This window comes from Myxocyprinus asiaticus, chromosome 33 (genome assembly GCF_019703515.2).
Source record: "Myxocyprinus asiaticus isolate MX2 ecotype Aquarium Trade chromosome 33, UBuf_Myxa_2, whole genome shotgun sequence".
NCBI classification, from domain to species: domain Eukaryota; kingdom Metazoa; phylum Chordata; class Actinopteri; order Cypriniformes; family Catostomidae; genus Myxocyprinus; species Myxocyprinus asiaticus.
Genome location: NC_059376.1, coordinates 39,898,062 through 39,970,150, shown reverse-complemented (window position 1 = coordinate 39,970,150; position 72,089 = coordinate 39,898,062). Strand labels below are relative to the sequence as shown.

The following is a 72,089-nucleotide window of genomic DNA, read 5'->3' as shown; positions in this document are numbered from 1 at the left end:
TTCCCCACAGTGACCCCTCTCCAATAGAATCTTTCTTTGATGATCTTTCTTTCATCAAGCATTGTATGTTGCAAATGCAGAGCACATATTTGCAAGGCACATGCAAAAAGCTAATGTCAGTTATGTGCATGAGGACACAAAACCACCAGGTGTTCATTGATTTGGTTTGTTGTAGATAAGAAAATATAACAGAAATATGAACAGTGTTGGTATTTTTGTTCCATGAAATGTTCTTTATATGACAGTGTTAATGTGCAAATAGGCTTAGGCCAGTTTTCTTTGTCACAATGGTCAGATTTGACAGCAAACACCACAAATGTTATTTTGTGCCCCCTTTCAGAAAATAAAAGCATTTCAAAATAAAAAGCATTTCAAAATAAAAGTCCTGTTTTTTGTGATCTTCCCCATTCATTTTCAATGGCCGGTCATCTTTGACCGGGAACACCACAATTCTGCTGATTCTATTGGAGAGGGGTCACTGTGGGGCAAAGACAGTTCTGGTGTGTGTGCGTGCATGCGTGCGTGTGTGTTTGTGTTTGGTAATGTTGGATGAATGGATGTTGGATACAGTTCAGGGTAGGATAAAATTAATCTCTGTGAAAAAGAAAGCATGTAATACTCAAAAGAGTTTGTGGGTGTACGTGAGCATGTGTGTGTTTGTGTGTGCATGCGCATGTGTGTGTGTGTTAGAGCACATGTGTGTGTTTACGTGTGCGTGTACAGGTCCAAGACCTTTATGTCTGCAAGCACACATGCACATATGTGAACATGAACACCTTTTCTCTTATTTTTGATCTCCCCCATTCATTTTCAATGGCCGGTCATTTTTCACAAGGAATACCACAAGTGTGACTTTGAGCCATTTTGTACAAAATAAAAGTATTTCAAAACAAATTTCCTGGTTAAACATTAAAACACACTAGTGTGATGAATAGTACAGAACATTTTCATATTTTTATTTAATATTGCCAAAATTATCTACAAATAATGCTTTTTTCACTCAAAAACGGAGGTGCATATGCTCAGGTCAGTGAGGCCTACGATCAATAAGTTCCAAAAATAAAAATGCTAATTGAAAGAAAACAAGTTGGCAAAAAGATCTAATCCAATATTTGTTGATAATATAGCATAATGAGAAATTTACTTTATAGCAATTTTTATAGGCTGGTCATTTTTGACCGGGAACACCAAAAGTGTAACAAGTGTAACTTTTGAAAAAATAAATAAATAAATAGTATTTAAATGTTTAAAAAATTGGCCCTCATTCACTTCCATTGTAAGTGCCTCACTGGAACCCAGATTTTTGCTTTTTTTAAAGAAAAGGAGGGGCAAGTCAAAATTAATTTATGTGGTAATCAGTATTAGGCCACAAATGCTGTTGCTTGAGCATAACTTGTATTGAACCCGGAATATTCCTTTAAGTATATCCATATTTGTAAACATCATAGACTTGAACTAACATAACCTTATTCTCTCATTCTTTAAAACTCTCTCACCATCTGTTACCACAGGAGAGTGGTCATATAAATCACTTAAAGCACTTAATTAAATCTGGAACATTCTCAGAATGTCTTCAATTAATATTGCAATTACATCAGCTTGACAGAGAGAGATGTGGACTTGCTGGTGAGTCAGTACTGTGAGGTGTAAGACACTGAAAGAAGTCTGTGCAGCATTTGAATCAGGAGCATTTCAAGGTCAAACTGAGACGGACGGACTTGCATCAGAGATTAAGAGAAAACATGAGGGGAAAAACACACTGTCACACCGCTGGCGGTCACAAGCGAAACTCACCTCCAAATTTTTGCAGTTAGACTTTTTTATATTTAATTTTTGATGAGTTCCTAACTTTTGCACGATAGTTAAATGCCTCACCACAAACTTTAATTGTGATCTTTATTTTATTATCTGTTGTAACTTCAAATCAGGACAACATGAATGGAAATTATTAAAGTGGTTTTCTCACATACAATGAGATTCAAATGAGACAAAGCCACCCTCGAGAGAAGTATTCACTGCTGCTTCATGTATTTTTAAAATGTAATGACAACTTACTCTAAAATGTCTTTCTCAGATTTATTTTGCTGAAGTGTGTAATTTATGCACCAATTGCAGCACTAAACAGAACTGAAAAAATCTCAACAATGTCTCAAACTGTGCTTAGATTTGCCAAGTTAAAGTCTCCAATCAAAAGTTCTCAAAATGAACTTAAACATTTCTCATCAAATTCTTCCAAAACCAAATCATAGCTATAGTATGCTATTCACATTAATATTATAGCTCTGTAGTCTTACTCTAGGTGAACAATTGTCTCATTTGTATCCATTCTTAAGTCTCCTAATACATTTTAGGAGAAACATCTGAGACGAATTTGATATCTAAATTAAACAAAACATAAGAACTCAGTTAAGTCTCCTGAGATTTGCAAGAGCATCCATAAATCAATATAACATTCCTGTGGGTGAATGGTTTGTACATCTTCCTCTTTGAGATGACTTTCGAGAGAATCGCAGAAAATAATTTATTTTCTTTGACAGCACAATATGTTTAAGGTGTCACAATAAGAGAAGCAATATGTCTTCCCTTTGGGTTACAGCTCGGAGTGCTGTCTAAAGTGAGAAATATTGTGTTTTCCTCTCATTTCCATAGCTCAGTTTTTCAGTTTATTCAACTGAAAGACAATAGTAATTTATAAACAGTGGGGTTCAAAAGTCTGAGACCACTTTGAAATTCAGAAATCAGGAAATACACACAGTTTTAGGATTTTTTTAAAAAGTGAAACAAAAGAGACGTTATGAAAAAATGAATACAAAATATTTCAGACAAACTGAAATTAATAGTGTTTAATAGAATTCTGTGGTTAAAATGACGCTAATTGGAACGTTTTTGGAATAAAATGGTTGACTCTAATTTGATGCTAATTTCATAGCTAACATTTTATGTATCCTAAATAAAAAATAAATAAATAAATAAAATAATATAACATTAATATTTTAAAATAATATTATATATATATGTATATATATATATATATATATATATATATATATATATATATATATATATATATATATATATATATATAAAATAATAAAGAAAATAAATGGAATTTGGCAAAATTACAGCTTGATTAGCAACTGATATTTACTTGTTTTCTTTAAACATCACTTGTCTCATTTTACATTTTAAGCATGCTCCTCAAAGATATTTTTATTCATATATTAGGGTTAAAATCTCATAGTTTAATACTGAATGTCTGGTTTGGGTTAAAATTTATGCTTATTTATATAAAATTCATATTTAAAAAGTACAAAAAATAAAAGATGAGGCCTGTTAAAAACTTCCCAATTCAGTTTTGGTGTGACTTTCATGTATATGTATATATATATATATATATATATATATATATATATATATATATATATATATATATATATACACACACACACACACACACACACACACACACACACACACACACACTGGCGGACAAAAGTTTGGAATACAGATTTTGCTCTTATGGAAAGAAATTGGTACTTTTATTCAACAAAGTGGAATTCAACTGATCACAATGTAGTCAGGACATTAATAACATGTAAAATTACTATTACAATTTGAAAAAAAAAAAAATGTACTTCAAAGAGTTCTCATCAAAAAATCCTCCACATGCAGCAATGACAGCTTTGGCATTCCGGCTGTCAGTTTGTCCAGATACTCAGGTGACATTTCACCCCACACTTCCTGTAGCACTTGCCATAGATGTGGCTGTCTTGTCGGGGACTTCTCACGCACCTTACAGTCTAGCTGACCTCACAAAAGCTCAATGGGGTTAAGATCCATAACACACTTTTCCAATTATCTGTTGTCCAATGTCTGTGTTTCTTTGCCCAATCTAACATTTTCTTTTGGTTTTTCTGTTTCAAAAGTGGCTTTTTCGTTGCAATTCTTCCCATAAAGCCTGCACCCCTGAGTCTTCTCTTTACTGTTGTACATGAAACTGGTGTTGAGCGGGTAGAATTCAATGAAGCTGTCAGCTGAGGACATGTGAGGCGTCTATTTCTCAAACTAGAGACTCTGATGTACTTATCCTCTTGTTTAGTTGTACATCTGGTCTTCCACATCTCTTTCTGTCCTTGTTAGAGTCAGTTGTTCTTTGTCTTTGAAGACTGTAGTGTACACCTTTGTTTGAAATCTTCAGTTTTTTGGCAATTTCAAGAATTGTATAGCCTTCATTCCTCAAAACAATGATTGACTGATGAGTTTCTAGAGAAAGCAGTTACTTTGTGATACTTTGTGATCAGTTGAATGCCACTTTGGTGAATTAAAGTACCAATTTCCTTCTGAAACAGCAAAATCTGTACATTATTCCAAACCTTTATTTGTATATACCTTTGTTCGCCAATATATATATATATATATATATATATATATATATATATATATATATATATATAATATGTTTATAAATGTTTATAATTAAAATCAATCCCTGGGACATGAAAGTGCCTGAAGTTTGTATTCACACCCATGAAAACAAAGAGATTCATTACAACTTTTCAATTACATTTTTACTCCAATTGTCATGGTGTTAAATTATAAATCTAAAATCTGAAACACATAAAATAAATAAAAAATCTAAAGCACTGTAGTAAATTAGACAAATGCTAAATAAACGCATTTTCACAAGTTGACTCAAGACTTGTGAACCCCACTGTAACTACATTTACATGCATTGATTCTACATCAGTTCCATATCTAACATTGCCATGTCGTCATAATGACCCGAATATTATTCTAAAACCAACATGATCACACTAGAAGCTAACACACTGTTGCTTCCGAAAGTTCCAGTACCCTGACATCGGTCCATTATTCTGTGTTACTGATAAGCGTCAAGCTCCCATTAGACATTTTTGCATTGGTTCAAATGTTTACCTTCTCCTGTGGCGTGATCTGAAGCGAGTTAAGTCAGCAGCATGGGACACCCAAGTTCTAGCTCTGCATTGAAACCAGGAAGTATGGCATCTGCATAATAAGTGACTAACGTGATTTGGAGGTTCCATTTTACCTCTATGAATAAATTTTTACTTCACTGGCAGTTAGGTCTAGGGATGGGGGTTGGGTTTGGGGGTAGAGTTTATAAAATATGCATTCCTCTTCACTGTATTAAATCCTTTCCAGCTAAAAACAACACACTTTTGGTGCCCTCTATGTGGGCATTTCACCTGGAAACTGGAGCTCACATGTGCCCTTACCTTCAAAAACACTTCCCACTTCAGCCACTGGTGGCAGTGCTTTGAGTTTCAGTGAGCACAGGCCGAGTTTAGCTCATGAAAAGTCAACCTACTGTTTCCGAAACTCACTGTGTGATCATTCTGCAGAAACATCAAGAATATTGGCAGAAAAGCTTTCTGATTTCATGTGGACTGAATGAATCCACAAAATGAAGCAAAACTTAGCACACATTCATCAAGCCATAACAACTCCTTGTGATTCCAAATAACATAAAATTGCAGTACAATCAACTTGAATTCAGTAGAGGTTGATTGAAGTTGAGTTAACCATGACCTCTAAAATAAAGGCTTTTGTCCATTTTGGGGCAAAAGCGCACTCATTTTGGAATCGTTTGGGCCATTACCCAGTCTGAGAGCTGCCTGACTGATAAATTGCTTCTCAAATTGTGTAAACCAGTTTTCCCTACTCAATGCAATGTAAGGGAATATTGATTAGATGCACGTTTTAAGGGCTTCATGATTTGTAAATGTGGAACAAGGCGTCTCACATTTGGGTAGCACTTTATTTTAGAGTACTGTTCTAAATTTATGTACAATATAATTACAACTACAGTAATTACTAGGTACTAAACCTAAACCTAACCCCAACCCTAACCTTAACCCATATTAAGTACATGTAGTAACCTAACATTACTCAGTACTTTCTTGGGTATGTACACTGTAAACATATTGAAAGTACAAGCACTGTAAATAAAGTGCAACCCACATTTGTGTTGCTTCTCAAAGACCCAGTGCTCGAAATGGGCCGTTAATTCTGCTCTATGCTTTTTCACAGTAAGCCTAACTAAAATGTATTTTGCCTAAGTTTTGCTTACGATTGACATAGACACTGAAACGTACAAAACTGACGTATAGAGACAGCATCTAATATGTAAATCATTTGATTATATCACTTTAGCCAACACTAGATGCTTAAATCTTATAATAAATAAACATTCTGCAATCATTTAATTATTACTTAGTCATATTATTTTTATTTTGTTTATCGTGGTACACAAAATTAGTTTTCAGAATATGCTTTGGCTAAAAAACAACAACAACAAAAACAAGCAAACTATAAAATGCACCGCAAAAGCACCATTAAGCTATCATAAAAGTTATCCATTCTATTTGTGCGCTGTAATCCAAGTCTTAAGTCTCAAGGATTTGTGAACATTTTTACATTTCTTAAGCTGTATGTAAAAATGCTGTCAATGCATCCATATTGCAAGTTTCAGCATCTATGTACGTTTAACCCTTAAATGCATGGGTATTTTCACAACATTCTTACATATTCGGGTCTTTAGAGACCCTGCCCGCACATCTATCAAAAACGGATGAACAAAATGCCAAGATAGTGTAAAATGTTCAAAATATTTTCAAGACAATTAGAAAATAATAAAATAAATCATCTGTCAGCGTTCCCATTTGTCTTGTCTAGAAGTACGCAACCTGCATGATACAGTAAAAGTGAATGGCTAAAATTCTGCCTAACATTTTCTTTTGTGCTCTACAGAACAAAGTTGTATGGGTTTGGAACAACATGAGGGTGAGCACATGAAGAATTGTCCTTTTTGGGTGAACTATCCCTTTAAAACAAGGTGACAATAATGTATGGGAGGAAAAACCCACTAAACGCTCACAAGTGCCACATGATGCCTTTAATCGATCCAACAGAATCTTTCCTGAGGTTGTGTTCTCTCTGGCCTTATTCCTGCCAGGAACTAAAAGCTTTCTCATCTCACCCTCTTCTCAGCAGCCACCTGCCTGCCTTCTGAACCATTTCTTAATTACTTTCAGATGAGATCTTACAGAGCTGATTAACCGGACCCAGAGAGGGCTCATTCCTCTACCAGCATTTATAAAGGAGGGGAGTTTTGGAGCATTGCAATGGTTTCATTCTCCAGTTCTACATTTGTATTCGCTGTCTTGAATGATTTGTGCCCTCATTGTGCTCCCAGTGGGTCATTGTATGGCTAAGCTGAATAGTGTTGGCACCAACAGTGAGTGAAATTCAAATATACCCACGGTATATGCAGTAAAAGACATTTAGAATGTCTTATTTTAAAGCAGGTTTGAAAACACTCCCCTGATCTGTCATTGGTTGGACAAACAGATGGTCCTACCCCAAACTCACACCACTGGTTACTTAGTATTTTTGCCTCCCTTTCCAGTAAAAACATCTAAACATCGTTAAAGATACCAGCAACCTTAATTCAAAGGACTAACAAGTTTATTTTTTACAAAGCCCCTTAGATTCCTACGCAATGTGTTCCCTCACAATAATTTATGTTCTCTCGCAATACTTTTTGCATTCCCTCCCAAAAGTTTTATGTTTCCTTGAAAAATGTTTTGTGTTCCCTCGCAGTACCATTTTCGTTCTCTCATAATAGTTTGTGTTCCATCGCAATACGTTTTGCATTCCCTTGCAATGTTTTGCATTCCCTCACAACATGTTTTGCGTTCCCTTGCAACACCTTTATCCATAACTTACGTAAATTAACCATGGTTTTACTATAGTAACGATAGTTAAACTATGGTAATCTTTGTATATTCAGAATATTACATTCGCCCCCACTGTATCTCACATACCGTAATAACACACATCAAAGTAATAATGTACTTGCTTTAATACTATGTTACTGAATAGATTTCACCTTAATATGCAACTAATTCTTATAGCTTTCAGGAATAAAAAGTGGGACCCTACAATTTTAGAAATGAATAAAATCCTTCCTACTTAAACATATTAATCAACTTCAATTAGATCATACTAGATACTAGATACTAGATAGAGCAAGGATCCCTTGCGAGTGATCCGGGAACTTATGACACAAATGGGGGAGATCCTTCGGGAAGCCCAGCTGCTGATGCTGCCTGCAATGAAAGAAAGGATCTGCACTGCACGAAAATGCACAAGATCACAACATGGAACGTCCGTGGAATGAGTCAAGTGAAATTGGACATCATCAAGTGAGAAATGACCAGACTCAACATAGATTTACTTGGAATCAGTGAATTACACTGGAAAGATAACGGCCACTTCCAATCGGATGATTTTTCAGTGTATTATTCTGGTCATCAAGAACTTAGAAGGAACAGAGTGGCCTTCATAGCACACAAGAACATCACCCGTGCAGTTGAGAGCTACACCACCATTAGCAACCGCATAATGGCCATTCGTATCCGTGGAAAACCGCTCAATATCATGGTTTTACAAGTCTATGCTCCAACAACAGATGCTCCAGAAGATGAAACCGAATGCTTTTATGCCAAAATCGAGGAAGCACTGGAACAGGTGCCCAAAAAGGATATAGTTTATATCATAGGCGACTTCAACGTGAAGGTCCGCAGTCAGGAAGAGGCGAACATCGTAGGCCGGTTTGGACTGGGTAAAATGATTGACACTGGTGATCATTTGATCCAATTCTGTCATGAAAACCATCTCAGGGTCTCAAATACAGGGTTCATGCAACCTAAACGCCGTCTGTACACCTGGACAGCCCCCAGTGGACAGCATCACAATCCGACTACATCCTTTGCAGTCAACGCTGGAAAAGTTCAGTCCTCGCCATCAAAACATTCCCTGGTGCTGACTGTGGTTCTGACCACGAGCTGCTTGTAGCCACCTTCAAGATGAAATTCTGCAGCATCAAAAAGAATGCTCCACCAAAGTGATTTGATGTACATTTCATACACAGTCGAAGTGAAGAACAGATTTGAACTGTTTGGCACTGCAGACAAACAGCCGGACAAATTGTGGCAGGAAATCCAAGCCACGATTATTGAAAAAGCACAGGAACACATACCATACAAGAAACCAGAGAAAAGGAGAAAGTGGCTGTCGGCAGAAACCATCAAAATCGGTGATCAAAGAAGAGCAGCCAAAGCTGCCAGGGACCGAGACGAGGCTAGGAGGCTAAACGTGGAGTTTCAAAGGGCAGCAAGGAAGGACAAAGAAGCATATTGGGATCAACGATGCAAGCAAATGGAGGAGGACTGTTGAAAAGGTCACACCAGAGATCTTTTCGCGTAGGTCAAGAAACTCCCTTCACTGCCTGCAAAGGAGCAATCAAAGACAAGAACAGGAAGGTCCTGACTGACCAGCAAGGCATCAGAAGCAGATGGCGAGAATACACGGAAGAGCTGTACAGTGCATCCGGAAAGTATTCACAGTGCTTCACTTTTTCCACATTTTGTTATGTTACAGCCTTATTCCAAAATGGATTAAATTCATTATTTTCCTCAAAATTCTACAAACAATACCCCATAATGACAACATGAAAGAAGTTTGTTTGAAATCTTTGCAAATTTATTAAAAATAAAAAACGAAAAAAGTCACATGTACATAAGTATTCACAGCCTTTGCCATGACACTCAAAAAAAAGCTCAGGTGCATCCTGTTTCCACTGATCATCCTTGAGATGTTTCTACAACTTGATTGGAGTCCACCTGTGGTAAATTCAGTTGATTGGACATGATTTGGAAAGGCGCACACCTGTCTATATAAGGTCCCACAGTTAACAATGCATGTCAGAGCACAAACCAAGCCATGAAGTCCAAGGAATTGTCTGTAGACCTCCAAGAGAGGATTGTATCGAGGCACAGATCTGGGGAAGGTTACAGAAAAATTTCTGCAGCATTGAAGGTCCCAATGAGCACAGTGGCCTCCATCATCCATAAATGGAAGAAGTTTGGAACCACCAGGACTCTTCCTAGAGCTGGCCGCCTGGCCAAACTGAGCGATCTGGGGAGAAGGGCCTTAGTCAGGGAGGTGACCAAGAACCCGATATTCACTCTGACAGAGCTCCAGCATTTCTCTGTGGAGAGTGGAGAACCTTCCAGAAGAACAACCATCTCTGCAGCACTCCACCAATCAGGCCTTTATGGTAGAGTGGCCAGACGGAAGCCACTCCTCAGTAAAAGGCACATGACAGCCCACCTGGAGTTTGCCAAAAGGCACCTGAAGGACTCTCAGACCATGAGAAACAAAGATTGAACTCTTTGGCCTGAATGGCAAGCGTCATGTCTGGAGGAAACCAGGCACCGCTCATCACCTGGCCAATACCATCCCTACAGTGAAGCATGGTGGTGGCAGCATCATGCTGTGGGGATGTTTTTCAGCGGCAGGAACCAGGAGACTAGTCAGGATCGAGGGAAAGATGAATGCAGCAATGTACAGAGACATCCTTGATGAAAACCTGCTCCAGAGCGCTCTGGACCTCAGACTGGGGCGAAGGGTCGTTGTCCTGTTGGAAGATGAACCTAAGCACACAGCCAAGATAACAAAGGAGTGGCTCCTGGACAACTCTGTGAATGTCCTTGAGTGGCCCAGCCAGAGCCCAGACTTCAACCCGATTGAACATCTCTGGAAAGATTTGAAAATAGCTGTGCACCGACGCTCCCCATCCAACCTGATGGAGCTTGAGAGGTCCTGCAAAGAAGAATGGGAGAAACTGGCCAAAAATAGGTGTGCCAAGCTTGTAGCATCATACTCAAAAAGACTTGAGGCTGTAATTGGTGCCAAAGGTGCTTCAACAAAGTATTGAGCAAAGGCTGTGAATACTTATGTACATGTGATATTTTTTTTATTTTTTATTTTTTATTTTTTATTTTTTATTTTATTTTTTTTATACATTTGCAAAGATTTCAAACAAACTTCTTCATGTTGTCATTATGGGGTATTGTTTGTAGAATTGAGGAAAATAATGAATTTAATCCATTTTGGAATAAGGCTGTAACATAACAAAATGTGGAAAAAGTGAAGCGCTGTGAATGCTTTCCGGATGCACTGTATATAAGCATCAGCGACCCTGAACCACCCCACAATGACCCAGTAGAATTGGAACCAGCCATCCTGGATGAGGAAGTTGTATGAGCGCTGAAGCAGTTACCAAACAACAAGGCACCTGGTATTGACTGCATTCCGGCAGAAATGCTGAGGCCTGTTCCACCAGCGGCTATCACAGCGATCTGCCAGAAGATCTGGGAAACCAGTAGGTGGCCAAAGGATTGGAAGAGATCAGTATTCATCCCACTGCCTAAGAAAGGCGATGCAAGGGACTGTTGCAACTACTGTACAATAGCCCTGATCCCTCATGCGAGCAAAGTCCTTCTGAAGATCATACAGCAGCATCTGCGTCCAATCATCGAAGCAGAACTACCTGACTTGCAAGCTGGGATCCAGCGAGGTTGTGGTACACGTGACCATATCACAAATCTGTGGTGGATTATGGAGAAATGTCACGAATATCAGAAAAACTTCTACATGTGCTTCATCGACTACAGAAAGGCATTTGAAGGCATCGAATACGATAAGCTATGGAAGGCCCTGCAAGAACTGGGAGTGCCAGCACACTTGATCCAGTTGATAAGATCCCTTTATACAGACCAAGAAGCAACTGTCTGAACACAACACGGAGACACCAAGTGATTCAAGATTGGGAAAGGTGTGCGACAAAGGTTGTATTCTGTCCCCTTTTCCTTTCAATCTTTACGCAGGAATGATCATGAGGAAATTAGATCTGGAAGAATCAGAAATCAGTGTGAAGATTGGCGGCAGAAATATCAACACTCTCCGCTATGCTGAAGATACAACATTACTGGCAGAAACGGAAGATGGTCTGAAACACCTCATACTAAGAATCAAAAAGGAAAGCGAAAAGATGGGCCTCCACCTCAACATCAAAAAGACGAAGATCATGACAACAGCTGGAAATGGAGCAGTCAAAATAACCATCAATAGTGAAGAGATCGAATGCGTCAAGGATTTCTGCTTCCTTGGATCCATGATCGACCGAACTGGAGATTGTGGCCCTGAAATCAAGCGACGAATTGCGTTAGGCCGTAGTGCAATGCTGAGCATGCACCAAATCTGGAGGTGCAAAGACATCAGCCTCACAACCAAATGCAAACTGGTCCATGCTATTGTGTTCCCCATATCAATGTATGGGTGTGAAAGCTGGACCCTGAAAAAAGCTGACCGAAGGAGGATTAATGCTTTAGAGCTATGGTGTTGGAGAAGACTGTTACGGATACCATGGACAGCAAGGGTCACCAACAAAAGGTTCTGGAGTGCATCAAGCCAGAAATGTTGCTTGAGGGAAAGATCACCAGACTCTGGGTCACTTACTTTGGCCACATTATGCGATCAGTTTCATTGGAGAAAGCAATGATGCTTGGAATGGTCAGTGGAACAAAAAGGCGAGGCCGCCAAAGAACGCGCTGGCTCGACACCATCAAAACGGACACTGGCCTAGGCGTAGAACAACTAAAAGGGAAAGTCCAAGACCGGAAAGCGTGGCGAGAGATGGCCCATAGAATCGCCAAGAGTCGGATCCGACTGAACGGGTAACATCATCAGATACTTTAAAAAAATAAGGCATAAGGCAACTATTGTTACAATTCCCCCCAACCTCATAGCCATTATGAAACCCGAATACAATACCCAGCATCTGTCACTTACATTAACTTCTAACCAGCAATCTAAAGATAAAATACAAATACATTTAATTTCTAAAGCATAAAACTTGAAAATACTACACATCCAAAATCTGTTTAATACCTTAAAATCAGTAGTTTGTTGACAATTTTTCTCAGCGTGAACACACCGTACTGCTTTTTCTCAGGCAGAGAAAGTGTCACCACTCTAAGTTTATCAGTGACTGAAAAAATTAACTTAAAAAAATTTAAATTAGTCTTACAATTCCCCAGTTACACTTCCGGTCTCCCCTTTCTGTTGCATAAAGTCATATATTTTAAATGTTATGCATTCTGTCAGCTTCAGTAATACATTGTATAGAGCAGAGGTGGAGTTTACAATATTGTTGTTGACGTTTAAAGGTCAATACACATCTACACCCTGCTATATACACACACAAACACACACACAACAACAAAACCTTAGAGTATAACATGAAGACGCTTGATAAAGCAGAATAAAGTATGTATAAATGTCATGTTTTTCTCTGAGGGATACCTTATTCCACCCCTGAAGATATTGCCCAGTGTTTTAAGAGGCTACAGATCATTAATTCATGTTCACTGTATAGAAACATTGAACAAAGTTTAAGAGGTTTATTGTTGTGTTAAAAACCAGTAAATGCCATCTGGATAAAGTCTGTATGAGTCCACATAGAATCAAATTAAATGCTTTTAAAATAAAATAGCAATGTCAGTCATTGTCGAGAAAAGTCTTACAGCAATAAATCCCAGATAAATAATGCACTGATTGACAGCCATAATTATGCAAGTGAACACTTTTTTCAGCAATTAAACAGCACACAGCTCATTTAAGTAATTATCAAAAGGTCAAAGCAGAAAGTCTTGCACAAGCTAAGGCAGAGAGTTTGTAGTTTGGTCTTGTATTTTACAGTGCTATTCTGAAGCAGTTCCTGTACAATGTGTTTAAAACCACAGTGATCAGAGTTATGGAGTGACTTCTGCAAAGATTTCATAGTGGAAAATTTCAGATTACAATATAACTTATTTTATTAGCTGCAGAACTCTTGTCTTAAAGCAAGAAAATGGCTATAAAGATGAAGAACGGCATGAAAACTAGCTTAGGTGTTAAATTTTTGCTGGAATTTCACTTTTTCTGCACATCTGAGTTCTTTATGAAACTTGGCTGAGAAGAAATGGATGATGATGATCAATCGAAATGGGTTTGAGAGCAGATAGCAGATAAACATTTAATGATAGAAAATTAGACACAAAATTGCTGAAATTAAATATACACTTATTCTAAACAAAATTTTTATCAAATATGAAATCATTGAAATGTAATGGCTGTCTGTGGAATGCAAAAATGGCAATGCAGCCTATTTTTAAGATTTACGCCTTTATATATTCTATTAAATTAATAAAAATAATAGATTTAATTAAATAAATGAATAAATTTTATCTTGTTAAATGTCACTTTTCCTCCAAAACAAATAAGTAAAAATAAATAAATAAAAAACTCTGGGAGTTTATAGAGATACACACAGACCATGTAATAGTGCTGTTTTTCACTCACAATAACATTTAAAAAGATATTCTTTGGGAATTCAGTACCATGACATTTAATTCTGTGAGGTGAAGTTGTTTTTGAGTGAATTCCATGTCCGTTTATAACAAGCCACAAAAACTTCAATGCATTTGAGGTGAGTACTAAAACTTTATTTTTATTTCTATTAAAAGAATAAAATTAATAATAAAACATTTATCATATAATCTCTAGGCTGTTTGGTGCCCTATAAATGACAAATAAAGTGCATCAAATTCAACAAAATCTTTTAAGAATTAAACTTCAGCATGTAACCACACTGGACATGAATGATACCTCAAATCGTGTGGCTTGTTGAGGAAAGGTGTGCTATTACTTCTACCAAGCGACTTGCCTTTCGCCTGATGGATGATAAATGGGCGCAAAAATCCAGTAGACTTACAATGAAAGAGGTACCTGAGCCTCTTTTGACCCCTAGCAACCTCCCAGAACATCTTTGCAACAGCAATGCTTTGTTAACCACCCAAAGCACCCTACAGTAATACCGTGGCTGCGAGTTTTGCAAATATCTATCCAAGAAAGTCTTGCAATATTTTACATTTATGCATTTGGCAGACACTTTTATCCAAAGTGACTTACAGTGCCCTTATTACAGGGACAATCCCCCTGGAGCAACCTGGAGTTAAGTGCCTTGCTCAAGGACACAATGGTGGAGGCTGTGGGGATTGAACCAGCAACCTTCTGATTACCAGTTCAGTGCTTTAGTCCACTACGCCACCACCACTCACGCCACTACTCATTTTATCTCAGTTTTAGACACTATATGTATTGTTTTATCATTTGAAACCTAACAAACTTCTGTGTGAAATGAAATGCTTAGAAAGTGTGTTTGTGCCATCTTTCTTCAAAATAAATGCCACTTGGTTTGATATTTTGCTATACTGTATAATGCAATGACATTCATACATGTCAAGTCAACGATATTCATACAAGTGTGGCATAAGCATCCAAATACTTTATGGAGCCACTGTACAGTATATAGATACATGCAAATGGTATATTGTATATTAGAGTTAAGGCATTTCTGAAGAAGATCTTCAAAAAAACCTCTTAGTCTGAGATAGTGTTCTAATCTGTTAGAAAATTTCTAAAATCGCATTTTGAGTATAAATCTGCAATGATACTCTATCCCAGATGAGCAGCAGATGGTAAAATGATAAGCTTAATAGATTTAATGCAGTTTATGCATAATATGTTGTTCTTTGAGAACAAAAGACATTGTACATCTGAGTTTTCAACATATGCATCAAAGTCTGGGACAAAGACAATGAATAAATGACCCCAGATAATATAATACACTAATGATCAGATGTTAATAAACAGAACCCAAAGCAACATTAAAGAGAAAATGGATCCTGGTATGGACAAATGCTTCATCTCACCTCATTATTTTTCTTAACTCGCTGGCTGAACCTAACAGCACTCAGCTCTAGAGCTCTTTTGAACAACCTCAGTCCCCATTCATTTTCATGATATGAAAAAGAGTGGCAAGATACAGTATTTTCAAAAATACAAAGGATGAATTCATTATTCATGAATGGGACATCACTTCTAACGTGCCAAGATTTTTAATGAATAACAACTTAAATTTTGTTCTGTTCCTCAAACAAAGCTATCGTATTGTTTCAGAAAACATAGATATATAATGCACAAGTCGTATGGACTACTTTTACGATACTTTTATAGTGCTTTTTTATTTTTTGGAGCTTGACAGCCTCCTTTCATCCTTTCATTCTGCGAGAAACACTGTCAAGAAGATATTCTTCAAAAAATCAACTTTTGTGTTCCAACAGAGGAAAGAAAGTCATATATGTTTGGAACAGCATTGACCATTGGAACAGAATGTTCTAGTTTAAGTTCACAACATACTTGTTCAGCCAGGACAAAGACATGATAGAATATGATCACATAAATTATAATAATATGACCTTTAAAAGTCAGTTTAAAACATATAGCTCAGGATCTGAAGCTGATTCTGGTCCAAACCAATGGAGCTGCTTATCTATGATGAGTCAACCGCAGCAGCTGATTTTGGCTGTTGATGAGAGTATTACAACATAATTACATCTGACTTTAATTAAAGATCACTAGAACATCGCCTACTGTCTGCCAACAACTTTAATTTATTCAAAGGGTGATTTTAATGAAGCATTAAATAGTCAAAACATTCCTTAGGGCACACCAAATCACTGAAAAAAATATTTCACTTTCGCATTGAAGGATATTGGTTTCCTTCATAAACGCCTTCAGGGCAACTAAAAAATAAAAATAAAAAAAATCACAATTTAGTGACCCTTCATGAAATCATTGAGAAATTGGCTGAAGGGATAGTTGACCCAAAAATGAAAATTCTGTCATCACTTACATACCCTCATGTTCCAAACCTTTATGGTTTTCTTTCGTGTTTCAAAAATGACAAAAATAAAATCATAAAAGTTCCATAAAAGTAGTTCATATGACTATTTTGCACTGTATTACAAGCCATAGAACTGCTTTGTGTGAGAAACAGAAATTCAAGTCATTTGCTGAAAATATTCCCCTTCACCGCAGCTCTCAATCTCATTTACCATAGCGTATATTACATTTTGGGGTGTGAAGACACATTGCACCATACATAATGATGTAATATAATGTAATGTAACCATCATGTCATGACAAATTTGAGTATGTATGTGTGAAAGAGATTTCAGCGCTACATTGGAGGGCAGAGGCAAGATTTTCAATGAATAATGATGTAAATTTTTGTCTGTTCCTCTCACCAAGCTATCGTGTGACTTAGAAGACTTTGAATATAGCATATGAGTTGCATAAAGTACTTTTATGATACTTTTATATATATATATATATATATTTAGTAATTTTTGATCCTTGACAAAATAGGTCCCCAATCATTGAGCATGTTTACATGCACACCAATATGCTGATGACTATTAAAAATCAGTTTATTCAAAAAATACGATAATGGAAGAAAACCACATTTACACAAGTCTTGAAATCATTGGATTATTCTCTGCTTGACGGCAAAACATAAACGGGGATGTGCACAAAACTTGCGCACAATGTTTAAATTGTTAAAAGTGCTGGTAAAGGTGCAACGTGAAATCAGGTTTATGGGCAAAAATCTACTTGTGTTGAATGACTTATTCTTAAGCCATTTATGACTATACACAGATAAAGGAAAACTGCTTAAGGCAGTTTATTGAGCATAATCGGTGTAAGAACATGCATGTTAACACACTCATTGTCATTGTATGAAGAACAGTGCTTGGGACATTCTGCTAAACATCTCCTTTTATGTTTAGTAAGCATATTTGGCATAGTAAGCATCGTAACTATACGATGGCATACTGGCATAGTAAGCATCCTTGTATGTGTAAGCATACTTGGCAATAAAGCTGATTCTGATTCTGATTCCTTTTTGTTCTATGGAAGAAATAAAGTCATGGTGATTAAATGATGACAGAAATGTAATTTTTTGGTGAAATATTCTTTTGAACAATTGGACAAAGTTTCTGGGTTCAAATCCTGGAAGCATTCGTAACTATAAAGTTTTGGGTTCTCATCGCCATTGTGAGTAAATCACTAAACTCCATGGTGACTGGGTAGGATGTATACTGCAAATCTCTGAGAAAAAAGGGACCTGTAAAATATCTTTCAGTAGGCCCTGAATCTGTAGTCTCAGTTTCAGTGATATCTTAAAAGCCTAAAGATTTGATACAGATGGCTACATTTCAGAGGCTATATTTCCCCTGGTGAATATTATTTTTTTATACAAAGCTTGAAAGATGTATTTCCTTCTGCCTGCTATACAGATGACATTGGAAGAATTGGTTTCTAATTGTGTTTTTTTAATTTGATGACATAAATTAAATATGGCAGAAGAAAGTATGAAGCTCCAAGTACCTCTAGAGTATCTACCTGTCTTTAATTCCAGGAGATCCAGGTAAGTGTATATATATATATATATATACAGTACTGTGCAAAAGTTTGTGAAAAATGTTGCATAGTGAGGATGTCTTCAAAAATAATGACATAAATAGTTTTCATTTATCACTTAATGTCATACAAAGTCCAGTAAACATAAAAAAAAAAAGCTAAATCAATATTCGGTGTGACCACCTTTGCCTTTAAAACAGCACCAATTGTCCTAGGTACACCTGGATACAGTTTTTCTCAACTGCTTCTGTCTCTTTATGTCATCTCAGACTGACACAATGTTCAGTGGGGGGCTCTGTGGGGGCCATGACATCTGTTGCAGGGTTCCCTGTTCTTCTATTCTAATCATTTCTATTTGCAAAAGTAATGTTTGGGAGTCTAACATTTATATTTCCTATTGACTCACTAAAGCTGAAGATATAATTAACCATCTTAAGACAAATGCTTTTGTGAAACATATTATGTGCCTAAGACTTTTGCACAGTACTGGATATATAAATATATATATATATATATATATATATATATATATATATATATATATATATATATATATATATATATATATATCTCATATACAGTATATATACCGATCAGCCACAACATTAAATCCACCTGCCTAATATTGTGTAGATCCCCCTCGTGCCGCCAAAACAGCGCCAACCCACATCTCAGAATAGCATTCAGAGATTATATTCTTCTCACCACAATTGTACAGAGCGGTTATCTGAGTTACTGTAGACTTTGTCAGTTCGAACCAGTCTGACTATTCTCTGTTGACCTCTCTCAACAACAAGACATTTCGAGACTGTTGTGTGTGAAAATCCCAGGAAATCAGCAGTTACAGAAATATTCAAACCAGCCCGTCTGGCACCAACAATCATCCATGCAATTATCTAATCAGCCAGTCGTGTGGCAGCAGTGCAGTGCACAAAATCATGCAGATACAGGTCATGAGTTTCAGTTATTGTTCACATCAACCATCAGAATGGGTAAAAAATGTGATCTCAGTGATTTGGAGTGTGGCATTTTTGTTGGTGCCAGATGGGCTGGTATGAGTATTTCTGTAACTGCTGATCTCCTGGGATTTTCACACACAACAGGCCCCATTTCCAGCAGCCATCACTCCAACACCTTATCCTTGAGTAATCATGCTAAATTGCTAATTTGGTACTAGAAAATCACTTGCCATTATATCAAACACAGTTGAAAGCTATTTGGTTCATTAAATGAAGCTTAACATTGTCTTTGTGTTTGTTTTTGAGTTGCCACAGTAGGCAATAGACTGGCATGTCTTAAGGTCAATATTAGGTCAAAAATGGCGAAAAAAGAAACAGCTTTCTCTAGAAACTCATCAGTCAATCATTGTTTTGAAGAATGAAGGCTATACAATGCTTGAAATTGCCAAAAAACTGAAGATTTCACACAAAGGTGTACACTACAGTCTTCAAAGACAAAGGACAACTGACTCTAACAAGGACAGAAAGAGATGTGGAAGACCAGATGTACAACTAAACAAGAGGATAAGTACATCAGAGTCTCTAGTTTGAGAAATAGACGCCTCACATGTCCTCAGCTGACAGCTTCATTGAATTCTACCCACTCAAAACCAGTTTCATGTACAACAGTAAAGAGAAGACTCAGGGGTGCAGGCCTTATGGGAAGAATTGCAAAGAAAAAGCCACTTTTGAAACAGAAAAACAAAAAGAAAAGGTTAGAGTGGGCAAAGAAACACAGACATTGGACAACAGATAATTGGAAAAGAGTGTTATGGATCTTAACCCCATTGAGCTTTTGTGGAATCAGCTAGACTGTAAGGTGCGTGAGAAGCGCCCGACAAGACAGACACATCTATGGCAAGTGCTACAGGAAGTGTGGGGTGAAATGTCACCTGAGTATCTGGACAAACTGACAGCTAGAATGCCAAAGATCTGCAAAGCTGTCATTGCTGCATGTGGAGGATTTTTTTATGAGAACTCTTTGAAGAAGTTTAAGTTTATTTTTTTCAAATTGTAATAGTAATTTTACATGTTATTAATGTCCTGACTATATATTGTGAATGCCACTTTGGTGAATAAAAGTACCAATTTCTTTCTATAAGAGCAAAATTTCAATTAATGCCAAAAGCAAATGTAGTTGCTTTGCAATTTATGAAACTGTATTGTTTAAAGGTTTCTTCATTTTGTTAAGTGTTTTGTTAATTTTTTAATTCCTTTAAAATAAATAAATAATTCAACTTTCACAAGGATATTTGGATTACACAAGAGTTTGCATAATTATAAGACTTCTTGAAAACTACAAAAAGTACTGTGATTTCATATATGCATAATTATAAGACTTATTATAAACGTTGATGCTTATATTTAATATAAATAGAGCATACATTTGGAAACATCATCAAAGTGCTGTAGTTTCATATTCTGCACTTAATTAAAGTGTAGAAGGATAAATTAGGGGAGGGATAACAGGGAAGGGAAGCTTCAAGCCGTTATTTACAGTACTTTTAATTCAACGTGACATACAGTTCTCGAGTTACATTTTTTTTTTTTTTAATTCTTACTCAAGGGAACGATGTAGATAGTACATGAATCAACACTTTGGGTTGTGTTTGATCTCTAACCACAACAGCACAGCACCCCCAAACGTGTGATGCGTGATTGCTGCTGGCCGACTGTTCGCGCGACGCTCCTCAATCGGTCGCAGCGCAACACTGTAACTGGCGCGTGCAACACGTCTCTGTCATCGGTGCTGATGCTGAGAGCATTCCGTGGATTCTTACACACTCTGCATTCAGCGTCCTTCCACATCTACAGTATGGATCACCATGCGTCTGATAAAACTTCTCATGTTTATGTTTTTCTCCTTTCAGTATCGCGTTTCCGATCGCGCGCGCATCTTAACGTGATCGCCTCCGTTTTTAATGCGAATTAATCGTGGGAGTCGGTTACCTGAGATATCAACTCCGGCTTTTTTGTAGTTATGGTTTTAAAATTGACTCTCAAGCAACTCAAGCGCTCATTAAACTAACGGTTTTAAATGTAGTTGCACTCACCATCACCAAAAAAGCGCAGAGGAGAGATTTCTGGAGTCGCGAGCTGAATTGGTTTCTAAACATTCAACTGGAACAGAAGCTGTGCAATGGGTAAGAACATGAAGCAATGAAACATTTTCTGTTTGTTTTTGTTAAATGAACATGTTCTCGCATTAAGGTGCGTAATGCATGACAAACAGCCTTTTACATTTCCCAACGGCGCATGCAAATAAATGAACTTGCATCGTCTGTTGCAAATCCAGTAATTATGTAATGTGTTTTGGCGTTAATTGAATATGCAATTTGCACGCATGCGTTTGTTTTTTCATGCATTTCGCTGGAAAATCCATTTTCTCAATACCTCATTTCTGTCATGTTGCATTCCACCTCACTGCTCGTTAATCACTACATGCATTCATTCATCTATTCAGATGGCAGTTACATGTAGTTTATAGTGATATACTGCATATTGTATAGCCAAAACTGTAAAGCATAAATGTATTAAAATATTGCACTTTTCAAAAGGTGATCTTTAGGATTATATTTATAAATATGAATATATGTTAGTAACATTTCATAAACATAAAAACCTTCCTTTATACATGTCTCTGTTTGAAGTAGGTTTATGTGTTCTTCAGCTTTTTTTTTTTTTTTTAAGAGAAACGTAATTTCTTTACTTAAAAATGCTTCTAATGTGCTGTTAAATTCCCATTAAATGCATAGAAATGCATTTCGATAGGTCTGACTCATATCACAGAGAGGCTTTTAACAGTGTAGTAATCTCTAGATGGCAGTTCGGTGGAATTTGACAGAGCTCATCAGCATGTCTTTGCTTTCTCGACTGTTGAGGACTCTGAGGTCTTCACAATACTAATTTTCCTTCATGCTTTCCATTGAAATCCACAAAGAGCTCAATCATACTTTGAATCAGTGGCCATGTTAAAATCAGTTAAGGCTGTGTATTAGCAAGTGCCTCCATTTGTGGATGCTGCAGATTTGTCATGCTTCTACCATATGAATAGAAGTCCATCTTGCAGTTACAGTCCTCAATCTGTGACCGTCAGTATAGCTCACCTGGACTAATGTTGCACTTGTCCTTAAATCTACTGATGACTCATGATTAACTTTCCTAAATTGATTTTACACAATATATTTTGACTGATTTAGTAAGAGATGTCAACTGAATGCATTAATTTAGTACAATAGGGAATGTTCACCTAAATTAAAAAAAAAAAAAAAAAAAAAAAAAAAAAAGTGTAATTATTTACTCACCCTCATGTTGTTCCAAACCTGTATGACTTTCTTCTGTGGAACACAAAGGGAGATTTAGGCAAAATGTTAGTCACCATTCACTTTCATTGTATGGGAGGGGAGGGATGCTATGAAAGTAAATGGTGACGGAGGCCATTTACTTTCGTTATTCTGCCTAACATGGAGAAAAGAAAGTCATACAGATTTGGAACAACATGATGACAGTTTTCTCATTTTTGGATGAAGTGAGGCCTATCTCACAGAGTTAGTCAACAATTCAGAGTTTCAGGGTAAGTTTCAGGTTGACAAAATCAGACAGAGCCAAACCGTTTAACCGGCATCACTTTACTCACAGCTGATTGGTCCAGTAACTGTTTGCGATATGTTACCCAGAATAAAACCTTCCCCAGAGCAGGTAAGGTGTGTAGCACAAGTTCCAATGGCGATGAACATCGGTCAAAAATGACCGGCCTTCTTGAGACTAAAAAACTAGAGTTTTGCTCACACTAAACTTAAACTTACCTGAGTAGCCTCTGAAACCGGCTTGGTGAGACATGCCTCTGTCCATGGTCTGGATCACTTTGAGCTAAACTATGGACAAACTCTCCTACCATCAATCTGAGGCGCAAAGAGTGCGTGTGAGGTCCTTTCTTAACTACTGTACATCTGAAAACCAGAGAATTCCCTTGGAACAGAAGATGGTGCTGTGCCAATAAAAAATAGAAATCCTTCAACAAACATTTTAAAGATCATCTCAGAAACCCTTAGCAAACTTTCAAATTAAGTATGTTGACATGTTGAATAATACATTTTCACACCAAAGATATGTTAATCTAACCATACACATAATGTATGCACGAGAAAACACCAGCTGATAACTACATGCTCTATCAAGATTAATTTAATTTAATATTATTAACATAATGCATTATCTTATAGACTCCAGGCAAAGAGTGTATCTGCACATATGGCATGAGTCCAAGCGCATTAGGAACATTCTGAAATTCTAGTCATGCACAACAAACTCACTTTAATATAGTCGACTTTTTGTTTTGTCTGTGCAGACTGCAGAACTGGCCACATTACATTCTATTCATTTGGTAGAAACTTAAAGTCAACATTAAGTCACAAATGACCCCATTTCCTTTTAATACACGTTCCTGATCATATTGTGCACAATTCATCAGTGCACATAATTCTAAAGAAAAAAAATTGTCTCCATAATCTATCATCAAAATGCAATAACTTTCTTCACCACTGAAATAGCTTCTAATTCGGCGGACGCCACCATGGCCACACAGGCTATTGGTTAATGCTAACCAGACATTGTTCAACCTGGCCTCGTAGAATCACGTATACCTACATATTTGCTAAATTATTTTTACGTGGCTCATTGTACATAACACGGGCTTTCCTGGTGAAATAAACACTAGAGGCACTACAACAACAACGACTTTTATTCACTTTCGCACAAATCACAAGTAAAACAGCAGATTATCAGTTCATAAACACTTTTGAACTTTTGCCCTGTTCCTCACACAATGCTATTTACTAAACACTTTTACTAGCGCATGAAATGTAAGGCAATCCATTTTAACATTTGCATTACATAACTACATTTCCTGGCTTGTTCAAGTGCGATCAAATTGCGCAGTAGCTTAACTCATAGAGCATTGCACTTGCGATGCAAATGACTAGAATGCAAGTCCTGAAGAGCACACGAGTCAACAAGTGAGCCGAAAGTGTCATAGAAGCACCATAAAATGACAGGATTGCTTCAGCAATTGTATTTTTTATCTCACATTTGCATTTTATAACACTATCAGTTAGGTTTAGGTTAAAGTTTTTGGGTAGGGAGGTTGGTTTTGTTGATTTAAAACTTCATACAGCATTAACCTTAAAAACCTCATCTGTTTGGGAGTAAATTTAAATTGCTTGTAGCGCCACTTAGTGGACATTTCACTTTGGAATTCACGCAATACGTGAAAGGAGGCAAGTATTTGCATCATTTTGCAAATATGTTGCCACCATCATGTAATTTTCATGACATCAAGCTCATTACAGAGAAAAGACGGGGTTGAATGCTTATTAATTTCAGCCTCTTAGCTGACAGAATTAATTAAATTAACATGACCACAATATGTTTTCATCCTTTCCTCAGACAAAGTTTGGTTTGCCCTGCCTTACGGCTCTTTACATGACTTTTATTCCGATCATATCTGTGTTTTTCTTGCGATGGAATGACGAAAACAGACTCAAAGTAAGATTAACCATGCTCTTAATGCTAAAACTATCAAGACTTTCAAAGCGCAGAAAACTCCTTGCAAGGATACTCCAGTGGGGACACCCTCTACCCTATGGATTGACAGCTTAAAAAAGGAAACTTTTGATGTATCTGAAACTGAAAGTGGTTGTTTTTTTTGGGGGGGTTTTTTTTGGCTGGTAACACATTTTGTGGAATGGGACATCACAAGTCTGATGCTTAGATTGAAGTTAATTAACTACAAACGCATATCATTGACCACAGTGGTGGAAAGAGTACTGATTTTTTTTACTAAAGTAAAAGTACTGCTATTGAAGAAATAATTCACTTATTTCCAGTAGAGTACCAGTAGAAGTACTGAGAAATATTATGACTCAAGTAAGAGTAAAAAAGTATTTATGTTACAAGTTACTTTATGAAAATTATATATTATATATATATATATATAATACTGTATACGCTTCCATTTTTAGAACACAAAGACAATTTTGTTCTTGAAAGAAATTGATGCTTCCTTTCACCAAGGATGCATTAAATTGATCAAAAATACTGCCAAATCATTAATTGCAAATTATTATTACAGTTTGAAATAATTGTTTTAGGTGATATTTATTCCAGTTTTTCTTTGCACGTGATGGCATACATATACTGTGTCACCTATTCTTTATAAAAGCATTCTAAAGTGCTAATTTGGTACTCGAGAAAATGTTGGTATTATTAGAACAATTGAAAATGGTTTGCGATTTCCACGCGAAAATCAAAATACAGTGGGTTTTTTCCCCATTTGCTGAGATATGGAGTTCTTACAAGTTGCTTTACGCTTGCAAGTCAAATTTTGGTTTTAAAAATAGGCAAAAAGAAACACATTTCTCCTGAAATTCTATTTTCTCCTAAAGTCTGTTGTTTTAGAGAGATGAAAGCTATTCCGTGCATTACTGTTTTGAAAAAAGAATCTCTAACCAGGACAGAGAGGGAAGTGGACTGCCCAGATGCACAACAAAAGTAAAAGTAAATCACAGTCTCTAGTTTGAGAAACAGACTCCTCACAGGTCCTAAACTAGCAGCTTCTAAATGCCAAAGACCTGCATTGCTGCAAGAGGATTCTTGGACAAACATAACATTTTAAGAACATTTATTTAAATAGAAATAGCCATTTGTAACATTATGTGCATTGTGACTGAAACACATTCCTATTCTCATTCATGTTTGTTCAAGTATTTTGGCTATTAAGTTAACATTCTTTACAAAACTAATATAATGCAATATCATAAAGGAGGAAATTTAGCCTCTGTGATATTGCAGCAATTATCCAGATATGAAATTAGATTATTAAACAAACTGTTATCAACTCCCACATGCCAACAGAATAAAATAAGGCAAAATAAACATTTCACACAGTTTAGTGAGAGATGTGATTGATTCAAACACTAAAAGTGGTTGTTCTGTATATGTATTATTGTATTACAGTTTTAATAATAAAAAGTCTAAAACGTTCATTAAAAGTCTTAATTAACATTATGGTTATTTACCATATTGAGATATTATTATTAAGTAAATTGTAGCATTTGGTTACATGATGTTTTGTGATTTCTCATACCTTCTTTTTATAACATCCATAACTTGCGCACTTTTCTCCTCCAGCGGGTGAGGATTTTCAGACAGATAAACAGCAGCACAGGGCAGGGAAGTACAGTACAGCACTGTGAGCGAGAGTGTTACCCGCTAGGAGAGTTTATTTTGAACAAGAGGGGCGAACGGTTACGGAAATGAATGCGGGAGTACAATACCGAACTGATGCGGATTGATAGAAGCGGAGAGCCCGTCTATGCACATGATGGTGCGAAGAACCGGACGGAGGGAAAAAAGATAATGTTCAGTGAAAAGTCAAAAGAAGATCGCAATGTATGTAATTGTAACTATGTCAGATATTTTTAAAAAACATGGGAACTTGTCGTGTGGGCATTTTTTGCCTCCGTATTTTGAATTTCAGGGATATGTTTGTTAATTTTGGAGGCATTTTTTGCACCGAGTCCCTGTTAATTTCCAACACTATTGGCATTGTATCTTTCTTAGGTATTTAAAAGTTTGTTTTAGACATACAGTAGCAATTAAACAAGATATCCCCACATATATGTCAGCCAACATTGTGTTAATGTTTAACACAGTTAAAACATTTCCTACCTTAAAAACAAGTGAAGTTTGATTCAGTGGTTAAACATGTTCAGACGGTTCCATCATACCTGAATGAACGGCTCCTTTCCAGAATAAAATGAAATATGCAGAAAATCACAGTATTACTGTTCTTGTATAGTGACAGAAAGTCTTGAAGAAGCTAGAGAAGAGAGGACACTGGCGGCAGTTTATGCAAGCTGCTGTGCCTATGATGCTGTGCCCTGCGGGCTTCCATCGTACTGTGCACAGCGCGTTTTAGTTAATAAACAGATTTAACGCTTATAACTTTCTTCTTCCCAAACATTCAGAAATATTATGTATTTTTTTTGTGCTTTGTAATTGTGGTGAAAAATAACTGTAGGGAAGTTGAATACTTCATTTTTAATAAACTCGAGTAAAAGTACAATTATTTATTTATACTTAAAAAAAGAAGAAAAATGTACTCAAGTACTGTAACGAGAGTAGTTGTAATTCATTACTTTCCACATCTGATCAACCAACATCCTTCATGTTTAAAAGGTGCATGTGAACGGCTAAACTTTTAAACAGAAAAATATGTAAATCTCAAAATTAATCTTTATTTAATATTAATTATTACTAACTTTCTCTCAGTGATCCCCTATACTTGCAGAATATATTGATAATGGCTGACTGCAAACAGCACATTTTTACGATGACATGGGTAACCAAGAACATTTGCTCGAGTGATGCTGCATCTACACCACTAAGAATAAGCACAACATAAAGAAAACAATTACTGAGTACCCCCTTTAGGCTAGAAACATACTATATGCAAATATGTGTACGCAGATGCGAGCGCTCAGCCAATGCATGGTCTGGTTGAACATACAAAACATGCGTTCTTGGATTACTGTGGTGGTAACAAACCACAGTACTCAAGGGGGGGGTGATAGAGTTACCTTCAAAAGTCGGTGCCATTTAACTGGATGTGTTATTATTCAGTTAAATTGCTAAAAATATATTGACTTTAAATTACTTTCTCAGCAATATTCTCTTCAAACTGTTGCTCCGCCATGACAGTAGTTGACTTGAAAGAGAAAACACACTGTAAAAGCGGACAGTTCACTTTAATGTTTGCTATAGCGCCCCTTGTGGCAATGTTGAGAATGCAACGCGCACTTGTGTTGTGCGCTCAGTTACGGACATGATTTGGAATGCAATTACACACAAAATCAAGCTTGTGTAGCTAGAAGTGTCTGCGTTCACGTACTTGCGTAGAATGTGTTTTGCTCTTTAAACACAAAGGCTGACCACGTTGAAAAACACTTGACCTTTTCCTTTTCCCATCTGGTACTTTTCTAGCTGATGTTGGTAGTTGGTTTGCTCTTTTGATAAAAAGATGACTCTCTCTGCTTGCATCAAAGATGTAAATAGTCTTGTGTCCCTGAATAACTGGATAAATGTGGCTTGTCCATCACATTTGCTTTATTTGGTTTGCTAATCTGGTGCTTTATTTCTCACACCCTTACTGCATTTCATCTTGTTCCTTAATCATCTCCTGCTGGGTCCAGTCAGGGTATTACGCTCCAAGTCGGGGGTAATGGAACACTGCAGTGTTCGTTTGAAATATCAACTTGTCTTTTTGCCAAGGGAGATGGCAGCTCTCGTTCTCTCAGGCTGTCATTTTGTCCTGATGTCCAAAGCCCTGTTAACGTGGACGTGACTGTCCTAAAATGTCAGTTAGTTTCACTCAGCCTCCCAAATATTGAGCTGGAATAACATATATGTAGGATGAAAAGTTAACAGAGTTCTCCATTAAATTACTAATCTAATCCTGTTTGTTCATTTATTAGATCACGACTATGGTTTACATTTGATCATTTTTTTAAAGAGTGAGATGGGTGTTGTTAATTTAATGGGTTGTACTATAAAGGAATAGTCCACACAAAAATAGAAATTGTTATTTACTCACATTTTTGGCATTCCAAACCCATATGCTGTTATTATTTCCAATTAAAGTAGTCCATATGACTTGTGCGCTAGTCTTTTGAAGCCAAATGGTAGCATTTTGTAAGGAACATACTGAAATAAAAGTTATTCAGTGATAATATTTCCCTTCTCCAAAGCTCTTAAATGGACCACAAAAGTTGAATGGACTACAAAAATGGTAGGTCTGGTGTAATTAATACAAAACACTATTGGTTCTCTAGATGTGTGCCCCACCCCTTCAAACACACACTCCATCCATTAGGAACACATCAGATGGCTACACTTTTAAAAAACAGCCTTATCTACTCTTGGTTTTAAACAGTTAAGTGAAGGAAAACATTAAGTGAATACGCTCTGTGAATCTTTAGCCGTTAATGACTCTCAAAGGTTTAATTTCCACATTGATTTTTTTTTTTTTTTCAGTCAGACCTGTGGATCGATAGGTAAGATTCACATCCAGCATGTTTTAGATGAAGTATTTCAGTTGTATCAACTTAATATCAAGCAAGAGAAAATGTTCAAAATCCATCAAGCAGCCCAATACTCATACGAGAATGATTAATATTAAATTTATTTAGTTAGTCGTTTATTTGTGATGTCGAATTCCATTGCATTTGGATGCCAAAATCTCATCATCTCGCCAAGCGAATGGAATGGAAGCCAAAAGATGTTGCGTGTAGCGCTGTTGCAACACAAAACGCAACATTTGTCATATTGCATTGCGAATGCAGCAATGAAGCTGAGGTAGGAATCAAACGCGTTCACCTAAACCGTTCTCTCTCTCTCTCTCTCTCTCTCTCTCTCTCTCTCATGCAGCGCTGGTTTTACTATAGTGATATTATAGTTACCATGGTTAATTTTGTGGTTACTTTAGACCTCATTCACAGTAGCGACATATTTGACCCTGTTTAGACTTATTCAGACCTTATTCACAGTTGTGACATACAGAATTTGATTTTTTGACGTGAATGAAACAGGAATGTATACGGTGGCCCAGGGGTGCACAACACAACAAAATTAGCAAAGCAATTAAAAGCTGAAAACACGGGGGTCTGGGTAGCTCAGCGAGTAAAGACGCTGACTACCACCCCTGGAGTCACAAATTAGAATCCCAGGGCGTGCTGAGTGACTCCAGCCAGGTCTCCTAAGCAACCAAATTGGCCCGGTTGCTAGGGAGGGTAGAGTCTCCTCGTGGTCGCTATAATGTGGTTCGTTCTCGGTGGGGCGAGTGGTGAGCTGTGCGTGGATATCACAGTGGATGGCGTGAAGCCTCCACACGCGCTATGTCTCCGCGGTAACGTGCTCAACAAGCCACGTGATAAGATGCACGGGTTGACAGTCTCAGACGTGGAGGCAACTGAGATTCGTTCTCCGCCACCCGGATTGAGGCGAGTCACTACGCCACCACAAGGACTTAGAGTGCATTGGGAATTGGGCATTCCCAATTGGGGAGAAAAGGGGAGAAAAGAAAAATAAAAATTAAAAAAAAGCTGAAAACACATCAAATTAAGAAAACACTTTGAAATGAAGCCACAACACAATGAAATTAAGCCGCAACACAACAAAATTATCAGAAAAGAAAAGGCTTAATTTTGTTGTGTTGTGGCTTAATATTGTTGTGCTGTAGTTTTTTTGTTGTTGTTGTGTTTAGGCTTAAATTTGCAGTGTTGTGGCATAATTTCTTTGTGCTGTGGTTTATTTCCATTGTGTTTTCAGCTAATTTAGTTGTGCTGTGCACCCCTGGGCCAACGTAGGAATGGACATTTCGAGTAATTTTGTAGGCGAGTACTCTAACACATAAAAAATTTGTAATCAGTTACTTAAAATTTAGAAATAAGTTCAACCTTCAACCTTTGAACCTGTTGTACTTTAAAAAAAAAGGAGCACTATGTATAAACAACATCATAGATTCAAAAATGAAAACAAAACAAAAAAACATTTGCACTCCAACATAGACACTTGCATTCCAAGAGTTCTGAATAGAATCACTTAAAATAATGACAGAATTTTTTTTTTTTTATTTGTGGCAACTATTCCTTTAACGACATCATGCAAGACTGTAACAGAAAGATTTAGGTAAGAGAAGCAGTTTCATTGCAAAGGTGCAAAGGAAAATCTAACAGCAATATTCGAGTATTGTTTTTACTAGTCGAATGTTTAAAGCTGAACGAGTACCAGATTAAACGATTACTCGTGCTCATCCCTAGAATGAAAATGAGGCCTTGAGGGGTAGAGTTACAGTCTCTTTAATGGTTGTATAAAGCTGAATTAAGCTCATTGATCACATGTAATTATCAACAAACCCTGTTTTCTGAGGTTTTTTGTCTACTGAAAATTCATTTCATAAGCGGAGCTATCTAAAACCCTTTTAACAACAGTACAATCCATTAAAAAGACTGGAAGTCTGCCCCTCACAGCCTTGTTGTCATTCCCATCAAAAATGAAAGATGGCGCTACAGTGAATTGTTTTACAACAAACACCACGTTTAAACTATGGTTACTGTACAACCATGGTTAATTTTTGAAAGGGAATGTCACCCTAATTAAATATGGAACTATTAGGTGATATTATTGAACATCAGGAGATATTATCTAGTCCAAAACTGACAGAATTAAATAACATCATCCAATTGTTATATAGCTAAAAATATTTTCTTCTTTAAATAGCTTCAATGTAGTTAGCTACTTTTTGTCAAAGCAGTAACTATTTTTTAAAAGAGTAGCTGGACTGTAGTTTAACTACGTCAATTTATGAGTATATTGAAGCTTGGGAAGCAACAGTTTCAAAGTAGCTTCCCCAACACTTCTTTGGATAAGTGTAGTGCTGATAAACTATGGACAAGTATTGCACAAATAGACAACTGTTGTTCAAGTAAACTGGCTATTCAGTGGGTTGCGCAGTGCCACTCGTGCACACAATAGTGATGAAGTTTGGTCTCCTTTTGCTTTTTGCTCTCTAAATAATACTAATAAGACTAAAACTGTATTAATGAGAAGTTCCCGCAAGCAATGTTTTAAAAAGAGTGCTTCATAGAAAAAGACAGCAATATCTTGGGACATTTAATAATGTTTCAAGGTTTTCAACCCGGCATACGTGATCTTTAAAGGGATAGTCCACCCAAAAATGAAAAATCTTAATTTACTCATCCTCATATTGTTCCAAACCTGTATGACTTTCCGTACTCCGTGGAGCAAAATGAGATGTGAGGCAGAATGTTTGCCTCAGTCACCATTCACTTTCATTACATCTTTTTTTATTTTTTTTTTCATATTGAATGGTGACGGAGGCTGTCAGTCCATAACATTCTGCTTAACATCTCCATTTGCGTTCCATGGAAGAAAGTAAGTCATACAGGTTTGGGGCGACATGAAAAAGAATTTAAATTTTGGGATGAACTATCCCTTTAAGATTACACATACAAAACACAATGATGTTTACATTCAAATTCACAGCATAAAGGGAAAAGGTGCACTAAGAGCAACACACGACAACAATAGTGCAAATAATACAGAAAGCAGTAAATCAGTAAACATTATGGTGGCATATTGCATTATTTTTTCATGCCATGGTGCATGCTGGGAAACAGAGTCCAGAATCCATGGGGAGGCAGTAATATGGCTCAGTGATTAACAAGAAAAATTAAAAATAGCACTCATTGTCAAAAAGGATGCCAACCCCTGCCCTAGAAGCAAACCTATCCATATCCCAGCGGGAGCGCCACTTTCATTATCACTTTCGCTTTATCTCCAATTAAGAGAATATGCAGTATTAATGGCTCATATAATTACTTACATAATGTTGTCTTCTGAGGCAGCAATGCAAGCCACTAGGGAAAACAAAATGCCTCCTTGGTTGCGCCGTCTCGCATCCAAAGAATTACCGCATTCTTACAGGTCTTTTTCCATTAAGACCATGCCATTAATGATGTCTGCTGCTAAGGACAGCAATGTGCTTCCTATGCCATCTCTGCTCCGATAACTAGTCAGCAGGAGATGGGTGACTGGCCTTTAAACACAAAACGAAACATATTTACAGTACCAATAGGACACCATTATATAAAATGTATGACTTTGTAACCCGTTTGGTATGCCCCATTGGTGTTGCACATCTCTTCTTGTTATAGCAGCAAAGCACCAGCGGGAAACATATTTTTCACATGTTCCTTGCTAATGATACAAGTAAATTTTGAGACGAATGACCCTAATGTTGCCTTCCCTCACACTTAATTGAGTGCAGAGTCTAAGCTGCATTTAGTATTTGGCTGCCTTGAGCCACGTAGAATATGAACGTATGCTATTTTTAATGTCTGCTAGTTGGGGGTGGAAAAGTAGCGGCGAACTGTTCCATGCGTATGCACATGTTAGATATATGTAGATTAGCTCTGCTCTGATAAGTGCCGCTCATTATTGATTTCCATTCATATAAAACACTCCATTCTCTTCCCTCTTGCATCCGTTTTGGCCTCAAACTGGGGTACATTAAAAGCTGTTGGGCTGAATGATAGATAATTCCACTCCAATCGTCGTATTCAATTAGTAGGTCCCCAGTGCATTTTTAGATTTAATACATTATGTCTTGATTACTTGAAAACCGTGTGCCATATTTTACAGGATGTTCCTAATCTATCTCTGTCATGAATCATTTATCTTAATGATAAAAGCTGTGGTAGGGTGTTAGTTGGAAATGCAGAACTGGTTCAGTTTATATATATATATATATATATATATATATATATATATATATATATATAAATATATACACACATTACCGGTCAAAGGTTTTGAAACACTTGACTGAAATGTTTCTCATGATCTTAAAAATCTTTTGATCTGAAGGTGTATGCTTAAATGTTTGAAATTAGTTTTGTAGACAAAAATACAATTGTGCCACCACATTAATTTATTTCATTATGAAACTAAAATTTAATAAAAATAAAAAAACATTTTTGAAATTGATGACTTGGACCAAATAATAAAGAAAAGCAGCCAATAAGTGCCCAACATAGATGGGAACTCCTTCAATACTGTTTAAAAAGCATCCCATATATATATATATATATATATATATACATACAGTGCCTTGCAAAAATATTCAGATCCCTGACCAATTTTCTCATATTACAGAATTACAAATGGTGCATTGGAATTTCATTCTGTTTGATATTTTATTTTAAAACACTGGAACTCAAAATCAATTATTGTTAGGTGACATTGGTTTTATGTTGGGAAATATAAAAAATATCTTGCTTGCATAAGTATTCAACCCCTGTGCTGTGGAAGCTGCCAGGTTACACCGATGAAAGAAATTGCCCTAACGAGGACACAGTTACTTTACCATTGGCATCCACCTGTGAATCATTAAAGTTGCAATCACATTTTCTGGATAAAAACCCATTGTTGAAGGATCATTTGTCAGGCTGTGAATCTGAAGGAAAATGAAGACAAAAGAGCATTCCACAGAAGTTAGAGATAAAGTAATAAAATGTATAGATTAGGGAAAGGATACAAAATAATATCCAAATATTTGGATATCCCAGTGAGCACAGTTGGATCAATAATCAAGAAGTGGAAGCTGCACCACACCACCCAGGCACTACCAAGAAAAGGCTGTCCCTCAAAACTTAGCACTCTAACAAAAAGGAGACTTGTGAAAGAAGCCACAGAGAGGCCAACAATCACTTTGAAGGAGCTACAGAGTTCTGTGGCTGGGAGTGGAGTAATGGTGCACCAGTCAACCATATCAAGAGCACTGCATAACGCTGGCCTGTATGGGAGGGTGGCAAGAAAGAAGCCGTTACTCAAAAAGTACCATCTGAAAGCATGTCTGGAGTTTGCCAGAAAGCATGTGAGTGACCCAGCTGTGATGTAATAGAAGGTTTTGTGGTCAGATGAGACCAAGATAGAGCTTTTTGGCCAAAACTCAAAGCGCTATGTGTGGCACAAACCTAACACTTCCTATGCCTCAAGACACACCATCACTACAATGAAGTATGGTGGTGGCAACATCATGCTGTGGGGATGCTTCTCATCAGCAGGGACTGGGCATCTTGTTAGAATTGAAGGAAGAATGGATGGAGCAATATATAGGGAAATACTGCAAGAGAACCTGCTTCAATCTGCTAAAAACTGTAGCTTGGGAGGAAATTCACCTTTCAGCATGATAATGATCCCAAGCACAAGGTCAAAGTAACATTGGAGTGGCTCAAGAACAAAAAGATAAATGTCCTACAGTGGCCCAGTCAAAGTCCTGATCTCAATCCTGTTGAGAATCTGTGGCACTATTGAAAATTGCAGTCCACAAGCGTCACCCAGCCAACCTGAACAACCTGGAGCAAATCTGCCGAGAAGAATGGGACAAAATCACTTCGTCACAGTGTGCAAAGCTGGTACATATGAACCCCCAAAGACTTAAAGCAGTTATTGCAGCAAAAGGTGGCTCGACCAGATATTAATGTGTGGGGGTTGAATACTTATGCAAGCAAGATATTTCAGTTTTTATTTTTCAGAAAAATATTTCCCAACAAAAAACAATGTCACCTTACCATAATTGATTTTGAGTTTCAGTGTTTTAAAATAAAATATCAATCAGAATGAAATTTCAGTGTACCATTTGTAATTCAGTAATATGAGAGAATTGGTCAGGGGTTTGAATACTTTTGCAAGGCACTGTATATATCATAACCAAATGATTTTCATGACTTTCAGTTTCGGAAACAATTCTCAAACGTGCATTATTCCGCCAATGCGGAGGGAACACTTTACTAAATTAGGTAGTGCTATTAAGCGGCACTGCTACTGAGGCCTCGTCTACACTAATACATTTTCGTTATGAAAACACATTCATTTTGGTATGTTTATGCCTCTCATCCACACTAGACTGGCATTTTCCTCCACCAAAAAGGAAATTGAAAATTGATTTTTTTTTTTTCTTCTAAAAAACGGATTAGTGTGGAGGTGGCCTGAATCTACAGCGCTACCAGTGTTGTACGATTCCCGAAATAATTATTCTTAAGTCGAGTCTTTTTAGTCTTTTCAAAAACACTTATGAATCAGTTGGGGCAGTTGCTGAATCAATCTGACTCACTTACTGATCCACAAGTCATTACTTTTGTCACATTTGACCCAAACCGCCTGCTGACCGGTTGTTCATATCACAAGTAAATTAAGATATACATTTTTTTCTTGTCAGTGGTATTTGTAACAATTTTCTAAGTATTTTACCTGTAATTCTGTTTTTTTTTTTTTTTACTTTATTAAATTTTTAAAATTTCTATATTCACATAATGGTGCCTATTCATTAAATCAAATATAAACTATTCCAAATTATTTTTAACTGTTTTCTGTGCTGTTTCGTCATAAAAATAAAAAAAAAAACTTTTGTTTATGGTATTCATGGAATATATTGTACATTATTACATAGGGATGTTATACTGTATACATGTATATAAAATGTTTATAATTTTTATTTTATTATTTTGATTATACCAGTAAATATACAGTATCATCAATATCAATATCCCTCATTAGTTTTAAATAGTTACATTTCTTAACTGTTCATGCATTTACCCTTAACTGCTTGTTTTTTTCATATACTTTTGCTTCATAAATTGTGTTGGAAATTCAGAACTTCCACTTACTGTTTATAAAACAATGGTGAAATATTGCAACCCTAAATGCCCAGCGTTGCAATTTTGCAGAGTTTTCCCAAAATTCACACCAAACTAAATATGCATATAAATCATCATTTTTATAACCAGTGGCTTCATAAAAACTCTTTCAAGAAAGAGATTTGTTTCAATAAATATTAATGCTTTGGTCTCTGAGCCAATTTTTTTGTCTGTTCTGTTTAAATCTGAAATGTTCTCATCATTTGGCAACACACTGCTGAGTGCACTAAACGTAAAAAGAAAAGCATGTCATATTTTCAAATATTTCTTTCTCAAAAGCACCAGTATAATCATTAATGGAGTAGTTATAGGAATGGAATCGCTAAAAGGAAATTTGGAAGCACAATTTCCTTACTATTCCCATCCCTAGGTGGAAGTGCTGCACTGTGGCAAATGGATATGCTCACACACATACACCTGCAAAACTTGGGAGAATGTTAGAACTGACCCGAAATGTTGTCTGTCTGTGTTCTGTCTGTCTCTCTCCGCAGGGCCCTTACTCTGGGAAGGGCGCCTGTCATGTTTTCTTCTCCATGCTTCTGTTCTCCTGCTGCTCAGCAACGGGGAGCGGATATGCCCAGTGAGTTGCCGCTGCGAGGGCAAAATTGTTTACTGTGAGTCTGGCGCCTTTCAAGACGTCCCAGAGAACATCTCCCTGGGGTGCCAAGGTCTATCCCTGCGGTACAACAGCCTCCTGGTGTTGCTACCCTATCAATTTGCTCACCTCAACCAGCTGGTGTGGCTCTACCTGGACCACAATTCCATCAGTGTAGTGGAAAGACTGGCCTTCCAGGGGCTTCGTCGGCTAAAGGAACTAATTTTGAGCTCTAACAAGATCATGCAGTTGCAAAACAACACCTTTGAGACTGTTCCAAACTTGCGAAACCTCGACCTGTCCTACAATCAGTTGCAGGACTTGAGGCCGGGGCATTTTCACGGGCTTCGCAAGCTTCAGAACCTTCACCTCCGATCCAACAATATCAAAAGCATTCCTGTCCGTACCTTTATGGAATGTAGAAGCCTCGAGTTTCTAGATTTGGGTTACAATCGTCTACGGACCATAACTCGTACGACCTTCCTGGGACTGCTCAGGCTGACAGAATTGCACCTGGAACACAATCAATTTTCCCGGATTAACTTTTTCCTTTTTCCACGCCTCTTAAATCTCCAAGCTCTTTATCTGCAATGGAATCGCATACGTTCAATTGTCCAGGGATCACCTTGGACTTGGCACACCTTGCAGAAATTGGATCTATCAGGCAATGAGATTCAAGTTTTGGATCCTGCCATTTTTAGGTGCTTGCCCAACTTGCACACTCTCAATTTGGAATCTAACAAGATCAGCAATGTGTCCCAGGAAGTGGTTTCATCATGGATCTCCATTAGCACAATCAACCTGGCAGGAAATGTATGGGACTGCAGCTCAAGTATCTGCCCTCTGGTGTCTTGGCTGAGAAACTTCAGGGGTACAAGAGATGCCAGCATTATATGCAGCACTCCTAAATCCCTTCAGGGAGAAAGAGTCATGGACACCATCAAGAATAACTCAGTATGCGAGGAGATATTCACTGTGGAACCAACCGCAGATCTAACTTTTCTTTTGACTACCACTATGACAACTCTCTATGTGACAATGCCACCTACAACCACCTCTACAACAACCCCATCCACCACAACTAGGCAACTTTCCCAAGTCACCCAAGTACAAAGACTCACTCCGAAGATTTTATTCCCCGTTCAGTCCGACAAAGAATTACTCCCACCCATTCCAACACCTAGCAGCTTACCGTTCACTCCAGAACCAGAGTTCGAGCACATGACCTTCCACAAAATCATCGCCGGCAGCGTTGCACTATTCCTCTCGGTGTCATTGATCCTGTTGGTGATTTACGTGTCGTGGCGTCGCTACCCCAACAGCATGAGGCAACTCCAACAGCACTCCATCCGACGCAAATGCAGGAAAAAGACTCAAGAGCCCGAGCACAACATCAACTCCCAACTTCAAGAGTATTATCTGAGCTACAACCATGCCAATGCAGAGACCATGGACTCTTTAGTTAACGGGGCGTGCACCTGCACCATCTCGGGCTCCAGAGAGTGCGAGGTATGACCTACCGCTAACAAAACGCATTCTCTGCACCGGGGAGTCAGAGGTAAACTTTTCTAAGAGCATGACTGCCCGTACCACTACGTACTGTAACTTCTTTCTTATTCACCTATTAATCTTTTGATCAACATCTCTGAAATACACACAGTGAATTGCATGATTAAAGAAATAGTTCACCCAAAAATACTCACCCTCATATAGTTCCACGTTTTTATGTGGAACATAAGAAAATTTCGAAAAATCTTTCACAACCATGTCTGTCAAAACTAAAATGGACAAAAAATTGCAAGTACTGAAGTACTCCACAAAGTATGTATTGTGGGCTATAGCCAGGGGTTAAATTGGGCCAGAACGGCATTCCATCACCTTCGATTACAAAAAGAAAAAAATTGCTTGTTAGTCAATCCATTCCATTACTTGTATTCTCCGCTGTGTTTTTTGTTTGATCCATTTGGCACATTCCATCTCTCATTAGGAAGTGTAATTGTTCAAAAATATTTCAAGTTCATTATGCTTCGCTGTAGTCAGTTGCGGACGCTGGTATAGGCAACATACTCGAGAGCGGCACGAGACTGCGTGCCCCCGCATCCAGACGCGCGTTCCGCTTCAGTAATGCGCCATGGTCCGATCTTTGATTCATAGAAATCGCGTAATATGGAATCAACTGCTCACCCTTTTCTTAGATCCACTGATATGCAGTAGCGATTTTGTTTATTAAAAAGCTGTATTCACAAAGGGGTTTTGAATCCAGAATCACTCGCATCCAAAGTGACCTCAAAATAGATCAAAAGACCATTCGGTCAACACACTGTAAAAGGTTTCACTGATATTTGTATATTTATGTGTGTACGCCATTTTTGTTGATTCAACATTTATTTTTATTATGTGTGTGTGTGTGTGTTGTTTTTTTTTTTGTTGTTGTTGTTTTTTGTGTTTGTTTTTTTGGAAAGGCTACAGTGGATTCACTAGTAAAAATGCTTTTTTATATAATAGATATAAGTTTAGCTATAAGATGACCCCCAACCTAGGGCAGGAACAAGGTAAACTTGTTTCAGCTATCCTCAAAAATTTATAAAATTTGATATTATTCTTAATCAAGTTTTTTGTCATCTAATGTAAAACACTAAACCAAATATTAAATGTAAATATGTATTTTCACAATTATGTTAAATAAGGACATACATAAAGTAGGGATGGGCGATATGACCAAAATCTTATATCACAATATCACTAATTTTATATCACGATAATGATATATATAAATAAATAAATAAAAATATAAATAAAAATTGGTTTATATATTAAATAACCATATTGTAATGCCTATTTATGAAAAATCCAGTTACTGAATTAAATACTTTATAAATGAAAACTACTTCCTCTTTTACAATTTTCTCTTTATTCAGAACTTGACAAACATAGTCAGTTAAATAAAATAAAAAAATAAAAATAAACGTGGTGGTATTCAAAAAGTAGTAATCAATCTTACCACAATGCTAAACTTTACATTTCAGTCTAATGTTGTTGATTAATATTATTATTATTAAAACACTTCATTAGGCTCTTAATGGTTTAAGCCATCTCTGTAGTCAATATTTGAATATCTGAAAGCAAAGCTGGTTTGTTTTTTAATATCTAACATCATTCAAACTGAATTTTATTAAGAGTCATGATGTGTAGTTTAAAAAATCCGCATGACAGATGACACAATTGTTGGCGCATGATACATTGTTTTAGCTGTTTCTTCGTCAGTGTTGGTTACAATGTCACGCTCTCTCGCCGTTTCAGATGTTTGACTTCCTCTATAGCGCTTTAAGGTAAAAAACTCAAAACTTGTTGAATTCAAATGGGTCACGCAAGTTTTGAAATTTGTGCCGCAATAGAGAGAAAGCGGGTTGAGTAGCACAAGTGTCTTTGGAGCCTAATCTGGAAGCCTGCTGGACTCGCACACACTTTCATACTTCATAGATAGCGCACGCAAAAATCACATGAAACACAGACGCACGTGTCTGATGAAAAGCATATTCATAACGCAAGATTAATGTCATTGAATTTGCTTTGAAGGCCCAAAATTTAGCTTGGAAAATGGTCAGTACCTGAAAAACCCTGTTTCTTCAATTTTCTCAGTCTCACATAAAGCCGCTCCGCCTTTCTCCTCCATTTCTCTGACAGAATGTGTACCGCATAGCCTACGTGTTACGTGAATAGAATGAAGTGCACATTTATTGCACGCGATGGCGGTTTTGCGTAACCGCGATACAGACGATAACCCAAAATGTATACCGGTTGCCATATTTCTACCGGTTTATCATGTCTACTGGTATATCGCCCAACCATAACATAAATGATGACCAACATATCATGTAACAGTAAATCCCAGTAAAAGTGATTCATCTGAAAGAAAAAACTTCTGTGAATTACATACCGTACAGACCTATTAAGAAATCCATATTTAGACACCCATGTATTTTATTAAAATGTAATTCTTTATTTATTTATTTATTATTATTATTATTATTATTATTATTTTACATCAGTCGATTTTAGGGTTCCCCCATCTCCGAAATCCCAATTTAACCCCTGGCTATAGCCATATAGAAGACTTACAAAAACTAACAATGGTTTTACTCAAGTAACCATGGGCAATTTTCAAACTGCCTAGTTGCGCCCTTGAAGGGCACTGCGGGATGGGGACACCACTGGACAAACAATTTTTTCCAAACGAAAGTAAGAAAATGAATCTTTTTACAGAGGGCATTTCCACAAGACTGTTAGCGAAGGGTACGATCATAGAGTAATGTCATGCTCCCTTCAGAGTACTCACATCAAGGGCTCTGCCCTTCGGAGTGAGAAGGGCATAGGGATGATCACCTCTGATTGGAATTTGCCCCCATATTTCAACTATGGTGTTTGTAGTTAAAAAAAATAAAATAAAAAAATAAAAAAACATGGCTACTGCAGTTTTACTCTAGTGAAACCATCATGAATTTTGGTAGGAACCTTGGTAAAAACCATGGTACTTGTACCACAAATTAACCAAGGAGTTAGTATAGTTTTATGATTATTTATTGCCTTAGTATTGGTTTTTCTGTATTATTACACTGGTTTTACATCAAATATCATGGTTAAAATATGGTTACTATAGTAAAACCATGGTACATTTTGTGATTACTATGGTTTTACTACAAATGCCATAGTTGAAATACAACCCCAATTCCGAAAAAGTTGGGACAGTATGAAAAATGCTAATAAAAACAAAAAGGATTATATTCACACTTTGCTATTCTAAACACTACAACTAAACATTTTTTTTAATTTTTTTAAATGCACAGTCATTTCAAATCAGATGATTGCAATGCTCCAAAAAAGTTGGGATAGTCGAGTGTTTACCACTGTGAAACATCACCATTTCTTCTAATAACACTTATTGAGCATTTAAGAACTGAAGACACAAGTTTGGTAAGTTTAAAAAATGGAATTTAGCCCCATTCATCCATTATGCAGGTCTTCAGCTGCACAATTTTACGGGGTCATTGTTGCTGTATTGTGCGCTTCATAATGCACCACACATTATCAACTGGAGATGGTCAGGACTGTAGGCAGGCCAATCTAGCACCCACACTCTCTACTTATTCGGCCAGTATTTGGTTTAAGTTGTCCTGCAGGAAAATGCATGGACGTCCCTGGAAAAGACGGTGCTGGATGGCAGTACTATATATGTTGCTCCAAAATCTGTACATATCTGTCTGCATTAATGGTGCCCTCACATATGTGCGAGTTACCCATGCCATGGGCACTGACACACCCCTGGCCCATACAGACACTGGCTTTTGGACTTGATGCTAATAACATCTTGGATGGTGCTTTTCCTCTTTGGCCCAGAGAACACAACGGCTGTGTTTCTCAAAAACTATTTGAAATGTGGACTCATCGGACAAAAAACACAGTTCCACTGTTCTAATTTCCATCTGAGACTGAGACCAGAGAAGTCGGCAGCGCTTCTGGACAGTGTTGATGTATGGCTTCTGCTTTGCATAGTAAAGTCTTAACTTGCATCTGTGGATGCAGCGGCGAATGGTGTTGACTAACAAAGGTTTACTAAAGTAATCCCAAGCCCATGTTCATGATATCCATTACAGATGAATGACATTTTTTTAAGACAGTGATGTCTGAGGGATCGGAGATCACATGCATTCAGAAGTGGTTTTAGTTTTGCCCTTTACGTACCAACATTTGACCAGATTCCTTGAATATTTTAACTATATTGTGCACTGTAGAGGGTGAAATGCCCCAAATCCTTCCAATTTGTCTTTGGGGAACATTGTTCTCAAAGTGCTGGATTATTTGCTGAAGCATCTGATAGAAAATTCTCGAATGATCCTTGCTCTTGAAGGACTAGGCTGTTTTTGGAGGCTCCCTATATACTATGACACGATAGAGCGTGTTGCAATCATCTGATTTGAAATTACTGTACATTTAAAAAAAAACAATGAAATTCACAAGGAAAAACATCATATAATGTTTAGTTGGAGTGTTTTCAATATAGCAAAGGGTGAATATAATTTACCAATCATTCCTTTTTGTTTTTATTAGCACCTTTTGTGTGACATGATGACAGGACATTCATTTTTGCGAGAACGATTCCTTTAAATTGGATTCACTTATTAGAGCTGTGGCAAAGTGGGTAGTGCATGTTCTCACATCATGTAAGTGTACATAAGTGTGCTCATGGGCTCAGGTTTGAATCTGCCCTGTGTCTATTTTCTATTGTCCCATATTATAAAAAAAAAGCAAAAAGCAAACACAAAAAATATAAAAAGTTGGATTCACTACAAGTTCAAAGAATTGACATTCTAATTTAATTCTATTATTATTATTATTTTATGTTTTGTTACCTTGCAGACTGGTCATTAAAGTGGATAAGTTGTAAATAAGTTCACCCTGTGTCCATCATAGCAGCTTGTTCGATGCTACAACACTTTTAAGTGCTTTATAATTGGCTCTATATTTCTAACCTCATGGTCTTGCTGAATAAAACCTAATTCAGAGCAAAGTAATGTCATCCTTAGTTACCTTACAGTAATAAATCCTTTGTGACATAAAAAACAAAACAATAACCATGGCATTATTGTGTGCCATTATTATCAGCCACATGTTCATCCGGGAACACAAAGGAACTAACAGCCTTAACCCTTGTGCGACCTTCGGGACATTTTTGTCTTTTCATTTTAGTTTTTTCGATCATTTTGGCTGTGTTAATGCCAACGGCATACATTTTTGCCAAAGGTGTGTATTTTTTGGAGAATTTTGATATTTCAACCTCAGTTCCTATAATACATCTATCATACACTTTGTACACAAAATAGTTACACTCAGGACCTGCAGGACAAAAATGTCCCAACTGAAATCCATTAAAACGGCAATATTTGATCAAAGTGCCATTAAAGCATAAAATCATGAATTCGATGATACTAAGCATTCATTCCGGAGCCCTGGCTTCAAAATTTAAAAAAATAATATTTTCCACCAGATGGCACCATTTTTCTCATGTTTAGCCTATGGAGCAAATATATGCTTTTTTCCTATTTTCTGTTTGCTGTATTATAGAGCACTGCCAATTGAATAAATGATGTAGCTAAAATTGTGTGGGTGTGCTGGTATGGATGTCAGAGTGTGTTTTTTATGTGTGTATTGAGAAATTTGTGTGTGTGTGTGAAAAACAACAATGGCATTATGTAAACAAAATGGCATTTAAAGGGTTAAAATCCTGAAAATGAATGACTATTTGTTCGTTAGTCAGTGAAAGTGGAAAATAATATTAATATATAATATTTGTATGGCAGTTTTTTGATGCAGACATTTTTGTCCTCTAAGGTCCTCTGAGTAACTTTTTTAAATTGATGCACAAGGGTTAAGTAAACATGTAATTAAATTATGGCATTTTATGTTGCAAAGCATTCTTTTCTCTATATACACTATGCTGCATGACTACATTATTTGCCCTATGCAAGTACCAGCTGTTGAAAATCAGTGTCCATATTCATGTATTCCATCACCTTAGATTAATGCATTGTCTTTAACTCTGCTCGGGACTGCAACAACATTCATTTGATCACATCTTTGGTACTCTGTGTTGTAATGTTTCATCACATTTATTTAGTTTTGACACTTAATGAGTGGGAGCGCTCATTTGTGTTTTTATTTATTTATTTATTTATGCTTGTGTTCATAGCAAATTGACTCTAACAAGTGTGGTCTCTCTCTGCATCATTTTAGATGATGCAAAATAAAGTTTCATCATAAAAGCAAACCTAACCAAAAAATCCATGACATTTGTGATGAAGAGATACACGCTTTAATTATAGCTAATTTGATTTTCTGTCCCATCCCAAGAGAAACTAAAAGCATGGTAGGTCACACTGGCTCAGTTGTCCACAATTAATTACATTCTCATTGTATCCTTTTTTACACACCTTTTTTTTTTTTTTTTTTTTGTGACACCATGCATCACAGAGTGAACTTAAAAAAAAAAAATAGCACACCCAATAATGAAAAATGTGTAACTTACTCAGCTTCATGTTGTTCCTAACCCATATGACTCTCTTTCTTCCATGGAACAGAAAAGGAGATGTTAGGCAGAATGTTAGCCTCGGTCACTATTCACTTTCATTGCATCTTTTTACCACAGAATGGAAGTGAATGGTATGGTATCACACCCCAATTTGTTTGTGTGGTGAATCACTGATAGCCAAGAGCATGAAACCATTAAAACATGAGACATTTAGAAACCAAAATGGTAAATTTTCCTTTTCAACCTATGACATGTTTATCATTTTGCTTACTGTCGAGCCTGTGCGGTTTATGTAAGGAATCATTAAAGACAGACCATTGAATTATTGAGAATTAATGCACACCTGAGGTGCTAATGCTGCCACGATGGAATTATTTTCAATAATTCAACAGTCCTGAGTCAGTTATTTCACTTTCCATGGTTACTGTACATTAGTTTACCTCAAGACATTTTTCAGGTTTTTATCCTTAAAACACTCATGTGTGTAGAACTACATTCTTATGCCCCAGGTTAAGTGTTCTGGTTAGAAACAGCCCAATTCGGCATTATTAGTTTAAAAGTGATGCACTTTAGAAGTAATGTGGCAAAATGATGTGTAACTGTAATGTGGTCAACAAACCAGCAATTTCTTCACAACCATGCAGTTATATAACACCAAGGAAAGTGTGTCCACCAATCATACCATATGGTAATATTAATACATTTAAAGGGATAGTTCACCCTAAAAATTATAATCTTACCATTATTTATTCACTCTCATGTTGTTTTAAACCTGTATGGATTTCTACTGTGTAAGACAAAAGGACAGCCTAATCTCATGAAAACTGTGTGACCATGGGTACATTTTTGCAAAATGACATTGCACGGTTCCGTACATGTATCGCGGCGAAAGGATATGTTAGGCAGAAGTCTCAGTCACCATTCACTTTCGTAGCATCCTTTTCCATACAATGAAATTAAACGGTGACTGAGGCTATCAGTCCCTAACATTCTATCTTAGATCTCCTTTTGTGTTCCATGATGACAGGAAGTCATACAGGATTTGGAAAAACATGAGGGTGAGAAAACAATGACAAGTAACATTTTGGGGTAAACTACCCCTTTAAATGGTTGATTTTAATTAAAAGTTTATTTACTTTTATACAACAAACAATAAACAATTTTAGGTCGCCACTTGATGTCCAATATAAAATCTGTGTACTGAAGCAAAAGCAGCTGAGAACCTTTTCCGTAACCATATAGTTACGAAGGCCATGGTACTGGCTTGTTAACAAGTGTGACATTTGGAGACATTTTACTTTGCATGATAGTTTCATAAAGCTGTCAGTCACTTCCCCCAACAGTCTCGCATATATCCGATTTATAGGAAAATACAGAGTGGCATATGCTTATAAGTTCTAAATGCCTCTGGCAAAATGCATGTACAGTATATCTGCTCAGGGATCAATAAACGAAAAAAAAAGTATTTATCTATCGCTCTACCTGCCTACCTCCATTTATCTATGTATATGTCTATATCTATATAAAAAATATCTGTCTAAAACAGGTCTTGTTTTCAAGAGACATATATATATATATATATATTATTAAAATTCTGATATATCAAAATAACATTTTAATAATTATTTACTCACTTCTCCAAGAATTTTTCTTTTGTGTTCTACAGAAAATACAAGTTCAGAAACATAATACAAGTTTGAAACAGCATGAGAGTGAGTAAATAATGATTTTTGGAACTACCCCTTTAAGCAGATCTCCGGTGCAGTTGACAGTCCAAAATTCAAAATCAGCTGTCACTGATGTTTGCGTTTTGATTCTGGTACATAACCTGGTGGAAAATGCGTTTTGAATTTGCAAAGGAAAGTGTGGTATTACACCTGTTTTCTGTACTTTTACTAGCTTCTCCAATCTTCTGAAGACCCTATATTCAAGACTGTTTTTCTAGTCTTTCAATGGCACTTCCACCTCAACTTCATACTTCTTTTCAGCATGATATTATTCATTTTTCCCTCACTGCTGAAGGTTTTTAAGTGGATACTTTTTTAGTGATTTATGCTCCTGATAAGGATGCTCTACCCCCAGAACAGTGAAAAGTATTTTACTTGAGTTGTAATTTCATGCTAATGTTTTAGACTGAGGGCAGGTCTCTTGATAGCAAACAGCAGGTACAATTTCAGGGAGTGTATTTAAAGGTATATACACAGCAGGACCTCGAAATTCTCTTCTAGAACAAATCATGTTTTTTTTATTTTATTACGTGTGTGGGTGAGTGAAGGTTTGCTGCTGAGGTTCCTTGGTGAATCTCACAAAGCCTGTCAAGAACATGTGTGAGTCATATTTCACCCAAAATTAAAAGAAAGAAATAAGTTATAAATTCTATTTCACGCAAAGGAAGAGAAGCCTGTTTTTGTATTGTGACGAGGAGGAGAGCACACGGACGGCCCTGAATCGGTATAATTAGCCAGGAGGGGGATAAAGATGAGTCGGAGGCGCCAGTTCGGGAGAGAGAGAGATGCACTCAGCCGCGTTGTGTGTGTGTCTTTATGTTTTATGTTGTCTTAAGTTGAGTTTTATATTAAACTTTGTTGACTGTTCAGCCGGTATATATATATATATATATATATATATATATATATATATATATATATATATATATATATATATATACCGTTCAGCCACAACATTAAAACCACCTGCTTAATATTGTGTAGGTCCCCCTCGTGCCAACAAAACAGCGCCAACCTGCATCTCAGAACAGCATTCTTCTCACCACAATTATACAGAGTGGTTATCTGAGTTACCATAGACTTTGTCAGTTTGAACCAGTCTGGCCATTCTCTGTTGACCCCTCTCATCAACAAGACATTTCTGTCTGCAGAACTGCCACTCACCTGATGTTTTTTGTTTTTTTGCACCATTCTGAGTAAATTCTAGAGACTGTTGTGTGTGAAAATCCCAGGAGATCAGCAGTTACAGAAATACTCAAACCAGCCCGTTTGGCACCAACAATCATGCCACGGTCCAAATCACTGAGATCACATTTTTTCCCCATTCTGATGGTTGATGTGAACATTAACTGAACATTAAATATCTGCATGCTTTTATACACTTCACTCCTGCCACACGATTGGCTGATTAGATAATTGCATGGATGATTGTTGATGCCAGACAGGCTGGTTTGAGTATTTCTTATATATAGAGAGAGAGAGAAGAGAGAGAGAGAGAGAGAGATTTTAATTTAAATATATTCAGATTTTAATTTAAAAATAAATAAATACTGTTTCCTTTGTGGTAATAAGAATTGTGGGTTAAAATGTTCATAATTGTCATACAAATGTCACAATGTCAAAAATCTTGTGTTCAATCCAAAAATCAAAGAATTTGATTCTGCATAATGAACATTTTAGGATCATTAAGATTTTTTGCATTGTGACATTATTTTCTTGACAATTAAACACATCTGGATTTGTATTGACTTTTTTGATATATAAGCAGTACAACAAAGACTTTAGATGATATATAAATAACCTACAATTTAGATCATGTCCTGTAGTACTAACGGCGTGATTTTAATTGCTCTAAATTTGCACTCGGATTTAAAATGCATGGCTCTTCCTGGGAACGAGTCAAGTACGATGTTGACACAGGCGTCAAGTTTTTTAGCAATTGTGAAACAACAGGCTTAATGAATTAGATAAAAAGAATGTGTATTATTAGACAGCAGTTGGCACATTTTTCCAAGCCTGTGGCATTTTCTAAGGGCAAAGGCAGAGCTTCAGGAGTTTTGTAGACTGACAGATGGGAGTAAAGACGCTAATATTCCATGTATCTGCATTACATGGGGGGGTTTCTGCTAAAGGTTTGTAATATTGGCAACTTTTAGGAGTCCACTAGCATACAGGTGACCTCAAAGCTAATAGACATGAACTAAAAGACACAAATTAAGACACTTTAAACTGAAGCGGTTTTGCTTTTTTAACAACTGTTGTTCTTGTCTTGCTGACATAATGCTGCGTGGCTGCAATCATTTCTGTTTTTTTCTGCTCCAGATTTATCCATCAGTTAAAGACAGACACTTAGTGCCCTATCTGCTGAAAGTGGATGCCCTGTTGAGCTGCACACAAACACACACACACACACAGTGTGATAGGAGCGATGCAGGCCAGTTGAGCTCGGGGGGTCGAAGGAAGACTTATTAGCGAAATCCATTGGCACAATCACTTCATTACTGCCCTTGCTCTCTCTCTCTCTCTCTCACACTCTGTGTGTGTGTTCCAGCGTTCTTTAAGGAGCGCGAGAGGAAATTAAAGTGAGCAGGGAAGCATAGAGCAGAATCCACCTTGGATTAAGGGTGCAGATTAAAAACAAACTGTGCTGCCAGACGTTAAGGCTATTTATATCAGACTGTGATTGGACTTAATCAGGGAAAGGTAGAATTTGCCTGATCCCTTGACCCACTGGCTAATTAAACAGCAAGGTCATTCTTGTATTTGCAGCCCATCAAACTTTTCTCACAAGTTGTCAATTCTTCAGATGTGAGCACCGAATTTGTGTTAGCAGGTTTTAGCATTAAAAGGTAAAGTTCACCCAAAAATGAAAATTCTCTCATCATTTACTCACCTCATGCCATCCCAGAAGTGAATGACTTTCTTTCTTCTGCAGAACACCAATTAAGATTTTTAGAAAAATATCTCAGCTCTATAATTCCATTCAATGGAAGTGAATGGTGGCCAGAACTTTGAAGCACAAAAAAGCATATTAAGGCAGCATAAAAGTAATCCAAACGACTCCATCTCATGTAAACAAGATTTTATTGCGTTGTCTGATTTTTTTTTAATACACAGATTTTTGGCAGTTATCAGAATATTGGCGTGCATGTAAATAAATTCAATAGTTAATGGTGACGGGGCTGTCGAGCACCATAGAAGTACCTTAAAGTAGTTCATACAACTTATTCACTATATTCCAAGTCTTCTGAAGGCAAGGGATAGCTTTGTGTGAGAATCAGAAATTGATGTTGTTATTCATTGAAAATGTTGCTTACCACCGCAGCTCTGAAATCTCACATATATTCAAATATAACATGTCAAAATATGTCGCACCAAGTTTGATGATCACAGCAAACAGCATTGCTCTTGCGAGTTGCATACTGATCTCGACACACCAAGTTTGAATACACGATGACGGGGAATATTTTTGTAAGAAATGAATCTAATGGTAGTCTAGCAAAGGTTAATTGGATGTTTATTCAGTTTTTGATGTCTGCCAATATATTTCTGACTTTAAAAACCCTAGACTGTATTGAAGTCATTGTTGAAGTTATTTGGAATAATTTACTTTAATATTTACATGTTTATCTCTGGTGCATGCTACGATGCAGTTTTAGAAAACGTAAAATTTTGGCTCAGTTTTCAGTATTGTGGTACAATGATAGATTAAATCAATACATGTTCCAGCAAATCTTTTGGAAGAATTCAATCTTACATAGTCATTTGAATCCTCCATATTATGTGTGATGATGATGTTTAGTTTATTCTAATGATTAATTAAACGATGCAACATGGATTGTAGATTCATTATTGACATATAGCAGGGTTGCAGAAAAGAAACCTGAATATAGAGGTTTGGAGAACGTTAGGGGAACGCTTTCCAAACCAAAAAGGAATGTTCTATTTTCTTAAATTAAAAAAATTAAAATCCTGGCTAACTAAAACATAACTTTAGTATGTTCATTCTGGGGACATTTTGAGAACCAAAAATGAATGTTTCCAGAACATTCCAGAACCCTTGAATTTAGATCTCTCCTGGAAGTCCTAGAAGACCATATGCATATTTCTGGCCCAAAAAACTACAGACCATTCAAACTTTCAAAACCAAATACATTAAAAATACAAAAAAAAAACACTCTAATCAGCAAGTAAAAGTGATCTTTTCTTCTGATTCCAAGTGCTCTGAAAATACATCTAATATAGTTTATTATAATTCTCTGCCAGTTGTTACCAATGTGGCTACAATTGTAAGTTATTTTATTTCATTCAATTATTCAAAGCTAACAAGCTCTGTTCGCCATTTCAACCTCTGCCATAATGTACAAAAGGACCACATATAGTGCATTTAAACTTTTAATTGAAATGTCCCCCTTTGAGAACAAAGCAGTCTGATACAGACCGCCTCTAACATTATTACAATCACTCCCTACAGATGCCTGCCTGTTTTTTTCCCGCAACCATCAACATTTGACTTATTACAGTCACTCTCCTAATAGTAATGGAGACAATTATAAAGATCTAAACTCTACAAACCCCTCAGGGAATGCATTTGCATACTACAGTCGCAGCCATCAAAAGAGGAAATTGTTTCATGACCTACATGCTCATTTTCACACTGCAGTTTTTCTAAATTTCCATGTTACCTGATGGAAGTATTCTGAGAGTATTCTGGGTGGACATGTATTTTTCACGTGAGTGCATGTGTATGCAGTAAGCTCTGGCTCGGATTTAATTGAAATAATGTAAAAATAAACTACAAACGAGCTCTGACTGCCAAAGCACTTTTCTTCCCACACTGTGTTATTGGACACATCAGTCCTCGGATTGCTCCTCTTGAAATTTCTCCTCCTTTTTGCCTTCCCATCAAAATGAAACAAGCCTTGTCTTGATGTTAAACTATTTTTTATGGATGGATGGATGGATGGATTCATATTTATACTGGCTGGCTGGCTGGCTGGTTGGATGGATGGATTCATATTGATACTGGCTGGCTGGCTGGCTGGCTGGCTTGATGGATGGATTCATATTTATACTGGCTGGCTGGCTGGATGGATTTATGGTTATACTGGATGGATGGATTCATATTTATACTGGCTGGCTGGCAGGATGGATGGATGGATGGATTTATGGTTATACAGTATGGATGGATGGATGGATTTATGGTTATACAGTATGGATGGATGGATGGATTTATGGTTATACTGGATGGATGGATGGATGGATTTATGGTTATACTGGATGGATGGAATGATGGATGGATGGATTCATATTTATACTGGCTGGCTGGCTGGCTGGATTCATATGTATACTGGCTGGCTGGCTGGATGGATGGATGGATGGATGGATGGATAGATGGATTTATGGTTATAATGGATGGATGGATGGATGGATGGATTGATTGATTTATGGTTATAATGGATGGATGGATGGATTTATGGTTATACAGTATGGATGTATAGATGGATTGATTGATTTATGGTTATACAGTATGGATGGATGGATGGATGGATGGATGGATGAATGGATGGATTTCTGTCAGAGTCAGAGATTTTAATATAAACTCAAAAATATGTCATTAAAATAAAGTATACCTCTGGGTTTCTCTACTGTCATGTAGAGCAGTCTACAGGCTTCTGCAACAGTATATGAGATGTGTTGCTGCTTTGAAACAATGTGTATTGCAAAAAGTTCTGTTCAAATAGGAAATGATTTAACTTGCGTTCAAATCTGGCGAAGTGTTGATGCTGACATGTTTATTTGTTATCATAAGAATTTATGTGGCCCATCAGTTAATTTGCATCTCTCCATGACTCACAATTGCATCGTATAGTCGGAGATGTGGAGTGGCCATATAGCATTTATACTGGATGTGCAAACATTAATGTGTTGCAGTATTTGTCTTGTATCATGCATGCATTCTCCTTACATCCCACAGCAATTCAGGGTTGATAAACCAAGGCAAAGTTTGCATACAAACACATGCACATCATGCACGTTAACATGCATGATTGCAGACATGTTCTCAAGGGCATACTGTTAATGCATTGAAAGGCCAGTTAGGATATAGAGGAGCATTTATAATCCAAAGAAAAAAGAGTACAACTAACTAAACTAACTGGATAACAAGTAACAAAGTAGAAATGCTACTAACTTAAAGGGGTAGTTCACCCACTTTGCCGAATATTTCCCCTTCATATAACACGGAAAAAAGAAGGTTATACGGGTTTGGAACGACATCGGAACACACTGACCCAGAGCTTGCATTATGATAATAAGTATTATTCTGTACATAAATGAGTACCTCTAATGCACAGCTCATTTAAAGTCTCCGAGGACAACCAATCAATGACAGGGTGAGCACTATCCATTCTCCTTCTAGAAACCTCTTTTGTTAGGTTGATGAGGTGCAAATTAAAAAGCCATTAGTGAAGCTTCTCCCAGGGCTGTGAATGAAGTCGTCAGTTTAGGGGTTATTTGATGTACTCCTCAAGCGATTTAGAACAATCAGGGAAATTGTTGAAAATTCAAAAGATCAAAAGAAATCACAATTGGAGTCGTGGTTTAGCGGTTAGAGCACATGTCCCTGCACATTGCATTGTGGTGCTTATGCAGTGTTCAAAATATGTCTTGCCACTGTTCATCTTTTTGAAAAACTAATTCCTATATGAAATCAAATCAAATCAAATCACTTTTATTGTCACACAACCATATACACAAGTGCAATAGTGTGTGAAATTCTTGGGTGCAGTTCTGAGCAACATAGCAGTCATGACAGTGATGAGACATATACCAGTTTACAATAAACATCAGATTTACACATCACAATTTAAAATCTAATATACACATAATTACACACAACACAATATACAAATAATAACATACAATGTACAGTATACAATACACACAATATAGAATTCACATTATACAATAAAAATAGTATATATAGTATATATAAAATGTACAGTAGGTTGTATTGTACTGTATTGACATTCAGGCTGTCGGTTGATAGTCAGTTGCCAGTGTGTTGTTAAGAGAGAATATAATTTATGACAGTCCAATGTGAGATAATAAGATTAATAAAGTGCAGTGCAGATGTATATTGATCGTGAGAGATCAAGAGTTCAAAAGTCTGATTGCTTGGGGGAAGAAGCTGTCATGAAGTCGGCTGGTGCGGGTCCAGATGCTGCGATACCGCCTGCCTGATGGTAGCAGTGAGAACAGCCCATGGCTCGGGTGGCTGGAGTCTCTGATGATCCTCCGAGCTTTTTTCACACATCGCCTGGTATATATGTCCTGGAGGGAGGGAAGCTCACCTCCGATGATGTGTCTGGCAGTTTGCACCTCCCTTTGCAGGGCTTTGCGGTTGTGGGCGGTGCTATTGGCGTACCAGGCGGAGATGCAGCCAGTCAGGATGCTCTCTACAGTGCTGGTGTAGAACCGTGTGAGGATGTGGCAGTTCATTCCAAACTCCCTCAGCCGTCTCAGGAAGAAGAGGCGCTGATGAGCCTTTTTCACAACGGCCTCAGTGTGGACAGACCATGTGAGTTCCTCAGTGATGTGGACACCGAGGAACTTGAAGCTGCTGACTCTCTCCACTGGTGCTCCATTGATGGTGAGGGGGCTGTGTTCTCTTTCTCTTCTCCTGAAGTCCACCACAAGCTCCTTTGTTTTGATGATGTTGAAGGAGAGGTTGTGCTCCTGACACCAGCGTGTCAGAGTGTGCACCTCCTCTCTGTAGGCTGTTTCATCATTGTCAGTGATCAGACCTACCACCGTCGTATCATCAGAAACTTAATGATGGCATTGGAGCTATGTGTTGCCACACAGTCATGTGTGTACAGGGAATACAGAAGTGGGCTGAGAACACAGCCCTGTGGGGCTCCAGTGTTGAGGGTCAGTGATGAGGAGATGTTCCTGCCCATTATAACCACCTGGCGTCTTCTTGACAGGAAGTCCTGGATCCAGCTGCACAGCGAGCTGTTTAAGCCCAGAGCCTGGAGTTTCACTTCAAGCTTGGAGGGCACTATGGAGTTGAATGCTGAGCTGTAGTCTACAAACAGCATTCTCACAGAAGTGTTCCTTTTTTCCAGGTGGGAGAGAGCAGTGTGTATTGTAGATGCAATGGCATCATCAGTGGAGCAGTTGTTGCGGTAAGCAAACTACAATGGGTCCAGTGTGGGATGCAGCACAGAGCAGATGTAATCTCTGATTAGTCTCTCAAAGCATTTGCTGATGATGGGGGTCAGAGCAACAGGACGGCAGTCATTTAAGCAAGTAATTTTGGTTTGCTTTGGTACAGGCACAATGGTGGACGTTTTGAAGCATGTGGGGACCACAGACAAGGAGAGGGAAAGGTTGAAAGTGTCCGTAAAAACACCAGCCAGTTGGTTTGCACACGCTCTGATGACATGGCCCGGAATGCCCTCTGGACCCACGGCTTTACAGATATTTACCCGTCGGAAGGATCGGGTTACATCCGCTACAGAGTCGGATTGTGAACTAACCTCTGTAGCTTCGGCCGCGAGAGCTCTCTCCACGAGGGTGGTATTATTTCCCTTGAAACGAGCATAAAAAGTATTTAGCTCATCCGAGAGAGAGGCAGCGGTGTTCACGGCGGAGTTTTTATAAGCGGGCAGAAGCAGAACGGAAGAGTGGTCCAATTTGCCAAATGGTGGGCGGGGGAGGGATTTGTAGCCATCCCGGAAGGGAGAGTAGCAATGGTCCAAAACCCGGATGTGTTGGTAGTATTTCGGTGCTACTGACTTGAAGTTGGCTTTGTTAAAGTCCCTGGTCACAATGAACGCAGCCTCAGGGTGCGCAGTTTTCTGCTTGCTTATAATCCCATACAGTTCCTTGAGTGCCCGGTCTGTGTCGGCTTGTGGCGGGATGTACACAGCTGTGATAATGACCGCTGTGAATTCCCTCAGTAGCCAGTATGGTCAACACAGAAGCATGAGAATTTCCAGATCAGGAGAGCAGAAAGACTTGATAGAATGTACATTCCTCTGATCATACAAGGATTTGTTGATCATAAAACATACACCACCACCTCTGCTTTTACCTGAGAGGTCTTTCGATCTGTCCGCTCGGTGCACGGAGAACCCCGTGGGTTCAATGGCTGAATCTGGAATCTCCGCAGACATCCAAGTTTCTGTAAGGCAGATAATGCAGCAGTCCCTCGTCTCTCGTTGGAAAGAGATCCACGCTCTCAGCTCGCAGAGCTTTTTGTCCAGAGACTGAACATTTGCCAGTAGAATACTGGGTAGCGGGGGTATTTGCATGTCGTCTTACTCTGATGAGAACGGATGGATGGATGGATAGATGCAGTGCAATGCACAACAGAAGGCATGTATCTCAAGATGCGCTTTTAAAAGTTGATGTGCTTTTACCTGACATAGCATCTAAAATATGTGTCGCTCCTGTGCGAGATGCTGACAAAAATAGATATTCATATCTAGAAAGTTTACATAGAAAAACAATAGAAAGAACATAGACAGACACAAAACGATTTTTTTTTTAAAGATGTTCAGTGTCTTAGTTTTCCCACAATCCAATAGACTGTCTTACTAAAGACTGTGAGTTTGTTTTATGCAACTGGCTTCCTATAGCCTTTTTAGCTAGTCAGACTAATTGTTAGACGAAGTCTTAAGTTAATGGCTATGTTTATGCAACCGGCCCCAGGTCTTAACTTAAGACTTAAGATATGACGTTTATTTAAAACGACCACCAGATCCCAAAACACCCACCTCTGCATAATTCACATGCTGCAGGCGGCGCAAATTGGAATCCAAATCGCAACATTTCACCACACCAGTTTTAAGAGTTTTTTTTTCAAGATGCCACTGTAAAAACCCATTCTGTTGTGTTCAACACATCTGTTGTGAGCTTTTCATTTTATCTTTTGCATTAGCAGCATGCATGAAATTACATGTTTCCTAATAACAGTTTAACAGCAGGCATGTTGTGCTTTGCATACTGCCAACATGACCTTAAATTATGTTTTTAAAAAGGCTTTATTTCGAAGTCCTTCTATAATATGCACTCCATGGTTGATCATGTTTTTTTTTTCTCGTGTGATATAGTATATTAGGAGCCTGCAAAAAAAAAGCCTAGTCCTTCAAGAGCAAGGATGGGTCTAGGCTCACCAGTTTGCCAACAGATGCATCAGCGAATAATCCAGCGCTTTGAAAACAATGTTCCCCAAATACAAATGAGAAGGATTTTGGGCATTTCACCATCTACAGTGCACAATATAGTTAAAAGATCCAAGGAATCCAGTCAAATATTGGTGTGTAAAGGGCAAGACTTTCTGAATGCGTGTGATCTCCGATCCCCAAGTCGTCACTGTCTTAAAAAACTGTCATTCGTCACCATGAGATGAGCTCGGGAATACTTTGGAATATTCTATTACAGTATGCTTTTAATATAGTACAGGCAACTGGTCTTATAGTATGAACGTTACTCTATATACATTTTCGCAAACTGACTTTTACGTGCCACTTTCTACGTTTTGCTGCAGTTTCCTGGTGAAATGAATACTAGAGATGCTACAAACTGTGCATTTTATTCATTGTCACACAAATCATGAGTACAATTGCTGATTATGACTTTATAAACACTTATTTTTCGCTCTATTACTCACCCTCCGTTATGTTATGAAACCAAGACACTTTTACTTTAATGCATGATTTGAAAAACAATACATTTGAACACATGTAGTTTCAGTTTAGCAAAAATGTTGCAATGCTCACATAAATTTCGTGAGATCAGGCTGAGTACAGGATGAATCGAATTTACAAATTACTCTTTTTGTTTTTATAAGCATTTTCCATACTGTCCCAACTTTTTCGGAATTGGGGTTGCAGTTGGCTCTGCATTTTAAGCTGGAAATGGAGAAAGATTAAAGAGCTATATCTTGGGGTGAGTTTAATGATTGAGCAATCTTATGGATATCTCATGCCAATATAATCTTAAAATAACGCTATTTTGTTGACAATTTTCTGGGCAAAAGAAAAAGCCAAGAACATAATGCCAAGAAGAAGAGTGCACAATTGTGTGGGTTTTTCAACAACAGTGGTTCAAGCTGTAGGAATGCCGAGGTGACTGAAGAAATGTTAACAGCAAGACGGAATAAAACTGTGCATTTCTTTCCTATTACCACCTTCTGCTACAAAAATAAGTGCAGTTTGAATAGCTAATAATGTTGGAGAGCATTGTTTAGAACTGTACTATGACCTTATTATAATGCAATATGCAGCACTTAAATGTTTAAGATGAATATATGTTACATAGTGAAATTAAGCTAAAATTGGATTAAAGAGAACATTTAAAAAAAATAAAAATAAAGTCTTACAGCGTTAAATCAGATGGTTACAGTTTAGATATAATAGTTAAAAATTTAGAAATATTTAGATGAAACCAGCATGCATACTACCTGAATGAGAGACAATGGAAGACAGAAAGAGAGAGAGAGAGAGAGAGAGAGAGAGAGAGAGAGAGAGAGAGAGAGAAAAGCACCATGTGTTGCCAAAGAGAGCAAGAGACCCAGAGAAAAAAGAACCCAGAGCATAAGTTACAATCCAATTTTATCCTCTCCTTGACCATGTGACCACTAATAGACCAGATACATTTAAACTGACCAATCCGCAGACCACCTTTAACCCCCACTGTATTCAAGTTGCGAATTTGCAGGGCCCTAATACACAAACACCTCAGCCAATAAGCTGATAGATCACTATCAGCACGCTCTGTATGTCTTAAAATGCAAGAGAACTGTTTTCACAAAAAAAAAAAAAAAAACGGGGGTTGCAGCACAGAAATGAATTATTTTGCTCATTTTTAACCCTACTATTGACTCTAACAGTGAGGATGAGCTTAGCTTTGAAGAGAAATTTGAAAGGACAATAAATAACATTTTATTTAGTTTTTAGAGTTATTTTATACAGTTGCAATCAAAATTATTCAACCCCCCTGACCAGCAATACATTCTGGTGATGTGAATTAAAACACATCAACTGAAACCTCAGTAAATAGTCAAAGTAAGTTTTTAATACACATTTGAGTGATTTTGAGAACAAAGAGTTCATTTTACCCAAATTTTAAAATAAAAAATAACTAATTCTCTCCACATATGTCATGTCAAAAATATTCAACCCCCAAAGTCAATCATTTGTGGAGCATCCTTTATCCTTAATAACAACAAATAAATGTTTCAGGTAAGTGTTCTCAGGCATTTCTCATGAGCAAAATCTTCCAGCTCATTGACATTCTTTGGTTTCTGTGCTGCCACTGCTTCCTTGAAATCCCAACAAAGGTTTGCAATGGGATTTTAATGATGGACTGAAAGGGCCATTTGAGGAAATTCCACGACCCATCCCTGAACCAGATTCAGGACAACTTGGATGTATCCTTGGTGTTATTGTCTTGCTGGAAAGTCCAGTGATCACCGAGCTTCAATTTACGCACTGAAGGCATCACATTTTTCATGCCAAAATGGCCTGATACCTGAAAGAATCCATGGTGTCAGTCACATAGTCTGGATAGCTGTTTCCTGCAGCCACAAAACACCCCAGAACATGCTTGACTGTGGGATTGTGTCATTCTTGTCATCACCTTGTCATCTTACTCCAGACGTACTGCTGACCCATGGGTCTAAAACTCATTTTCAGTTTCGTGTCATCCGTCTATAAAACCTTCTTCCAGGACTCCACAGGTCTTTCCTAATTACTTCTTGAATATTCAAGTCAGCATTTCCCCTGGTGAAGTTTTGCTTTCTTCCACACCCCAAGAAGGTTGCTGTTGTATCATATTTAAAAGATGTATGAATGGTGCTGCCAACTTTGTCTATTGAAAATTGAAGTGCCTTGGAAATGTACTTTTAGCCATGACATTTCATGTGTAATGAAATAATCTCCTCTATTAGCTTTTGAGACAGTTTATTTTTAATTGCATTTTTTGCATAGAAATACATTTTTGCTTACAACGCTAAACTTACATTTTAAAACTTAAATAAGTGCCATTGCAGATTGATGACTTAATTTTGTTTTAAAACAATTACTTGTGTAGCCTTACATATTTAAGAAACAGCTACATGCAATAGGGGTTGAATAATTATGACATGGCTGTATTTAAAAAAATATTAATCCTGCTATTTACAAATATTAGGTTATATATTCACACTATGACTTTGAATGTGTCTCTCAACTGATATAGATGCAATCTTTAAATGTTCTGGGTCATCAGAAAAGCTTACCTTTATAAATCCTTACTGTCTTGGGGGGGGGGGTTGAATAATTTCAATTGCAACTGTACAGTATGTAAAACAAATAGAATGTTTCCAATAAAAATTATTGGAACATTTTGTGAACCATACAGGTTTATAGGGTAAAAAAACAACAACATTTGAATACATTAATAATCAAAGATTAATGTTAAAATGTGCCTTTTTAGAAATGTCTTTGCTTACAACAACATATTTTGCTCAAACCTATACACTCACCGACCACTTTATTAGGAACACCTGTGCCTATTCATGCGATTATCTAATCAGCCAATTGTGTGGCAGCAGTGCAGTGCATAAAATCATGCAGATACGGGTCAGGAGCTTCAGTTAATGTTTTACATCAAACATCAGAATGGGGAAAAAATGTGTTCTCAGTGATTTGGAGCGTGGCATGATTGTTGGTGCCAGATGAGCTGGTATGAGTATTTCTGTAACTGCTGATCTCCTGGGATTTTCACACATAACAGTCTCTAGAATTTACTCAGAATGGTGCCAAAAACAAAAAACATCAAGTGAGCAGCAGTTCTGCGGACAGAAACGCCTTGTTGATGAGAGGTCTCAATGGACAGAAAGGCTATGGTAACTCAGATAACCACTCTTTACAATTGTAGTAGCTGAATAGCATCTCAGAATGCACAACATGTCGAACCTTGAAGCAAATCATCTACAACAGCAGAAGACATTGTTGGGCACTTTATTAGGACCTAGTGTTTCAAATAAAGTGGTTGGTGAGTGTATATTAATTTAAAAAAGTACATGCGTTTAATTGGAGGAGAAATTTAAACTTTGTGAGAAGCAACATTTAGTTTTTTGACCATTTTGGTATTTTTCCCAAATTAAAAAAGAAAATTGTCTTTATTTTTTTTTTTAGCTATTTTATACAGTATGTATAACAAATAGAATGGGAAATAATATTACTGGAACATTATGTGAACCATAGAGGGTTATAGGATAAAAAATCTTTTTAATATATTAATAATCAAAGATTAATGTTAAAATTTGCCTCTTTAGAAAATGATTTGCTTACAAAATATTGTATTTTGCTTAAGCTTATACAGTATATCCATTTAAGACCCACACAAATGTTTCAACTGTTGTTGTTGTTGTATTGAGATATTGTCATTATGGTAACTAAACAAGTGCTTTTACAAGTCTTTTAAAGGAATTGTTCACCCAAAAATGCTTTCATTATACTCTCATGTTGTTCCAAGCCTGTATGACTTTCTTTATTGCATGGAACACAAAAGGAGATGTTATGCAGAATGCTAGCCTCAGTCAACATTCAATTTCACCACACATTTTCCATACAATGAAAGTGAATGGTGACTGAGGCTAAAATAAATAATGACAGAAAGAAAAATTTGGGGTGAACTATCCCTTTAAGCACAAAATCATGCCTTCAACTTTTATGTTCAGTTCAGGACCAACTCAGATGTTTCAAAGCAATCCGTCCACTTTGAAGACATAAACGATGATTTATTCACAAGTCGATAATTACAACTCTCAGAGGAGCCCTACGATTTAGAGATTAGACCCCTGCTGCTTTTGTGTCTTCCTGGAATAGAATGAATATCACATAATCAGCTAACACTACACAATGAAAAATAGCATGTAAACTCCTCCGTTTGGCATATAATTACCCAAAAGATTGCTGTTGGCAGGATAAAAGGACATTTTTAACTGGGGACAAACAATATCAGTGTTTCTGAAGCAGACGCAGGTCTCCAACTCTGTAGACGCCTCTGATTTGTATACATGCGGTATCGCGAAATTAATGCAACATTAGAGTAAAACAAGAGTGCAAGGGTTCTTTACCAGAAGGGAACAATTTCATTTCATCTCCCCACAGTTGAATTAATATTTTTCAACTTAAAACGTGACAAGCTGTTCACAGCGTGGGTTACCCTCAACAGGAAGGCGAGCGGAAGGGAAACATGTTTAGTGAACCACTCACCTCGCGTGAACATCCCATTTAGAAGTTAATTGGAAAAAGACATGCTTTTTAAAATGTTCTTGGCTGCAGGAAAAGAGATACTGAATATACATTTGTGACAGCTAATTGATTCCTCAACGCGAGTCAAGGACTGCTAAGCTCGATTAAAAGTGAAAGATTGTTTACACAAGAAATATTATCTTAGGAACGCTATTAAACACATTTGAAAGCTAATTTGTTTGACTGTCTTCACTCTGGGAGTAAACAATAACATGCTTGCCAGATTTCAATTGTGTTCAAGAAGTGCTCACTACAAAGCCAATTTGTCGTCTGAACTTTTCTTGCTCTGTTTTTGCAGAATGCATACACATTCCCCCGACCGCTACCAGGGGCCTGGCTGGGAGACATACCTACAATTCACTGAGGACCGGCTTAAATAAAGTCCTTCCCGGATTTTGGTTTAAGCACTGAGAATTTTCCAACACAAAAGGACGGAATTAGGTTGGCGGCGCAAACACTCTCGGACTGAAACCCTTCATTTCTAACTCTCAAAAGTGGAGCATGTGGATATGCCAATGACACCCTGTCCTCGAACTGAATCAGTTTGGTAGTCAGTCACTTCAACAAACAATGATCGTCCCCTGCAATGGGGAGCTGAGCAGGGCTGCCAGACACAAATGGCAAATCCATCAGTAATGAACCAGCGAAACGTTTCTCGAAGCTGCCATTGTCGCTGTACGATAGCTACTACCTTCTCTCCCCATGCAATCTACGCCTACCATTCTCTCCTGTTCATCTCTTTTGTGTTGCATAGTGATGTGATAACTATTCATGTTGAAGCATTGGAAATGTCTCTCGTGATCAGTGGACGGTAATTGCTCAGTTGAGCTCAACCCACAGGGATGTTTCCTGGAGGACTGCACAACAATATAAGTTATTTTTGATGGCTGGGGAAAAATAATGCTGAGACTGTAACCTCCCCATGTGATTTGATTTCTGTCCTGACTGATGTCGGACAAACCACTGGAGATCTGAATTGTTGATATAATGTGTTTCTTGTGGATGTGCTTTTTTGTTTGTTTTCTGTTTTACAATGGACACTTTCCCTGGATTTTTTAGGAGTCGTTTCTCTTTGTTCGGGAAGAAAAGTTTGCAGGGTTGACTGTTTTTGAACAAGCACCTGCTATCATTATGTGATGATACAAAGATGTGGAGGATGGCGGAGACAGATTGCAAGACTTTAAAAACAATGAGATACATTGATGTTGTTTGGAACCCTTGCATCAGGATGCCATTTTTACATCCAACATTTAGTCACTGCTCAAGCAAACACGCACAAAGCAACTGGACATTTTCTTCTTCTTCTTCTTCTTCTTCTTCTTCTTCTTCTTTCGGCTGCTCCCGATGGGGATTGCCACAGCGGACCATCCCTGATCCGCATATTTGACTTGGCACAGGTTTTACACCAGATGCCCTTCCTCAACTGGACATTTTCTACTATCATAAAATTGTGCTGCAAACTTGGCATGACATTCTCTACCAGACAAAACTTTGGACACACCGACTCATTCTGTTTATTGATATTTTTTGCACTTTAGAAAAGTCACCAAAACTATGAATAAAACACAAACTGAAATATAGGAATTGTGCACTTAAAGGGATAGTTCACCCAAAAATGAAAATTATCTCATGATTTACTCATCCTCCTGACATCCCAGATAACTTTCTTTCTTCTGCAGAACACAAATTATGATTTTTAGAAGAATATTTCAGCTCTGTGGGTCCTCACAATTCCAGTGAATGGGTGCCAAAATGTTAAAGCTCCAAAATCCAAATAAAGGGAGCATAAAAGTAATTCATACAACTCCAGTGGTTAAATCAATGTTCAGACACGATATGATAAGTGTGAGTAAGAAACAGATCAATATCTGAATCATTTTTTGTCATAAATTCTCCTCCTTACCCATTAGGGGGCAATATGCATGAAGAATGTGAATCACCAAAAACAGAAGAAGGATAACGTGAAAGTGAAGTGGAGATTGACTGAGCTAGGAGGAAAATTTGTAGTAAAAAAAAAAAAAAAAGACTTAAATATTGATCTGTTTCCCACCCACGTGTATTATATCGCTTCTGAAGACATTGATTTAACCACTGGAGCTGTATGGATTACTTTTATGTTGCCCTTATGTGGATTGGCATGTGACTTTCAGATGTAAAACTGAAAGTGAAAGTGAAGATTTAGAGGGGGAAAAAAAGGACTTAAATATTGAATTTAATTAGTGTTTTATGCAGATATACAATTAGATTATAAAATATAAATATAAACACATCCAGATAAAGAAATAACTGCAGTAATATAATTGAAGCAACTATCTATAAAATTTGGATATCCTGCCATATAAATAATGCCAAATGGCAAAACCGTACCATAGACTAGAGGCTTAAGATCATGAGAAACAAATTCAGTCATGTGTGTCCAAACTTTTTACTTGTAGTGCAAAACAAGTTTTTTCAAAATCTTTTTAAATGTCACATCAGTATTTTCTTTGACGCATTTTAAACAGAAAAAAAGCCACAGGTAACAAGAGTGTTTTTGCATGAAAAATCAAACCAGTGTATCAATGTAGCTAAAAATGGGAGAATGGATGAATGAATGAGAGGAAATGGAACAGAAAGCCATTGAAAGGATTATGTCAAAATAAACACCCACCACCATCTGTCCAAGAAGCTCCTCTTGATTGTTGTGTAATCGTTATAATTACATTCATCATAACTGGTGAACATATATGCAGCTGTGTCTTCAGCCAGCAACAAGCAGAATTACAATTAAACCTGCCAAAGCAAAATACATGGTTTTGATACATTCCTAAATATTAATTTATGGTTAAAAAGAGACATTATTTTGAGTTGGAGGTATACAAACTGGTTGCAACATTTCTAGGTTGTTCTGGGTGGTTGCCAGGGCATTGCTATGTGGCTGCTTAATGTCCCAAGTCAAAAGAGTCCACCCCCAAGTCTTTTAATATGGTTTGGGTCCTTCCTTCAATGCAAGTCTATGGGCTTTTTTCTCCACCCTTTTTATCATCCACCATATGAACAATCGTAAGTCTGATTGCTTAGAAAAGTAATAGCACATCTCTCCTCAATAAGCCACATGATTTGAGGTATCATTCTTGTCTGCAGTACAAACAGTGCAGGGCAGTGCAAGTTAATTTGTACTGATTCCTTAGTCAGCATCACTATTGATAAGATATATAGAAAACTATTTAGTTAAATCCAAATCTTGTGTCTTTTAGTGAGAAATGACCACCCTTAAAGTCTTATCAGATTCTTTTAGCGAGAAATGCATCTGCCAAGAATGCACAATTCATCAATGTCACTGGTCAGACTGTGGGGGTTTGTGCCTGGTGGCTTGTGCAGTTTAGTTTCTAACATGTCCCATCCTTTTGAAGAACATCGAGAATAATTCACAGAGCTCAGATTACCAGAAGAGCTTTCCACTGAAATTCATTGATTCTTCAGAAATCCTTAACTCAAAGGCATAATAAAAAGATCTAAATGATCTTCACAGATGCTAAATCATGCCATTTGGCCAGAAAAATAAGATGGAAAGTCTTCATACCAGTAAATTCCAAGAGGTCAAGGTTTGGCTGGTTAGCCTAGCAACTGCCATTGAGATGAAAGGGAATGCTAACGCTTAGCTTTCTCCAGGTATTATTGATCTCATTACTAATCTTCCTTTGAAAGCATTTGTCTCCCATTTGTTCTGATTAAATGATCTTTACTGTTTATCACTCAATACAAATTGACTGCAGCTCCCGAGTCTACTTCTCAGAATTTACAATGACCTTCGGTTTCTAAAGCAAAACAAGGCAGTAATGACGAGAATGCAGATGATGTAAAGCTTTTCCAAATGGCCTCTATTAGTTGAAGATGTTCAAGGTTTTCTATTAGTATCAATATGACTGCATTAAAGCAAGCTGAAAGTGGACCCAAACACATCCTTCGTATCATAGGTAATAAAAAAAATACAGTGGGGTTCAAAAGTCTAAGACCACATAAAAAATCTGGGATTTTTCCTGTTTAATTCTAAAGATAAGTCTTATGATTTAGAAACATTTTTCACAAAAAAAAAAAAAAAAAAAAAGAAGAAAAAAAAGAAGATTTATGATTTTGCACCAGGTAGGTCAGTAATCAAATGTAAGCAAATTTGTTAGAATGACCATGTTAACTCTTTGTGCAATTGTAACTATTTGTGCAAATGTCTAAAAACTTTTTAAAATCCACTTTTCACTAAAAATTGTATGTAAGAAATTTGTTATGAAAAGAAAACTGAATTAAATAAGGAAGCATTTTCATTAGTGGTTTCAGACTTCAAGACCCCATTCTAAGTCTGACAAGTAAACCTTTTCTATGTTGTGTTACAGTGTTGATATATATGCACAGTAACATCAGGAGACAGTTTGTTGCTAAGGTTGCTTTGAGGTTAACTGCACTGACAATCTGTGTTTGTGAGTGTTTGAAGAAATGCTGCTTCTCCTTATACTTTAATACCAGATACACACTGTGTGCATGAGTGCAAAGAAAACAGAATAATCCCTGTATTTGCACTCTTCACCCAAGTTATGCATGTAACACTTAGAAAACATTTAAGAGAATCAAATAGTCAGGTGTGAGAATCACAATGGCAGGAGAGATATCTGAGAGCTAGTTAAACAAATGTTCCAGATGCAATACAAGTTAAGCTCTATGAATTATGGATTACCATAGACAACAGTTTTGACCAGTCCCTCAGTTTGTAAAAACAAATTGAAATTGCATTTACAGCAATGCACTTACAATAGAAGTCTATGAGGCAAGTGTACAGGAGGGTTAAAAAGCAGAAATGTTGGGGGCCTGGGTAGCTCAGCGAGTATTGACCCTGACTACCACCTCTAGAGTCGCGAGTTCGAATCCAGGGTGTGCTGAGTGAATCCAGCCAGGTCTCCTAAGCAACCAAATTGGCCCGGTTGCTAGGGAGGGTAGAGTCACATGGGGTAACCTCCTCGTGGTCGCAATTAGTGGTTCTCGCTCTCAATGGGGCGCGTGGTAAGTTGTGCATGGATCGCGGAGAGTAGCATGAGGCTCCACATTCTGTGAGCAAAAATGTAAAGCTTGTATTTTTGTTTAAAATGCTTATATTCATTATTTTGCACAAAATGTGTTATGTGAGCTTTAAAGGGTGTTTTCTAACTTTCTGGTATCTTTGCACATATTGTGCACAAGTTACAAGGTTTACAGCCTTGACATGGTCATGACAAGAGTTAAAAGTATTGGATATAACTTTGCACAGACAAAGGCAGTAGTAGTAAATATTGATTCTATCACATTCATGGTTCAAGTCTTGTGGCTATACTTTCAAAACGATGTAATTTACCATTCTCTGTATAATGCCTTGCCCCCATATTCTTCCATTGTAAGTGCATTACCATAAACACATTTACAGTTTTTACAAATTGAGGGATGAATCCAAATGATCCGTGATAATCAACAGCATGTCATAGATGCTGCCCGTTAAGCTGAACTTGTTTTGAATTCTGAACATTCCTTTAAAAAGGATTATTTGTATGATATCTCATTGACCACACTGTGACAAAATCTATTTTTTGCATACATGTTGAGCATTCTTTGTTCATATTCAACACTAGACTCTGCCTTGCAGTGTTCATTCCATGCAAGCATAAGCAAAAGAACATGTCCATGTGTACAGACTTCTCTTTTACCTCTGATCCAGGAGTTGATATGTTGATATTTGTATTTTTAACTGTATCCTAAGTATGTATGTCGCTCCCTTTGTTTAGAAAAATAAATGAAATACTTAAAAAACCCACCTGAGTAACTGTGATTTGTCAAACCGAAAGGTTGTGGGATCAAATACCACAAAAGCCAAATTATTATCACCTTTGTTTCCTTGAGCTAAACTTATAACCTAAGTTTGCTCTAGGGGAATTAAAGCTGTAATAAGTGTACAGTACTTACTAATATAGGCATGGGAATCAACGTCTTTATGGGAATATTATAAAATACAGAATGGGGCTGATTTAACGACAACATTTCAGTACTTTTTTTTTTTTATTATTAAATGTTTTTATATTTATATTTATATAAATAAAAAATAGTTAATATTACATCATTAATAAAAAAAATAAAAGTATATATTAATTTTATTAATAAATTATATCTACACTGGCGGCCAAAAGTTTGGAATAATGTACAGATTTTGCTGTTTCGGAAGGAATTTGGTACTTTAATTCACCAAAGTGGCATTCAACTGATCACAAAGTATAGTCAGGACATTACTGATGTAAAAAACAGCACCATCACTATTTGAAAAAAGTCATTTTTAATTAAATCTAGACAGCAGCCATCACTCCAACACCTTATCCTTGAGTAATCATGCTAAATCGCTAATTTGGTACTAGAAAAATCACTTGCCATTATATCAAACACAGCTGAAAGCTATTTGGTTCGTTAAATGAAGCTTAACATTGTCTTTGTGTTTGTTTTTGAGTTGCCACAGTAAGCAATAGACTGGCATGTCTTAAGGTCAATATTAGGTCAAAAATGGCAAAAAAGAAACAGCTATCTCTAGAAACTCATCAGTCAATCATTGTTTTGAGGAATGAAGGCTATAAAATGCTTGAAATTGCCAAAAAACTGAAGATTTCATACAAAGGTGTACACTACAGTCTTCAAAGACAAAGGACAACTGGCTCTAACAAGGACAGAAAGAGATGTGGAAGGCCAGATGTACAACTAAACAAGAGGATAAGTACATCAGAGTCTCTAGTTTGAGAAATAGACACCTCACATGTCCTCAGCTGACAGCTTCATTGAATTCTACCCGCTCAACACCAGTTTCATGTACAACAGTAAAGAGAAGACTCAGGGGTGCAGGCCTTATGGGAAGAATTGCAAAGAAAAAGCCACTTTTGAAACAGAAAAACAAAAAGAAAAGGTTAGAGTGGGCAAAGAAACACAGACATTGGACAACAGATAATTGGAAAAGAGTGTTATGGATCTTAACCCCATTGAGCTTTTGTGGGATCAGCTAGACTGTAAGGTGAGTGAGAAGTGCCAGACAAGACAGTCACATCTATGGCAAGTGCTACAGGAAGTGTGGGGTGAAATGTCACCTGAGTATCTGGACAAACTGACAGCTAGAATGCCAAAGATCTGCAAAGCTGTCATTGCTGCACTTGGAGGATTCTTTGATGAGAAATCTTTGAAGTAGTTTAAGAAGTTCTGAACATTTTTTCAAATTGTAATAGTAATTTTTCACGTTATTAATGTCCTGACTATACATTGTGATCAGTTGAATGCCACTTTGGTGAATAAAAGTATCAAAATCTGAAAAAAGCAAAATCAAAATCAAAATCTGTACATTATTCCAAACTTTTGGCTGCAAGTGTATATCTATGATTTTATATGTTATATATATATATATATATATATATATATATATATATATATATATATATATATATATATATATATATATATATATATATATGTAGCACGGAGGGCGGGGCTGGGCCGGAATGACGCACGCCTGGACCCCAATCAGCCTGATGAGGCGAGCAAGGGATAAAGGTGACCAGAGACGACAGTTGGAGAGAGAGAGAGAGAGAGAACTACAGGTTGCTGCCCTGTATGTGTTTATGTTTGTGTGTTTTTGTTTAAGTTTATCATTAAACTTTATCTATATTGTCAAGCCAGTTCTCGCCTCCTCCTTTCCGCTGATTTTGGTGACTAATTGGCCTGAATTCAGAAATGTATTAAAGGGAATATGCGCGGATGAGTCCTGCACTAAAGCAATGAGATGTGAAATGTGCGATGCTCTGGCGGGGGGGGCGGAGCCAGTGCCGTCTTCGTCTGCTCCACATCAGGATGACGTGAGGGGGGAGAGGCTGCAGCCCCTCCAGTCCTCAGGGGATTTCCCGAAGAGGATTTCCCTTTGGAGCAGTTAAGAGACGAAACCCTCAAGCACGCTTTTGACCAAGTGAGAGTGATCGATGGTCAACAACTCCAGCCAGGTGTTGCCCTTTCATATCCTTATTTCGCAATTATAAACAAGCGGTTGTCTAGAGTGACGCAGGATGCTCAACAAAGGAAGATACAACCCAGCTCTTAATACCGCAGAGCCATCGGGAAATGGTGTTCCAGGCGGCTCATTATAATCCTTTGGTGGGACTTCTAGATGGAAAGGAGGAGGCGAGAACTGGCTTGACAATATAAATAATGTTTAATGATAAACTTAAACAAAAACACACAAACATAAACACATACAGGGCTGTAGTTCTCTCTCTCTCCAACTGTCGTCTCCGGTCGCTTTTATCCGGAGGTATATTGGGGTCCAGGCATGCATCATTCCGGCCCGGCCCCGCCTCCGCGCTACAATATATATATATATATATATATATATATATATATATATATATATACAGTTGTGCTCAAAAGTTTGCATACCCTTGGAGCATTGGTAATATATGTACCATTTTTAAAGAAAACATGAGTGAGCATGCAAAACACATATATTTTATTTCTTATGGGATTCATATTCAACTGTAGGTTATAACAGAATGGCACAATCATAAAACAAAACATGGCAACAAAGAAAAAAATTAAATGACCCCTGTTCAAAAGTCTGCATACCCATAGTTCTTAATACTGTGTATTGCCCCCTTTAGCATCAATGACAGTGTGCAGTCTTTTGTAATAGCTGTCCATGAGGCCCCAAATTCTTGCCGGTGGTATAGCTGCCCATTCATCTTGGCAAAATGCCTCCAAGTCATGCAAAGTCTTTGGTCATCTTGCATGAACCGCACATTTGAAATCTCCCCAGAGTGGCTCGATGATATTAAGGTCAGGAGACTGTGATGGCCACTCCAGAACCTTCACCTTTTTCTGCTGTAACCACTGGAGGGTCAACTTGGCCTTGTGCTTAGGGTCATTGTCATGCTGGAAATTCCAAAAGCGTCTCATGCGCAGCTTTCGTGCAGAAGAATGCAAACTGTCTGCCAGTATTTTCTGATAACATGCTGCATTCATCTTGCCATCAATTTTCACAAGATTCCCCGTGCCTTTAGAACTCACACACCCCCAAAACATCAGTGAGCCACCACCATGCTTCACAGTGGGGATGGTATTCTTTTCACTATAGGCCTTGTTGACCCCTCTCCAAACATAGAGCTTATGGTTGTGACCATAAAGCTCTATTTTGGTCTCATCACTCCAAATTGTAACCGGGCTTTTTTGTGGCATTGGCGCAGTAAAGGCTTCTTTCTGGCTACTCGACCATGCAACTGATTTTTGTTCAAGTATCGTCGTATTGTGCTCCTTGATACAACCACACCGTCTTTTTCCAGAGCAGCCTGTATTTCTCTTGAGGTTACTTGTGGGTTTTTCTTTGTATCCGAACAATTCTTCTGCCAGTTGTGGCTGAAATCGTTCTTGGTCTACCTGACCTTGGCTTGGTATCAAGAGATCCCCAAATTTTCCACTTCTTAACAAGTGATTGAACAGTACTGACTGGCATTTTCAAGGCTTTGGATATCTTTTTATATCCTCATATGATCACTATCCTTAAATTAAATTATTTTGCATGATCAGTCATATTTCCAAAATCATTGCCAACATTTCACAATTTCTGCCAGGGTATGCAAACTTTTGAGCACAACTGTATATATATATTATATAGTTTATATTTTATTTTTATCATTTTATTTATATTTTATAAATGTTAATTACAGTATTAATAAAAAATAAAAAGTATATATTAAATGTATATTAATACATC

The 72,089-nt window shown here is 37.3% G+C and overlaps 1 protein-coding gene across 1 annotated transcript; it reads left to right on the top strand.

Moving 5' to 3' along the window:
• The first annotated feature begins 28,927 nt into the window (after positions 1–28,927).
• On the top strand, positions 28,928–68,109 carry LOC127423733 (leucine-rich repeat transmembrane neuronal protein 4-like). The gene is made up of 4 exons (XM_051668271.1): positions 28,928–28,946; positions 37,126–38,152; positions 38,288–38,742; positions 62,610–68,109. Exons 1-3 carry the CDS (start codon positions 28,928–28,930, stop codon positions 38,697–38,699), a joined length of 1,458 nt encoding a protein of 485 aa, XP_051524231.1. The 3' UTR covers positions 38,700–38,742; positions 62,610–68,109.
• Positions 68,110–72,089: the final 3,980 nt, after the last annotated feature.

What these genes read in the sequence shown, in the direction of transcription:
- LOC127423733 (XM_051668271.1), top strand. An exon ending in AACTCAGTATGCGAGGAGAT is followed by an intron (nt 38,153 to 38,287) that starts ATTCACTGTGGA and finishes TTCCCAAGTCAC; the next exon opens with CCAAGTACAAAGACTCACTC.